Source organism: Miscanthus floridulus, chromosome 10, assembly GCF_019320115.1.
Source record: "Miscanthus floridulus cultivar M001 chromosome 10, ASM1932011v1, whole genome shotgun sequence".
NCBI lineage: Eukaryota > Viridiplantae > Streptophyta > Magnoliopsida > Poales > Poaceae > Miscanthus > Miscanthus floridulus.
In genome coordinates this window covers 64,100,386-64,172,474 of record NC_089589.1, presented here as the reverse complement: position 1 = coordinate 64,172,474, position 72,089 = coordinate 64,100,386, and the positions used below count along the sequence as shown (strand labels likewise).

Sequence of the window (72,089 nt, the reverse complement as noted above, 5' to 3'; positions counted from 1 at the left end):
ATTTTTTTCTGTGATGATGATTGATTATTAGAAATGTGTTTACAATAGCAGGACTGATTTTCTGTTACATTAGCTGCTAAAAAAGCTTTTTCCACTAGTGCTGATTGTGTATTTAGAAGTGAGTAGACTGGATGGTTATTTATTTAGCTGTTATAATGCTCCCCCTTTTCAGTGAAATAGCTAGTGTCATCCATTTGCTATTATTAGTTGCAAGTGGCATCCATTTGAGAAAGATTTTGTTCCTGCCTGCTTGTTTGTTAGTGGCAAAGAGTTGGCTTTTGCTATTAGCGTCTTGTTGTGATATATGATTTGATGATTTGATGCGCTGATCATATACAAAGAGTTTTTTGCTCTATTTGAGTTTACATTGGTTTAATTTTTTTAATGAGAATTTTACCTCAGCTTTTAAGAAAGCAAGTGATATTCAGATTTGGTTTTTTGGTCAAGTACTCTATATTCCTGCATACTAGTTGAAAAATCCCCCAAATAACAAGCAATCTTTGTTAAGTGTTAAACTATATGGAACAGAGTATGTGCTATTTTCCCTTCTAACTTGGGTGAGCCTTTGTCTTTCAATATTGTATATTTAAAATGCTTCCAGGTCTGGTTTTGTTTATTTGTGTTTGACATCCCTCTTTTTATTTGCAACTCGGTTGATATCGGTTCAGTGAATCAAGTAATTGCTGACTGATCCGAGTGTAGTTTCATTTTATGTGTTATGCTTGTCTAGGCTGTTTTTTTGTTCAAGTTTGGCAAGCGTGAGCTTCAATTATTGTGTTTAATCAAAGTTGCCTTGTGTTTTTTGAGCTGTAGCTACCGTTATTTTTTTCTTTAAATTTTTAATTTATTGCTTGCACTTGTGTTTTAGATTTCTGTTTATGTTAGTTTAGAGTCTGAGGTTCAGTTATTCAGTTTTGCCTTCACTGTTCAGTGTTTTAGATTTTAGTTTTTGTTAGATTACAGTTTGAGGTTGAGTGTTTCAGTTGTCCCTTTCAAGGTTCAGTGTTTCAGATATCAGTATTTTAGTCTTATTGTTTTCAGTATGTTGGCATTTTTTGCTCTAATGCTCAGTGCAGCAGCAGCCTAAAAGTAGACACTGCCCAGCTGCACTGAGCATTAGAGCAAAATTCTGCTTCGTTGCTATTGAATTGTCTGTATTCAGTTTCAGTGTGTTCTCTGTCTGTCTGTGGTTTTCTTTCAAGTGTTCAGATATACTGTCTCAGCAGCAGTGCATCAAGCTGATTTTTCTTGATTAGCAGCTGTGCACTTGTGGTGCTGGACTGGGCAAAGAAATCTGAACTTCGTAAGAATAAATCAACTTTGGAATGTGTACAGGTCAGCCTTAAATTATTTTCAGACCTGAATTTTCAGATTAAAAATTAATTTTTCAGACATAGTTGGAATAATGCAAAGTCGACAAGCATACACCAATACAGATTACAAGTTTGAATATAGAGAACTAGCATGGTCAAAGGTGTCAGAAAACCAAACAACAAATATATCAGCCTGATGGGCTGCTGCTGCAGGCTGCATATATTTGTTTTAGAATTCCAGCAATTGATTTGCAAATGGAGATCACTTTACCAAGTTTTTTTTCTAGGAGATTACTTATTGTTTCATTGCTTAACTACTATAATGGCAACTTAAGTACTAAGAACCGAAATAGGTTCTTGGTAATGAATACTGTGAACACCCTGAATGGAATGTACCTATACTGTTGTGTTGCTTGATTTTTTTTTGTTAATTATCATCAGAGGAAATCTATAGACAAGCTGATATATATTGTTGTGCTTAATCTGCTAGCAATTTTGCAGCTAGTAAATGCTGAAGAAGTGCTGTCACTTATAAAAGCGATAATTTGTCAGCTGTCACTTAACTGAACCAAATGATGTGCCGGTTCTGGACTAGAACTAAGCTTATATTGCCAACCCATTGTACCAGTGGAGTGTTGAAATCTAGACTTTGTGTGTGCTCTGCCAGCCAAGTGTTTCATGTGTCATGGTTGATTGTTTATGAATAGTGGTATGATCAACTATAGATCCCAGTTTAACCGACAGTTGGATCGAGTTTCATGGAATCTTTATAATCAGCAGCATAGGTGAAACTAGATAAAGTTGGATAAATTAGTTTTACTGAACCTGTTTCACCATAGGACCTGTCTGGATTGGAGTTATTTCACTAGGAAGTTTCAGATCTAGTTAATCTGAACTAATTACTAAAATTTTCAATGAATAATACCCTTATCCAAACATCCCCTTACTTATTTTCTTATATTGTTCTGAAGACTGTAGAATACATGCTCATAGCTTTGGCATATTGTATTTGTTTTACATCTATTGTCTGGTTAGTGAAATCTGACGGACTCGTCGCATTTAATATGGTTTTCACCCACCTTATAATTCATAGAAAGTTAAAGGAATTTTTATGTAAGCTAATTTTTGTTGTTGGTTTCTGCTTTCTATATTGGAAATTGTTCAATTGACCCAAAACTTTCGCCTTTGTGTCATGAAGAATTTGCCCCTCTAGTTGTTCTCCTATTTTCTGCTCAATTGTTTAGATTAACCATCCGTAATCTCTAGGTTGTTGAGAGTGGTGGCAAGAACATAGAGATTGCAGTGATGACACACAAGGATGGCCTTCATGAACTCGAAGAGGCCGAGATCGACGAGTATGTCGCAGAGATTGAAGCAGAGAAGGCCGCTGCCGAGGCTGCAAAGAAGCGTGCGCCAAAGGAGAACTAATTCAGCACAAGTTTAGATCGTGCCTCTTGTTCCACAGCATATCTTATTACAAGCACTTCTTTTGCTGTTTGGATACAGGCTGACATATGTCTTATCTGCTAGCAGCGCTTAGGTGGTGTTTGGTTGCCCCTCTTAAATTTTAGTCGTTATCCCATCGAATGTTTAGACACATGTATGGAACATTAAATATAGACTAATTACGAAACTAATTGCATAGTTTACGACTAATTTACGAGACGAATCTTTTAAGCCTAATTAGTCCATGATTTGATAATGTGGTGCTACAGTAAACATATGCTAATGACGGATCAATTAGGCTTAAAAATTCGTCTCGTGGAGTACTAACGGATTATGTAATTTGTTTTTTTATTAGTATCCGAACACCCCATACTCCCGACGCACCTCCTAAATTTTAGTTACTGGATCCAAACACTACCTTAATCTACTAGCAGTTTTGCAGCTAGTAAATGCAAACCATATATTGCTGTGTTGTACCTATACTGTCACACATTCACACTTTCCTATAATTCGTGGATTAGAAAGGGATAATATTTTAATGTTAATGTGGAATTACCCATAGAGCACTGTGCTGTCACTTTCCTCCTCACTGTGCTGTCATTCGGTTGTTTTTCTTTTTCCTGCCAATTATTTTCTGGAAGCTGTAAATATCTTCCAGAAGATAACAACCATAAATATCTTCCAGAAGTTTAGTCCTGTGACGTACATGTGTTTTTTTTTATTTTTTTTGTGGTGGTGGATCATGTTATGTGTCAACTGCTCATTTGTTGAAAATATGGAATACAACAAACAGCAAAATCTTCCTGAATTCAAAATTTATATTTTAATTTTTTTGATGTTTTAGCTTTTGGATCTAAGGCCTCTTTTGGTGAGTCTCAGGCTACTGCGGGTTTCTTACGTATCCTTACAAGGAGCCTTGCCAAACGACTATCTATAAAATAGCTCCTTACAAGAAGCCTAATCCATTTTTACAATAAGAAGTCAGAGCAAAAAAAAAACAAATTTGATACAAAATTATTATTAGAACCGTTTCTTCAAACATTTTTTTCAAAACGGCTTCTAACTCCACGACACAAGCCAGAGCCCTGATAAACTGGAAAAAAATGGGTGGGAGATAGGTCTGTTTCGGATCGCGTGAGACCCCCTGGCCCATGGATGCCGTGTGTCACCAGTTCTAGGCCTTGTTTAGATTCTAAGTTTTTTCACTCTCTCTTCATCACATCAAATTTTTGGACACATGCATAAAATATTAAATGTAGATAAAAAAATAACTAATTACACAGTTTGATTGTAAATTACGAGACGAATCTTTTGAGCCTAGTTAGATCATGATTAGATAATAATTATCAAATACAAACGAAAATGCTACAGTGTCAAATACTGATTCCTAACACTCATCTAAACAAGGCCCTAATCGAAGGGCCAGCACGCCGAATGTTTCAGTATGCTCATGCGTTCGTACGCAGCCTTGTTTCATCCGTTCATTATCTTTCCAAGATTCGTGCGACATAATGACGAGAGTCTACGTGGATGTGTTAGGAGCTTAAGTGGATGCCAACCTAATACATAGACTGTTCGGCTGGGGCTGAAACGATCGTGAATTATTACTGTTGGCTGGTTTGGTGTGAGAGAAAAATACTGTTCTACCTGAAAATTTACGAGTCTGCTTTTATACTCCAGGTACTCGTAGCATTTTCATCCTACTGTACATGTACAGTACCAACCGAGTAGTCATTTCAACCGAACAGTTCAGGTTCACGTGCTGCCACAGTGTTTCTCCAGATGCAGCCAGGCTCATTGCGTGCCGACGCTGCTCTCATACTATCTCCAATCGTCCGAACCCAAATACGAAACGCATTCTTGGTTTAGATCGTGCACAGGAAAAAGGTCAGGGCACCCAAGACTTCACGTTTCCAATGACGGACGCAAAAGTCCAAGCGCCACCCGCTCCTCGCCTGGCCGCGCCCCGCCGCGGGCCCGCCTCGCTGTCGTCCGAGGAGGAGCTTGAGGAAGAAGGGAGTGGCTGCCGACGTTGAGGAAGAAGAGGAGCGGGGTCCGGGGCGGCCGTCGCCGTGGGAGCTAGCTCGTCCTCCAGCCCAACCGCGCGGCCCCTGCCCCTACCGCCGCCAGCCAAGAAGAGGAGGAAGAGAGGAGCGCACGGCCTCGCCGTCGTTGTCCGCGGGCCGCTGGACCTCCTCCGTGGTTATCCCCGGCGGTGGATGTGTCGACGGGGCGCCGGTGGATGACGTGACGACGGCGGCGGTGGCTTCCAGGTGAGGGGCGGCGGAGTTGGGCGGCTGCGCCTTGCTACTCTGCTGCTGCTGCTGGAGGAGGTCCTCGTCGCCGCCGAGGCTGGCCCTGGAGAGCTCGCGCTTGTTCTGCTTGCGCATCTCGCGGATCTTGGAGAAGTCCATGCAGTAGTCCGGCACGGCGCCGTTCTTGACGTCCCACTCCCCGAACGCCGGCACGGTCATCCACCCAACCTATCAAGTAGCTCAGAATCGAAGCAAGATTTCCCCAAGATATCAAGAAAGTAAGAACAACTTTCCCCAGGAATCGTGCTCATGCCCATACCTCCTTGCGGTTCTCCATGCCTCTTTCACTCCCTACCCCTCGCTGTTGCTTAACCTGTAAGCTTGTGACTGTGAGCGCTGCTGAATGCTGGAGGAAATCAATCAATCAGGAGCCGTGCCAGTAGCAGCGTCCCAGGCCAAGGAGACGTCGGCCCCGGCGGCTGAGGGGCGTCGACGGCACAGGACGACGCGAATCCCGTGCGAGGAGGGGCTGGCGACCATGGGGCGCCGGAACCGGCCCCCACGAGCGGCGACGTAGGAAGCCCGCCGGTGGAGGAAGCAATCGCAGGCGACGGCGGCGTCCGTGCCGCACGCAGCTCCGGGCGCGCTCCCGCGTAGGGGCGTGGAGGGGAGGGGGGAGCAGCAAGGGGAGAGGAGGAGGAAGAGAGGAGCGCACGGCCTCGCCGTCGTCGTCCGCGTACCGGAGATTTGCGTCGTGGAGAGAGGCGACGCTTATTTGCATTGCGATTCGCCTGCTACGCATAATGGGTGGTCTGTTTGCGCCATCTGTTGGAGCATGTTTCTTTCACCGAAAACACTGTAGACGACGTATTTTGAGTTTGCGTCTCGTTTTGCCAAGTCTGTTGGAGACAGTCTCAGAAGTGCAGACGGTGCCGGCGGCGCACGGACGGCCGATCCAGCGAGCAGCGACCGAGGCCGTGCCACCGTGGTACTTCCACATTGCCACCAGGCCGATCCAGCGAGCAGCGATCAGAGAAGATCGGAATATTGCACATGTTGTAATAGCTATACACGTATGTTTTAAGTGTACGTTTCAAATGTTTTATCTATTCCCGACGAATATTGCAAGTATTTTATCTGGATGTTGCAAAAGCAGATCTAGATGTTGCATATACATGCATGTTGCAAGCATATGTTTCAAGTGTTTTCAGGTGTTTGATACGTCTGTTTGCGAGTGTTTTATCTGGATGCTGCATATGTTTGCAATGGGTTTTCAAATGTTTTTAGGCGTTTTCGTAAGCACACACTTGTTTCAAGTGTTTCATTTGTCTTCTTTTATACGTGGGTTGCAATTGTTACGTTTGGATGTTTTAAAAGTAGATTGGGTGTTGCACATGGGATGCGCGTAGGAAGCGGCTAGCGGCACGGACAACGTCCGGGGTGGCGTGGGACTACTACTGGTGCGCTCCCTCGCGAGCCCGACACGTTTGGCGCTCGTCGCTCCCTATGAAAACAGCGTCCGAACGCTAGCGTCCGGATCGGAAGTTCGGGCGCTAACGGGAGTATATAGGATAGGACGAGATAGGAGATACCTGGGCCTTGTATTCGTCAAAACGTATTAGTAATCTTTTCTATTTAAGTCAACTGACAGGAGAAACACTTCCGCAGATTTAATAATTCTTTTGTTTCATTCATTGGTTTGGTTCCCGGTAAATCTTATGACAACTCGGAAGCAAAGAAAAACAAAAAGGAGTGGGGGTGCTGACAATCCCCTCCCCTTTAGAGCCAGCATGACCCCAGGCCGGCGCCCTTGGAAAGCGCTGCTTCAGAGGAACCAGCAGCTCCCAGGTGGCCAACGACGGCGGCATCCTCGACCACTGGATTAGAACTTCTGCAGCAGGTGGATCTCCAGTAGACAAACGGCGGTCGAGTATAGCTTGAGGAACCTGAAATGGAACAAGCTCATCTAGCAAAACATCAGTCACCACCTGCTGACCATGCGAAGCTTTGAGCTGGGAGATGTGGAACACCGGGTGTATAGAAGAAGATGGTGGCAACTGCAATCTATAAGCAACAGCACCGATCTTGTCCAGAATTTTGTAAGGGCCAAAGAAGCGGAAAGACAATTTCTGGTTGGCGCGCTTAGCTAAGGATGACTGAACATATAGCTGTAGCTTTAGGAAAACCCAGTCCCCAATGGCAAACTGGCGCTCGGAGCGGTGCTTATCAGCTTGGCATTTCATGCCTGTCTGGGCGTGGCTGAGATGCTGCTGGATCAGGGAGTGCATGACAAGTGTTCAGATCAGAAACAGGGGTGCTTATCGCTCATCGAGCCAAGTGTTCAGATACAGGGGTGGCCTCAGGAGGCACGAGGCCAAAATGACGAGGTGGAAAGCCGTATAAAACTTCAAAGGGGGAGCGACCCAAAGATGAGTGGTATGAAGAATTGTACCAAAATTCGGCTAAAGAAATCCAGTGGACCCATTTGGAAGGACAAGCATGAGCAAAGCAACGTTAAAATGTTAAGGCATTGGTTCACCCGCTCGGTTTGCCCATCCGTCTGCGGGTGATAGGCAGTGCTCATGCGCAAAGAGGTACCAGTGATAGAGAACAAGGATTTCTAGAAAGCGCTGGTGAAAACATGATCGCGATCAGAGATGATGGCAAGGGGCATACCGTGGAGACGATATATGTGATCCATAAAGAGGCGTGCCACCGTCGCCGTAGTGAATGGATGACGCAATGGAATGAAGTGGGCAAATTTGGATAATTTGTCAACAACAACCAGTTGCTCGTGGAAATGGATGGTGAGTTCTTGTCACCCCATAAACGAAATTTCTCTTATGTTGCTTCATGGCTGTTCATAAACTTGCTGATAATTGCCTTAGGCTATAGTCTAATCGCCTTATATATACTCACTAACGCTAGTCACTAAACTTTTTCGTTGACTAAGCATCAAATGATGTTTCCATTCAATTATTGATCAATTGGAGTCTTAGCCATTTGCTCGCTCCACCACAGTTGGAATGTTGGTGACTTGCTGTCTGACACATTTTGTTATTTAGAAGCACCTATTGGTCTCTAAATTTTGATGATGCATAATTTACTATTTGGTGGCAACAGGTTTGGACCAGAGAGTTGGTGTAACTGTTATTGCAGCTACTAATCGTCCTGACAAAATTGATCCTGCACTTCCGAGGACAGTCTGTTCATTAGGTCTATACAGTGCATTGTTTGGTTTCACATGTAATGCTTCCTACAATCCTAGAAGCATACGTACTAAAGTAGATGCTGTGGCCGCAGCTTTTCACTGTACTCCTCACATATCCACTGCGGAAACAGCCGCTGTGGTTTAAATTCATCTGAAGCGCACACAGTAAGTCTGCAATCAGCAGTGTAAAGCTGTCTGATGTCGAGTTTTACCAAAAACTCACAAAGGATTTCCGCAGATATGTGGATGGCGGCGCACCCCTGAGAAAGCAAGAAGATGGTTAGGATACAGTCGCAGAAATTTTGTTGCAACTTGTATCCTAAAAGCGATTCCTTTTGTCATCTCTGCCACATCACCTTTGCTCTTTGAAATGTAAATACAGAATCTTGTTCTATCTAGAATCACCTTTTCTGTACTTGTTTTCTGTGCGGTGCCCGTGTCCGTTTGTCAACAAATGAGAAACGAAACCACAAGATTATAGAGAAGTCATTTGAAAGTTTACATTGACAGTGCTTTTGGTCCCCTCTGCATTTGTTCGCGAAGGCTTTTTTGTTGCGTTTCTCTAATCCTCGCATGGTTCACGCCGTGCCTTAGAGCATCTCCAATGGTTTGCCATTTGCACTTGCTATCCTTGGTTATTTGGCAAAAACTACAAATTTGTTTCTCCAGTGGTTTGCTAAAACACTTGCCAAATTATGAGGAGTTGCTATCCAGGGGTGAGACACGCGCAAATTTGCGCGCAGTCCTCGACTTGCCATCGCGCGAGGAAGCCCGCGCCGCCCCTTCTCCCGCGCAGCCTCGGAAAATTCCGAACTCCTTCCCGCGCGTCTCAATTATCGTCGCTCGTCATATAAATCGCCGCGCCGTTCGGTCTCCTCGCCGATGAGATCGAGTCAGTCCCTCGTGCCGCGGTGGTCATCGCCGCCCCGTCCTCTTGCCTCCGTCGTCGTCCGCGCGGCGTCCGTCTGTCGTTGTACGCGCAGCCGTCCTCCGTCCGCGCGGCCTCCGTCCGTCGTCGTCCGCGCGGCCTCCGTCCCTCCCGTCCGTGAAGGTATGTTCCTGGAACTGGCCAACTGAGTAGCAGTAGGGTAGCAGTACTGATGAAGGCCGGTAGTTGTAGAGTTGCGGATGGATTGATGAAGGTATATGTTAATCGTCTTGTGCATGTATCTGCTAGATGGATCCGCTCCTTTATTTGTCATATTGTGCATGTATCTCTGCTGTCCATCTGCTATCGTAATCAAAGAATAGTGTTCTTTTGTGCATATACTTGTCCATCTGATATCTCTGTTGTTCAGAACGATGAATAGTTGTAGCCAATCATTCATTGCCATGAAAGTTGTAATATGCAAGCTGTTGTTTATAATTTTTTTTAATTGCAGCAAGCTGTTGTTCAGGCTGCTATCCATCATTATGTTCAAGCTGCTGTTGTTTTTGTCAATTTGTAGAGCCTACTGTCCTTTTATTATTTTGTTCGGAATCATGAATAAATAACAAAACTGTAGCCAATCATTCGTTGCCATGAAACAGTAGTGTGCAAGTTATTATTATCGCAGCAAGCTGTTGTTTATAATTTTTTTTAATTGCAGGAAGCCATGAAAAACTGTTGTTTATAATTTTTTTATTGTATGTTTTGTAGAGTTATGGAGATGCAAGGAGGAGATGCAAGTTTCTTGTCGGACATTCTTCTCAATGGAGGAGATGGTCCCTAATATCAAACAATCCTCATCATCGGATGATGAATCATCCAATTGCGTTCGAAGAAGGGATCTCTTCCTAGACATGATTCCTGAACGACAAATATATCCTAAATCAAAACCCCAATTCACAATAACTGAAAATAAGAACTAGGTTGCTGCAATAAACAAATCATAACTAAAACTCTCCATAATTCGTTGATGCAATATTATTTTTTGGCTACATTTTTTTTCATACGCTAACATCTGAAAAAAAAATCAAAAACAGTAACCTGAACATATTGATTGGAATCTGAACATGTAGACAGCAGCCTGAACAAACTCAATGTAATTTTTGAAAAAATCAAACTCAATGTATTCATCTAGGCATATTCATGATACTGAACAAATACGGAGGAGGCTGGGAACAAATAACTTGAACGAGATGCTGGGAACGAGATGCTACGAACCAACTTGGAGCACTCTGGGAACGAGATACTGACCTGCGTACGATGGAGACACGACGGAATCAAAGATCGGCACAGCACGGCGGCCAGGAGATGGAGACCACGGCGCAGCACCACGTCCAGGAGATGGAGATCGGCGTAGGATGGCGGCCAGCAGATGGAGATCGCCGCGATGAAGCAGCGACGCACGACGGCCACGAGATCTCGGCACCGAGCATATGAAGAGACACGGGCGCGGTCCAGGCCGAGCGTCGCGACAGTTGAACGGTTGAAGGATGTGGGCCTCCTTTTCTATTTTACCAAGCCCAAATGCCAAACCATTGGAGATACAAGATTATTTCACTTGCCATTTGTTTTAGCCACTTGCCAAAACCCAAGATTTGGCAAGTGCAATTTGGCAAACCATTGGAGATGCTCTTACAAGCACATATGCCTGCGTGTTGGCCACCGCTGGCACTGATCCCAGTTCACGATGAGATTTACTCCGTTTTTTACGCCGCGCACCCAGCACGCGCTGTGTAAAAAAAGTGTACCACCTGCTAAAAGCAGCCCACCAAAAAGTAATAAACTCTATTTTTCAGGTGCCCGAAAAATAACATCTATTCAGGCAACGGCTCTGAACCATCAGATGAAGATCTAATGGACCTAAATTCACACAAAGAAAGGGCAGATCAAAGGAGCACCACGTCGCCTGAACAAAAGGTAGATTTCAGGCACCTGCGTTTTAGGAGATGTGAACAAATAAAAATGCGCACCTTAAAGTATAGACTATAGTGTAATAAGGAAGGTTCATCCAAAAAAAAATTAGAAAAGGAAAAGTAATAGTAAAGAAGGTACCCAAATGATTTGCATATGATGCGCACATGATGTCAAGGATATGGAGATATATTATCGAGCCTTTCATGAACGCTTCTACTCCCTCTGTCCCTTTTTATTTATCATTCTCACTTCCTGAAAAGTCAAACACAACTTTGAAAATTTATATATAAGAAAATTTAATCAATTTTCATAATAAACTTATTTAGAGGTACAAATGTTGCTAATATTTGTACAATCCTAGTTAAAGTTGAGAAAGTTTGACCCGCATATTTCCCATAGCGACAAATATAAAGGGGCAGAAGGAGTATGCTTCTAGGCTCATAGTTAGGCATTCCCATTCTGTTACTTGCTTCAGTCACATATTAGTGAAGTTTTATCATTTTTTGAAATTAGTTATTCCAAACTTTGATTATTCTAGACTTTTCAAGTATCAAGTATGTATGTTTGGAAATGATACGGGGTACATTTTTCTTGAAAAATAGTCTCACAAAATTGTAGAAATATATTATAATAGATATAAAAGTCAAAATTAATTAAGGGTCTTTTGGTAGAGCTTCTTGAGGAGTTTTAGCTTTGTCTCTCTGACTCTTTATAAAGCTTAAGTAAAGTTCTACTATACACTACTTCCTTAGTTTTTATTTACATATCATATTAGCTTTGTTCTAAGTCAAACATTTGTATCTTTGATCATTGATTTCAGAAATCATGAATCATGATATAAGATTTATGTTTTTAGATTCACTATGAGAAATATTTCCATGATACATAACTCATATGTTGCAAAGCTATAAGAATTTTTTAATAGATGGTTAGTTAAACATTTGTATCTTTGACCATCAATTTTAAGATTCACGAATCATGATATAAGATTTATGTTTCTAGATTCACTGTGAGAAATATTTTCATGATATATAATTCATATGTTGCGAAGCTATAAGAATTGTTTTTGAAATAGATGGTCAAAGATAATAATACTTGACTTAGGACAAAGCTAATGTGACATCTACAAAAGAATAGAGGCTTATAAAATGGCTCTTCTAGTGAAACTGCGGACCAGGGAAGTCATTTCTTTTACAAGAGGTGTACGTAGAGCCACCTAAACATGGCTTGTTAGGTGAAGCTAGCCTAAAATAGTTGAATTTGATCCACACAACCTCGAAACATCACTTAGGCCCCCGTTCGCTGGTCTGAAACTTAGCTGAAACTGGTTGAAAAATACTGTTCTGGCTGAATTGTTGTGAGAGAAAAACACTGTTCCGACTGAAAAAAGAAGCCAAACAAACCGAATATGGGGTAAGCCGAACATGGCCTTATTTGTGATTGGAAATGTCAATGATGTGGTATCTTGTGGTTCCAAGCTTTATAGCACTTAATGACTTCTAGTCAGCTCCGTCTATATAGGTACTTCCTCTGTCCTAAAGTACTTGACTTTATAGGATTTAAATTTTGTTTGCATCTTTCTCTTGTCTTAATAAATATTTTTTCTTTTTCCCAGTACATCATCTCCATCTCTCTCCTTGTCTTTTTTTGTATTACTTTATTTTTGAACGGAGAGAGTATATAGGATAGGATGGCATAGGAGATACTTGAGGCCATGTACTCGTCAAAACGTATTAGTAATCATTTTTTTAAAAGTAAACTGACAGGGGAGGAGAAACACTTCCGCAGATTTAATTATTATTTTGTTTCATTCACATTGGTTTGGTCCCCGGTAAATCGTAGTATGACAACTCGAAAGCGAAGAAAAACAAAAAGAAAGTGCTTGCATGGTAGATTTGCGCGCCAAGACTTTTTGCGAGCCCGCGAAAACGAAAATTCACACCGTGCGTTTTAAGGCCGGAGGCGAACAATTTCGTCGCGTATCCGTCTCCGTCCCCGAAGTGCCCACACCACTCCTTCTAGGCCATCCCAGCCAAGACCCAAGAGGCGGCAGCCATGAGCGCCGCAGGCAGGGACAGCCCCGTCTCCCGCTCGGCCCCGCCCACGCCTCGCCGGCGGCGTGCTCCGGTGGCGGAGGAGTTGGGGGATCGGGCAGCCCCAAGGCGAAGCGTCGCCTCTTTGCTGTGGGCTCCGGCAGCCGCTCCAGCGTTGCCTCCTCCGCCGCCGCCGCCGCCGAGGTTCGTTTTTGCTCGGCCAAAATTCAACAGTTCCGTAGTTTCGCTGAGTTCGGAGGATGTTTGGGGGCATTGGTGGATTCAGATTGGCTGTGATCCAGAGCCTGTGGTGTGGAATCGGGGCATTTTTGTTGGTTAAGATTGGTTGTGTGCGCATTAGTAGGCCCTGGCTGTTCACAAGAAATCCATAAAAATATAAAATTGAATGTTCACTTGGCCCTGTAGATATGCCGGAATGTCATTTACAGTGTAGATTGATGTTCTGTTATATAAAAGTTCAGAGCTTGATTCCATGATACATATTTTGGAATTTTAGGGGTTCCATTGATGCTTGTCAGAGCAGGAGCAGTGTATGTTCCATTACTCTTAACATTAATCTTTGATGGGATTTTGTGGTCACTGTAAAAAGGCACACGAATCCCTTCTGGTGTACAAATTGAGCTGCTTATGTTGGACCATTTGCGTCTTCCTGATGCAGTTCTGGGACACCCCTTGTAGGTGGACTGGCTACATCGTCGACGGCAGCTGATCCTTCTTGCTGGTGCTATGGCATCAGTAGCAGTGTCCTTCATTGAGGTGATGAGGAGGCGCAGGAAGTACAGCGCCCAGCAGTTTGCTCGACTCCATGACGCCATTGTTGGTCTCGCATCTGCTGTTCGTGCTGCCACTGCTCCAGTCGAACCACACCCTGATCTGTACCCCACTGTGATGGTCATCCCTGGCTTCGTTGAGGAGCAGCTTCTGGCTGTCCTCTTCTACCTCAACCAGGGCAGACCCCGTGGGATGATGTTTCTGGCGATGTCTGAACCGCATCGCGTGTTGTGGATTGAGCAGATCCTCGCCAAGCAGGAGCTCTGAGCTAGCACTAGCAGGTGGGTTTAGATGATTAGGAACTAGCAGGTGACAATGGCAGCTACCACTCCCTTTTGGTGATGCAGTTGAGATTGACTGTGACAGTAGTCGCGTTGATTATGGATCGTAGCATGGCAGTGTATGCTACGATTGCAGCAGCGATATTTTGTGAATCTAGCTGCTTTATGATATAGGTAACTGTGGTGCTTTGACAATCTTCAGTTCTCAATTTGTACCATCGCTGTTGAGCTGTTGATCTCTGCATAAGATGGATGGAAGGCTGAGTTGAGTTTTTGCTTATCTGCCACAGATTGGGTAATGACTACTGGAGAACCTGTAATTGTGGCACTACCTTTACGTTTTGCTACTCCCTCCGTTCCAAATTATAAGTCGCTTTGACATTTTTGGTTCATCCATTTTGTTATGTATCTAGACATATTATTTATCTAGATGCATAGCAAAATAAATATACCAAAAAAGTCAAAGCGACTTATAATTTGGAATGGAGGGAGTACCAAATTATGGTGGAGTCATGGAGACAACAGAAATTGGTTTCAGGAACCACTGTGTATCCTGGCAACTTTGTGAATCAGATTTTATTAGCCGACTTTAGCCAAACCTATAAAACTCAATGAAAAGTAGAACTGCTTCATCGACCTCCATAACCCCAAATCTCATAAATCTTGATGTGTGAACAGGTTTGATTCTCCTAAAATCTAAAGTCTTCCTTGTTTCTTTCTGTACGGAGTATTTCACAGAACTTGGGATGCAAACAAAATTAAATTACAGATTCATATGGATGAGGAAGGATGAGCCATGAAATTACCATGGCCGCAGCATGGTTGTCTTTAGATCTTGGGTTTGGTTGGATCCTGTTGTGCATACCTCGTTACATGAATTTGAAGAGTGATGATAAAACTAGCGCTTTGGTTTACCTCTTAGAGTGTTTTCCGATGAGTATATGCGACCGACTAATAGTTGGGACATACGTACAAGTACCCGAACAAGTGTTTTATGCTGTGTATAGGTGTTGTTATTGTGGAAATGTAGCCTCTTACCATGTAATTAGATGCATAATGGGAGGAAAACTATCATAATTCTCTAATACGGCCTTTTAAAAACAGTTGTATTTTCACTGTTGTCATTCTGGTTTCTGCATAGGGTAATTATTTAACACCATATTATGATTAGGTTAGTTTTGGTATTATGTACCATAAAGGAATAAACATTGCAGCTTTGTGTACACTGTCAGTATGCATGGCTTGACTTGTATTATATTTCCTTCCATTTGTGTATACTTTGATTGTTGATCTGTTCCCATATTGCCTTCTTTATGACATAGAATTGTGACATCCGGCCCAGTTTGAAATTTGGCCCATAGTGGCCCATGTGCATGTTAATGAGATATTGTGGAGAGTTTAGTCCCCCCTTGGTTATTAAAAGTGGGATAGACCAACATATAAGGCTTCTAGAGTCCATCTCATCATCTCCGGGTTAATCCTTTTACACGAAGCGAGGACGAAAGCGTAAGTGGGATGGTGGTGGTGTGACTCACTCAGCATGTAAAGTGGATAAGCCGTTTGGACTCTGGGGCGTTACAAATAGTATAGGAGCCGACCTTCGTAGCCGCGGGCGCTGTAACACCCTAGGTGTTTGGCTTCCACATAATTGCATTTCATTTCATAAACATATGCATCATCCATGTCACCATGCCATTATCACTGAAACATACATATGCAACATTCGCATATTCTGTTTGTTTCGTACTTTATTGCTTATGAATGGTGGTAGTGCAACATGTGAATGCAACATGGATTTCTCATACCTTGAAACATGGCAACATGGTAGTGATGTGACAAGTATAAAATAACAACAAAGTCATGAAACATGTGAAACATTGAATTGCAACATTTGGGTGAATTGCTTGTTTTATGCTTCATCACATGTGATCATTAGAAATTAGTATAACAATTGTGTAAAGTGGTTGATCATGGTCTAATACACCTTAACTACACTTAGGGTAATTGTTTGGACATTGTTCATGTAGATCAAAATGACAAAATTGCCCTTAAGTGGAGGTTTGACTTGAATTGACCCCTAGAGTGCCACTGTTTGACTGATTCAAAAGACCAACATAGAGACTTTGCATGGCTGTGCACTCTTTACCAAAGTTGTAGCTAATTTATCAAGGAACAAAAGTTGTTTTATGATCATCTCATGAAAATGGCTAGAACATGCTCAAACATGGCCCACAAGTCAGAATTTCATGCTGATTTCACACTTAGAAAATATTCTAAGTCATAACTACATTTTCAGTGGATCAAGCCAACTTTGGCTTGATGTAACTACTGATCCATGGCGAATTAGATGATGGTCCTTGAAAAGAAGTTGTAGAGGGATGGTAGGCCTATATTTTTCTTGTACACAGTTTTTGCAAAGGAGCAATGGATTAGCCGTGTTGACACGTCGAAATGTCGCTGACAGTCATTGTCATCGAGTACTGAATCGAAACGTTTCTGAAAACGTTCAGGGTCGCCATGGCCGACCGGCTCAGGAGGTGATCGCCGCGTGGCATGCATGCGCTACCGAGGTCTCCACGTCGCGTGTCCGAGCTCCAGAAGAAGGCCAGCGCCTGCCCGAACGCACTCGCCTGCTCCATTGCCTCTCTCTCGCCTCCACCGCGCGCAGCGCCGAGCCACAGCAGCTTCCCCGTTTCTGACCGAGTGTCGCCGACGTCGTGCGCGCTCGCCACCGCGAAAACGCATTGCCCAGCTCGTCAGTAGCTTCCCCGTGATCCCCTCTACCTCCTCCACCCCACCGTCGGTCCATTTGAGCCTTGGTAAGGGCGAAATCGCCATTTCCTTCCACCGCCGCCATGGCTAACCTCGTCGGAGATGGCGCTCCACGTGGGCAACCGCCACCGTGGCCTTCCCGTCCTCTCTCTCTCACGCTAGGTCCTAGGTGCGATGCTGATGCTCGTCGAGTCGCCCATTAGAGCTGCGACGCCGTCGTCTCGCCGGAGCTGGCCATGACGTGGCCGTGCGCCACCGTGGCCGTCGCCACCCCCTCTAGCTGCGACGATAGCTTCAATAGATGGTTCCCCTAGATGCGCACTGATGAGGTGAACGCCGTAGCACCGTCAGGTTCGTCGGAGGGGTCACCGGCGATGAGCTTCGCCGCCACCCTGTTCTCCTCCCCTGTCTGTCTCTCTGTCGGGCGGGACCCGTGCGCCAGTCGCCACGGCAGAGGCGGGAGCCTGGCTGGGCCGCGCCGTTTCTGGGCTGCGCCAGCGCTTGCTTCGCGGGCCGCTGTTCTTTGGGCCGGCCCACCAGCAGTGGAGTTGATTTTCTTATTTTTGTTTTGTTTTATTATTTTCACAGATTTGTGTACATTTTCAAAAATATGTATCTCCTAGTTGGTAGATCCAAATGATGTGGTTCCAATTTTGTTGAGTTCATGATAATGTCTAGTTTATATTAAAAATATAATATGTGCCATGTTCTGTTATGAAAAATGGAGTTGCTAATTATCTCTTTTAATCATGTAGGAAATAGGGATAATTATATCTTTTTCTATGTAGCTCCAAATGGTATGAAATTTTATGGTGTACTGCTCATATCATGAATAACTTGTAGTTAAATTTTCATAAATTTTGGACACTGTTTGTAGGAGATAGAAAATTATCTTGTTTGCATGGATGGATCTTGTGTGAATTTTCATAATTTTTCTATAGATCCAGTAAAGGTAAAAATTGGTGAGTGCTGTTCTTATGCTAGAATGATGCTAGGAAAAATGAGAAATCTGTTGCTTGACACTTTTCAATAGGGTTTCCTAATTATGCTAAAAATAGACATGCCACCTGTTATGTTCGATACAGCAAGTTCTGCTTGCCCAATGACTTTGAAATTTTTATTGTAGTCTATATGAAGCATGAGATAGCTACTATAATTTTTGTAGATTTTTCTGAATAGTTTTACTATATATTGCTTTAATCACCTAATTAACTAAATAAATTAGAAAAGAATATTAAATAATTTATTTAGAAGTTGGCACTATACTTTCTAGTGTTCCTCTAGTATGTGCAACAAGTTGGTAAAATTGGTTTGGTCCAATTATGCTTTTGCATCATCACTAAATATTTAATTTAGTAACCCTATCATTTTTGGACAGATTCTAGGTTTACTGGAATTCGATTTGGTTAACGTAAGAATCATGCTTTGTTGTTTACAATTGATTTGTAGAGACTTTTATAAGCTTTCCAGAATGTCCTCATGCAAGTCATTTGGAATTGTAGAACTCTTGTTGTGATTGAATTAAGGGACTACTTGGGTGCATATGAAACTTTAAATGTCAATTTATGTATGCCTTTACTATTTCTAAGTTTGTGGTAATGTTCCTAGGTGTTAGGCCTTTAACTGAAGATGAGTATCTTTATCTTAGGTTATGCAAGTTAGGTAAGTTGATCTTGTTCTTTAAGTTAAGTTAGATACATGCTTAAAGTGATTTGAATAGAGCTATTTTACTCGGTAAACGGGTGTCCAGTGATGCTTTCGTAAACACTTACTGTGATTCATTCATCATGAGCATCATGTCATTCCTTATGCATTCATGATATTTATCTCGTGCATCGGCATGCAATAGGTGTACCGGAGGGAGTAACACTGCTGGAATTCGAGGAACCGAGCGAGCAGCAGCAGCCGACACCGGAGGTTCAGGAGGTGCAGCCTTCAGGAGAAGTGCCAGACGAGGTCACCGTTGAGTGCCTGGATCACCGTCCGTGCAACTTTGTGAAAGGCAAGCCCCGAAGCATATTAAGCCTCCTAATTTCTGAAATGCAGTTACAGTATTATTGTTACATATATATATTGTTGCATTAAGTTTAGGTGTTGGATGCAAACACTTGCTGCATTGGTTACCCAATCCTTGTCCAGATATTGATACCCTGAATCCTATGTAGCTCAGGCTCGTGTAGTGCTTAGCCCTGCTTTAACACGGTAGAAGTCAGGTGATTTTCTATCACCTGCGAGATATAGGAAGATACATATGACACGGTTGGCTATATTTGCTATCGTGGAAAAGAACCAGTCTTAATTTAAAATGAAGACCGGACGGAGGCTTGCCGGTTTGCAGTGACTCCGTCTGTGTCGATTAAGGACTGAATCTTGGAGCCTTTCCTGTTCATGTTGAACGCATGCCTCTCTCTTAGTTGGCTAGGTCTGGAGACCGACCACGAAGCCGAGTAGCTCACCTCAGGCCGGGAGTCGATAAGTATAAAGTGCGCCTCGGAAGGGAGCCATAGGCGTGAGTCCAAGGGCAGGTGATTTAAAAGTCCTGATTGTCCTGGCAGAAGGATAATCCCTGAGAGTGCTGGCACTGATCGAACCCGCGAATTTGGTTCCTGAGATGTTCCAAAGGTGACCCACGGCTACCCTTGCTAAGTATGCCAGGGTGAGAGTTAGGAATACCCCCTCAGCTGAGTTGTAATTCGATTCGAGTCGCCGTTTCTCCCGGTTAGTGAGAACTTGGCGGGCTTATCTCTAATGTAGATACACTAAATAACATAATGGTTCGAAAATGATGAAATGATGATACGATAATGACAGCCTTATTATACCTGCTATGGTTAATATTGATTGCTCCTAATAAGTGAGTGCTCTAGTACAGGTGCTAATCTAGTGGATAGGTAAATGATGATAAGCTTGATGCTAAGTTTAAATTGGTTACTATAATCATAAGCTCTTTTATGCAACTGTGTCAAGCTAGCCCACCTCATAAGCCTTGCATGACCCTTGGTGTCTTTCATTTCTGGTTTTTGACGGGTAAGTCTAGCTGAGTACCTTCTCGTACTCAGGGTTTATCTCCCACCTGTTGCAGATGACCAGTTCTACTTTGGTTGTTGCAAGTATTGCCTTCTCCCGGCTGGGGATGAAGACTAGACCGTTGGGCGCGGTCTCTACTAGTTCTCGTATCTGATGATGCTTTTGTGGGACATGACTCTGATCTAGCAATGTATTTGAAACTATGAAGTTATGTACTGAACTATGTTGCTTCCGCACATTCGAACTTGGTTTGTATAATTTTATCTGAACTCTGATGGATGTAATCTGAATGCTACTTATGAAATGTAACGGATGATGTGTTGTGTTGAATCACTACGGTCTTGGTTTGTATGTCGAGAGTTGGTTGAAATCCTTCGTGATTTTCGGACTACCGGCATTATGGGAGCTTAAGTACAGGAATTTGATCGCTTCGGTGATTTTTTGTACTTACGTTCTTATGATTTGGTCGGTTCTATTACAGCTAGCATCAGAGCAAGATTCGACACTAAACATGTCATTTGAGTATTTAAAACAAAAGTATTTGTGAAAATCCTAAATTAAATACTAAGTATTGCCAGTGGTCATATCCTGTATGCCTAAATAAGGATTCTTAGGTGGCTTATTAAAGTACTAACTTGGGGGTTCCTGCTTGTTTCTGTTTCGTTGTCCATACGGCGTGCTATTGTATGGATGCCATCCGCTTGGGTGGTAATGTATGGATCAAAATACCTCTACGCTCTGGTAAGTGGGAGTTGTGAGAGCATGACCGTCCAACCGTCGGTCTAGGGGAGAGTGGTTGTGGTTGCTCGCATACTTACATGTTCGATCATGTATCTATGAGAGTACTTAATTGTGGGTATCTCTGTCGGTAGCTGTGATACTAGAGTATATGCATCGGGGGATGTATGTATGAAAGTATTTAGTTTACTGCTTGCTTTTTATGCATTTTGGGAAATTATTGGGCTGAAATGAAATTTTCAGCAGGTACACTAACAACGTATCGTTGTAGATCGACTAGCTACCGTATACGAGAGAACGTATGTATGCCACCGTATATTTCGATAGCCTTTAAATTTTTCTAGGTTTGTGAGGATGTACGGATCGTGCATGCATCATGTTCAAGCATACATGGCATTTCTTGCATTGCTCCCTCCTTTAAAATTAATGGTCTCGACTAATTAAATTTCGTATCCCTTAAATGATTCTCCCCTTACGTTGCAACTTTTTGCTACAGATGGTGCGCACGAAACTCACTGCTCGCAAGTCCGCTGGAGGTAGGGCGCCTCATCACTGTTTAGCTCCTCGTGAGCCCCGTCCGGAGCCTACTGAGGCAGAAAGGCTGAGGGCAGAGCTGGCCCGGGTGACTGCTGAGAGGAATGCGGCTCAGCAGCGTTTGGAGCAAGTAACACAGGAACGAGACCAAGAGACCCTGGAGGTTCAGAGGTTGACAGTTGCTCACCGCAATTGTGAACGTATGTTGATTCACGTGATGAACCAACGGAATGAAGCCTGGCACGAAGAGAATGCGTTGAGAGCGCGACAGGTTGAGCTGGAGCAGCAGTTAGCAGCTGCAGAAGAGTACAATGACCATCTCCATGAGGAGGTTCACCTGTTACACAATCAGCTTCACCCTCTCCTGCCACCTGATGATGAGGATGAGATGGGCTCTGGTGTCATCATGGCTGAGGATGATGATGACATTGAGATTAATGGACCTGAGGATGTTCCACCTGATGAGGAGGAAGATGAGGAGTTAGAGCCTGCTAGTGATGAAGATGGAGGAGAGATCTTCGACACTAACTCCGAGGACGATGCGTAGTTTAGCTTACTACTTAGCTAATGCGCTAGAGCTAGTCTTTTGTTGATCCTCATGCATGAACGAGTAGCTTTGTAATAAGTTAATCGTTGGGATGTAATATCGGACCCTATGTTATTTTGGATGAAAGTTTGGAACCACTATGGCTTGGATGTAACCTATCAAACGTGTTATGCTCCACGTATGTGAGCCTTTGATAATTTCTGTCTGTGTGGTCTATCGATCTCGTTGTTGGTTAAGTTCATCGCATTTATGTGTCAATTGATGCGCTTGATGAGTTGTGTGATTGTGATGAATGATTGTGCCTCTGTTGATAGTATAAATTCATTTTCTCCATTGGAGTCAGTTTGGCGTAATTATACAATTCATCTACAAAATTTCCACATCGTCAGTGCTCATTGGCTATACATTTTGCAGATGGCTCATAATCTTCGTCGCGGTCATAGCCTTGGAAATGAGGAACAACCACCTCCTCCACCACCGCCCACACTAGCTGAGCTAATGCAGACAGTTGTTGAAAGTCAGCGCATGCTAGCTGAGGCTATGCGCCATATGGCTAACCGTGATGACCGACATGTCCGCCAAGGACCCGAGCCGAACCAGTACAGCAGCTTTAAGGACTTCATGGACACAAAGCCTCCTATCTTTCGAGAGGCAGAAGAACCATTACAAGCTGATGAATGGTTGAGCACGATAGAGCAAAGGTTTGGATTGCTCCGTTTGACAGAAGGCATGAAGGCTTTGTATGCAGGACACCAGCTCCAAGGCCCTATAGGCATCTGGTGGACCCATCATAGGACCACCTTCCCTGCAAACGTTGAGATAGTTTGGGATCAGTTCCAGATAGCTTTCCGGGGACATTTTATCCCTCCTGGTCTCATGGCCATTAAGCATACCGAGTTTATGAAGCTAACCCAAGGCAACAAGAGTCTTAATGAATACCTCCAGGCATTCAACAACCTGGCGAGGTATGCTCCCGAGTTCGTTGATACTGATGCCAAAAGAATAGCTAGTTTCAAGAGGGGACTTTCCCCTAAACTGATGAAGTCTATGGGCAACTGCAAGTGTGTCACCTTCAATGAGTTTATCAGTGACACCCTGACTCAGGAAAATAATGATAAGATATATGCTGCTTCCAAGACCCGTAAAAGAAACTTTGAGGCAGGTGCTTCTCGGTCGAAGGCACCAGTGGTATCCAAGACCCAGTATCGTCCACCCAATGCTAATGTCCGGTACCGCCCACCTCAGAAGAAGAATCAAGCTAAAACCGGTTTTCGCAAGGGGTACACAATTTCCTTGCCAAAGAATACCTCTGGGCAGGGCAGCTCCAATGTCCTGCCAGCAAACAGGCCATGCTGGAACTGTAACCAGCCTGGTCACTGGGCAAATAAGTGTCCCTATCCTTCCAAGCAGAATGCTCAGGGAAACGTCCGTCAGGGGCGTGTTCACTACACTACTGTGGAGGAAATTCCTGCTGGTGAAGTGGTCACCGCTGGTAAGTTCCTTGTTAATGATCACCCTGCAGTTGTGCTCTTTGATTCGGGTGCTTCGCATTCCTTTGTGAGTTCTACTTTTGCGTCTATGCATAAGATGAATGTGATTACAATTGTCAAGGGTGGTTATTGTATTAGTGCTGCTGGGAATAACATCATGACTAACCAAGTAGTTAAAGATGTAAAGATTGAGATTGGGGATCGAGAGTTCCTTACGGATCTTGTAGTTCTGCTAGGGGTAGGAATCGATGTAATCCTAGGAATGAAGTGGATGAGCGGGAATGGAGTGTTGATCGATACATCAACCCGTGTGGTAATGTTGAGGGATCCTATGGATAAGAAGGGTTTTCTAGTGCAGTTACCTCGTGATATCTCTATCCACAATACCGCCAATGCTACCCTAGCCAAAGCCATTGAAGATATACCGGTTGTCTATGAGTTTCCAGATGTCTTCCCTGATGACTTGCCTGGATTACCTCCGGACCGTGATGTAGAATTTAAGATAGAACTCATTCCGGGTATGGCTCCTATTTCTCGAAGGCCCTATAGAATGCCGCCCAATGAGTTGGCTGAGCTAAAGAGTCAGTTGAATGAGCTATTAAAGAAAGGTTTGATTCGGCCTAGTTCTTCTCCTTGGGGTTGTCCGGCTATCTTTGTGAAGAAGAAGGACGAGTCTCTGTGCATGTGCGTGGATTATCGCCCCCTTAATGCTGTTACTATCAAGAACAAATACCCTCTTCCTCGCATCGATATTCTGTTTGATCAGCTCTCCAAAGCTAGGGTATTCTCCAAGATCGATTTGAGGTCTGGTTACCATCAGATCAAAATTCGTCATGAAGATATACCTAAGACAGCTTTCTCTACTCGTTATGGCTTGTTCGAATACCTTGTCATGTCCTTTGGGTTGACAAATGCTCTAGCACACTTTATGTACCTGATGAATTCAGTATTCATGTCGGAACTGGACAAATTCGTCGTCGTGTTCATTAATGATATCCTTGTATATTCTCAGAATGAAGAAGAGCATGCTGAACATCTGAGAATTGTTTTAACTCGGTTACGTGACAACCAGCTTTATGCTAAGTTCAGCAAGTGTGAATTCTGGTTGAACAAGGTACCTTTTCTAGGTCATGTGTTATCTGGAGATGGAATTTCGGTTGACCCTACTAAGGTGCAAGAAGTCCTAGAGTGGAAGGCACCTACTACGGTCACAGAAGTCCGAAGTTTCCTAGGTTTAGCTGGCTACTATCGTCGCTTTATCCTGGATTTCTCTAAAATTGCCAAGCCCATGACTCGACTACTTCAAAAGGATGAGAAGTTTGTGTGGACTCCGAAGTGTGAAGAGTCTTTCCACACTTTACGGACCTTACTAACCTCTGCTCCGGTATTGGCACAACCTGACATCGAGAAGCCTTTTGTTGTCTACTGTGATGCATGTGGCACCGGTTTGGGGTGTGTTCTTATGCAGGAGGGCCGGGTCATTGCTTATGCTTCGCGCCAGCTTCGAAAACATGAAGTCAATTATCCTACCCATGACTTAGAGCTAGCCGCGGTTGTTCATGCCCTGAAGATTTGGAGACATTACTTGCTGGGTAATGTGTGCAACATCTATACTGACCATAAAAGCCTCAAGTACATCTTTACTCAACCCGAGCTAAACATGCATCAACGACGATGGTTAGAATTGATCAAAGACTACAACCTTCAAGTGCACTACCATCCTGGTAAGGCAAATGTGGTTGCTGATGCCTTAAGCAGAAAGGCCCATTGCAATTCCTTAGTTAGTGAAGACTTTCATCTGGCACACCTCCTTCATCCTGTAGTACTCCACAATATCACTGTGGATTGCTCTCTTAGAAGTCGAATTATTGAACTTCAGAAGACTGATGTGGGTGTGTTTCACATCAAGCGGAAGATGAAAGAGAAGGAGACCAAGCACTTTAGGGTCGATGACAAAGGAATTCTCTAGTTTAATGATAGGCTTGTGGTACCCAAAGACAAAGAACTTAGAAATCAAATTATGGCTGAAGCCCATTCTTCTAAATTGTCCATCCATCCTGGTAGCAGTAAAATGTATCAAGATCTCAAGCTGTATTATTGGTGGACCAAGATGAAGAAAGAAATCGCAGCCTACATGGCAAGGTGTGATAACTGTTGCAGAGTCAAGGCTATTCACATGAGGCCTGGATTATTGCAGCCACTCTCTATTCCTGGCTGAAAGTGGGAAGAAATTAGCATGGATTTCATTGTTGGATTACCCACTACAAAAAAGGGTTGTGATTCCATCTGGGTTATCGTAGATCGTCTAACTAAATCTGCTCACTTTATTTCGGTCAAGTCTACCTATCACCCTCACAATTATGCGGAGATTTATTTTCAACAAGTGGTACGTCTCTATGGTGTACCCAAATCCATTGTTTCAGATAGAGGACCGCAATTCATGGCTCGCTTTTGGGAGTGCTTACATCAGAATCTTGGCACTCATCTAATCCGTAGTTCTGCCTATCATCCACAAACATCAGGACAGACTGAGCGTGTTAATCAAATTCTAGAAGACATGCTTAGAGCTTGTCTTATCTCTTGCAAAGGCTCTTGGGAGGACTGGTTGCCTCTCGCTGAATTCTCTTATAACAACAGTTATCAAGAGAGTATCAAAATGGCTCCTTTTGAAGCTCTTTATGGCCGCAAGTGTAGAACTCCTTTGAACTGGGTGGAACCCGGAGAAAGAAGATTCTATGGTATTGATTTTGTAAAAGAAGCCGAAGAGCAAGTTCAAACTATACAGAAGAATATGACTGCCGCTCAGGCTAGACAAAAGAGCTATGCTGACCACGAAACACGCAAGCATTCAAGGAAACTAAGCTTGGACCTAAGGTCAAGCAAAGGCATAGATAAAGTCTTCATAGCACAACGTTCAAGGCTAGCAACCACATGTACAGGCTCAGGCTCCCAAGAGAGAACCTAATTAGAGATGACAACTGTGCGATTACGTAACTTGAGCGTTGTTTTAGGATAAAGCTATTTGACACTTGTATGCTTACCGAGGACAAAAGGGTGCCAACTATGGCACTACCTAGATAACGAGCATCCACGCCTACATCATGGTCTTAAGCGAGCATTTTGAAACACTCAATCCGATTAGCTTAAGTGACTACTAAGCACAAAGCTCGTACATAATAAGCAGTCACCTACAGTAACACCACTACACAAAACATGCGAACCTGGTGGTAAGGAATTGTTATCTTTTATTTCCTCTTTACTGAGTAGGTGGATATCTCTACAAAACAAGTTTTACTTACATTTAACAATTTAGTTTTTGAAGGGGTGAAGTTTTTGCTAATTAATAACTTGTCCTCTATTTCCTTTGGAAGCAATCATATAAGACGAAACTAATCACAAACTACCTTCAAGCATAGCTATTCAAGCAGCATGGGACAAGGCATTTTGGCTAGCTTCACACAGGGAAGATAGTAACATCACATGGATCACAAGTTACTTACTATTAGAACAAGGTGAGGGAAGCATATTTATGCACAAGCACAATCATGATGCATGCTCGTCCTATTCGTCCTCACGAAATTGCTAGCCTAAGGTGGCAATCACGTTCTATGTCGGTGGCATAACATGTACTCTCTCGATATATAGCTAGTCATCAGCTATATTCAATCTACGCATTTGTGGTTAGCGTACCTGCAGGCAAATTCATTGCAGCCCATCCCCACAAGAGATAAATAAGCACACAATGAAAGCAGTAAACTAAGATACTCCCCATATATACATCCCCAGATATATATACTTCAGTATCCATAGCTACCTGATAAATATACCTGCAATTAAGTACCTTCATATATACATGGGTGTAACATGTAAATATTCTAGTAACCACAGCTAACGTTTTAGTAAAAATTAGTTTTTGACAAATTTGCCTGTAGCTAAAGTTTTAGTAAAAATAGGCTTTTTTAAAACCGAAACTTTGTTTTTAAAACAATGTGTATGACAGTATTATGCTTAATCTTGCTCTGATACCAGCTGTAACAGAACCGCCCAATCTATACAAGATCAAGTATGGCTGTCCCCGCTAACACGTTGACACACACATACCTTCACTCATATAAACCCGGTAGTCCACCGAGTGTCCCGAAAGACCTCGGTAAATCAACATCACAACCAAGATCGCGTGATTAAGCAAATACACATCACATACACAGGGTTGCAGCGGAAATAATATTACAAATGGTTTCACAAATAAAAGTGCGAGTTTTGGTTTCCAAAACCGCTTAGTGAAAACAACATAGCTTTCAAATGATTACATTAATATAAGTTCCAAATATATTGCTAGCATAAGTGACATCATCCGATAAAAGCATATAGATGAGAAGTAACTATAGAATCACCGAGCCATCGGCGGTTAGCCACCATCTTCACAGGCCGAGAACTTCACCTGCAACATGGTGGGATAAACCCTGAGTACGAGAAGGTACTCAGCTAGATTTACCCGTCAAAACCAGAAATAAAGGACACCAAGGGTCATGCAAGGCTTATGAGGTGGGCTAGCTTGACACAGTTGCATAAAAGAGCTTATGAACATAGTAACCCATCTAAACTTCGCATCAAGTTTATCATCATTTACCTGTCCACTAGATTTGCACCTGTACTAGAGCACTCACTTATTAAGAGCAATCAATATTAACCATAGCAGGTATAATAAGGCTGTCATCATCATATCATCATTTCTGAACCATTATGTTATTTAGTGTATCTACTTTGGAGATAAGCCCATCAAGTTCTCACTAACCAGGAGAGACGGCGACTCGAATCGAATTACAACTCAGCTGAGGGGGTATTCCTAACTCTCACCCTGGCATACATTGCAAGGGTAGCCGTGGGTCACCTTTGGGACAACTTAGGAACCAAATTCGTAGGTTCGATCATCGCCAGCACTCTCAGGGATTACCCTTCTGCTAGGACGATCAGGACTTTTAAATCACCTGCCCTTGGACTCACGCCGATGGCTCCCTTCCGAGGCGCACTTTATACTTATTGAATCCCGGCCTGAGGTGAGCTACTCGGCTTCGTGGTCGGTCTCCAGACCCAGCCAACTAAGAGAGAGGCATGCGTTCAACATGAACAGGAAAGGCTCCAAGATTCAGTCCTTAATCGACACAGACGGAGTCACTGCAAACTGGCAAGCCTCCGCCCGATCTTCAATTCAAATTAAGACAGGTTCTTTTCCACGATAGCAAATATAGCCAACCGTGCCATATGTATGTCCCTATATCTCGCAGGTGATAGGAAATCACCTGACTTCTACCGCGTTTAAGCAGGGCTAAGCACTACACGAGCCCGAACTACATAGGATTCAGGGTATCAATAACTGGACAAGGATTGGATAACCAATGCAGCAAGTGTTTGCATCCAACACCTAAACTTAATGCAACAATATATATGTATCAATAATACTTTAACTGTATTTCAGAAATTAGGAGGCTTAATATGCTCCGGGGCTTGCCTGGGATCCGACACAAGTCAGTTCAGTTAGCTTACACCGTCCTGGTGACACCTTAGGTCCTAGCACTTGCTTAGTCCTTCCATCTTCGGGATAGATCCATCAAACGCTGTCTTCGGGTTCGGCTCCAACATCACGTCCTTCACGTGGTTCATCTAGCGCACCTAGATGAGATGCAATATGCAAGTGTATGAATACATGGAAGTGCAATAGACAATGCATCGCATGCAGTAAGTAAGACAAGCACAAAGTTACATTAACATGCACAAGCACTTCGCATTGCCTACTTTAAATATCGCACAATTTATCATCCACAATAGCAAAGAAGACGACAACACCAAGCATGACACAAGTTTCCCAAGACCTCAGGTACTCTAACTCAACCATCATCAAAGGTATGAGCCACACTTAGCAATATACAAGCAAACAGCTATAATTGGAATCTGTCAATTTCTGGACATGCAAACAACAGCTACAAGATTTAGCTATAACTAGAGTTACCCAAATCCAAATGACTTACAAGAAGACATTATGTAAATCTTATGAAATTATCAACATTTCATCTATAACCATCATAGCATGATTCACAAGTTAAGTAGGTCGAAATTATACATTTACAGAAACTGGTCCACAATTGACAGAGAGGAGCCATTTCTGAAACCCAACTTTCAACAGGCATAACTCACAAACCACAAAACCAAATACCACCAAATTTTAACAGCAGCTAGATACATGAATTATCTACAACTTTGTTATTATCACCAAAAGCTCATTCAAACCCTTACTAGATCAAACACTAGCATCTTTCAGATCTGCTCAGAATACAATCAAAACCTGACAGGAGACTTAAAAGTCATGTAACTCCTACACTATCAGGCCTATGGCCTTATGAGGTGGGCTAGCTTGACACAGTTGCATAAAAGAGCTTAGGAACATAGTAACCCATTTAAACTTCGCATCAAGTTTATCATCATTTACCTGTCCACTAGATTTGCACCTGTACTAGAGCACTCACTTATTAGGAGCAATCAATATTAACCATAGCAGGTATAATAAGGCTGTCATCATCATATCATCATTTTTGAACCATTATGTTATTTAGTGTATCTACTTTAGAGATAAGCCCGTCAAGTTCTCACTAACCGGGAGAGACGGCGACTCGAATCGAATTACAACTCAGCTGAGGGGGTATTCCTAACTCTCACCCTGGCATACATTGCAAGGGTAGCCATGGGTCACCTTTGGGACAACTCAGGAACCAAATTCATGGGTTCGATCAGCGTCAGCACTCTCAGGGATTACCCTTCTGCCAGGATGATCAGGACTTTTAAATCACCTGCCCTTGGACTCACGCCGACGGCTCCCTTCCGAGGCGCACTTTATACTTATCGACTCCTGGCCCGAGGTGAGCTACTCGGCTTCGTGGTCGGTCTCCAGACCCGGCCAACTAAGAGAGAGGCATGCGTTCAACATGAACAGGAAAGGCTCCAAGATTCAGTCCTTAAGCCACACAGACGGAGTCACTGCAAACCGGCAAGCCTCCGCCCGGTCTTCAATTCAAATTAAGACAGGTTCTTTTCCACGATAGCAAATATAGCCAACCGTGCCATATGTATGTCCCTATATCTCGCAGGTGACAGAAAATCACCTGACTTCTACCGCGTTTAAGCAGGGCTAAGCACTACACGAGCCCGAACTACATAGGATTCAGGGTATCAATAACTGGACAAGGATTGGATAACCAATGCAGCAAGTGTTTGCATCCAACACCTAAACTTAATGCAACAATATATATGTATCAATAGTACTTTAACTGTATTTCAGAAATTAGGAGGCTTAATATGCTCCGGGGCTTGCCTGGGATCCGACACAAGTCAGTTCAGTTAGCTTGCACCGTCCTGGTGACACCTTAGGTCCTAGCACTTGCTTAGTCCTTCCATCTTCGGGATAGATCCATCAAACGCTGTCTTCGGGTTCGGCTCCAACACCACGTCCTTCACGTGGTTCATCTAGCACACCTAGATGAGATGCAATATGCAAGTGTATGAATACATGGAAGTGCAATAGACAATGCATCGCATGCAGTAAGTAAGACAAGCACAAGGTTACATTGACATGCACAAGCACTTCGCATTGCCTACTTTAAATATCACACAATTTATCATCCCACGATAGCAAAGAAGACGACAACACCAAGCATGACACAAGTTTCCCAAGACCTCAGGTACTCTAACTCAACCATCATCAAAGGTATGAGCCACACTTAGCAATATACAAGCAAACAGCTATAATTGGAATCTGTCAATTTCTGGACATGCAAACAACAGCTACAAGATTTAGCTATAACTAGAGTTACCCAAATCCAAATGACTTACAAGAAGACATTATGGAAATCTTATAAAATTATCAACATTTCATCTATAACCATCATAGCATGATTCACAAGTTAAGTAGGTCGAAATTATACATTTACAGAAACTGGTCCACAATTGACAGAGAGGAGCCATTTCTGAAATCCAACTTTCAACAGGCATAACTCACAAACCACAAAACCAAATACCACCAAATTTTAACAGCAGCTAGATACATGAATTATATACAACTTTGTTATTATCACCAAAAGCTCATTCAAATCCTTACTATGTCAAACACTAGCATCTTTCAGATCTGCTCAGAATATAATCAAAACCTAGCATAACTGGAGTTCTAGACCTCCAACAAACATGAACCATAACTTTTTGAAAAGATTAGGAAGTTACCTACAACTTTCTTATTCTCATATTAAGATGATTCTACAGTTAGAAGGGTCAATTAATTCAATAATTTCATCTCTGTCCAAAACATAGACAGAAACTGACATGCCACTTTAAACAGCTATAACTGGAGTTATACATGTCCAATAAATGTGTTTCTAGACTTTTTAGAAAGCTTATCAAATTCTAAACAACTTTGTTGTAAACACCTAAAGCTAATTCTACTATTAAGAAGGCCCCACAATACCAACAAGGTAACCCTATCAGAGTTTGGGCAGAAACAGCCACTGATATTTAAGCAAGTATAACTCAAGATCTACTTAACAAAAATCATGATATTTAGCTTTTTGAAAAGCTTAATAAAAGTAATACAACTCATGTATTATCACAAAGTCATGATTCATAACCTAACTAAGCCAATTAATTTAATCTTGCAGGCCTATTCAGAATAGGGGTAAGGCAATACAGGTAATTTGTTATTTTTATAGATCTTAAACTATCAAGCCTAAAATACTAAAATTTTTACCAGACATCAATAATCACATCAGTAACACTCCATAAAAATTTCACATTTATTTGAGTAAAATAACTGCAGTTATAAAAAGGACAAGACATGACTAGCATTAAGACCCTAACTGCCTAAATCTATTTTTGCAGCTAAACCTTTAAACTAAAACATGTAATATTATTGATCTAGTGCACAGAGAATTTCACAAGGATTCCAAAAAGTCCTCATTTACTATTTTACGATTTTTCTACAAATTACTACGAATTTTCAAAGTAGAGCATTCAAATCTGTAAAAACCAGAGAAAAAGGAAATTGAAATCTTGCATCGGGGTCCCTGCGGAAAACACAAATTAAACACGAACAAATGGATCCTTTTCAGCACTGTTCACTGGAGTCACTAGTTCTTCACATAACCCCCTGGAAAAGCTTCTATTCACGCGCGTGGTCCTTCTCTCTTTCTTCTTCACGGAGCCACAGCGGGGAGGACCAGGGAAGGGCTGGCCGGCGGGGCAGCGTCCGACGACAGCAAGGAGGGGTTGCGCTGGGGCTTGGCCGCGACCAGCCATGGCCTCGCCGGGCCCTAACTGGCCAAACCGCAGGTAGTAGAGGCGCAGCAGCAGAGCAGCGCCAGGATAGCATTGCCGGCAGCGACAGCTTTGTCGACGGCGAGCACACGGTGGGTCACGGCTCGGCCTAGGGCTTGGGGAGTCGGTCGCGGAGCCGTAGGCGTACTCGGTGGTGGCGTGGGAGGACTGCAGGAGAAGGAGCGGCGGCGGCAATGGAGTTTGGCCACGGCGGCTATGGCGGCCGCGCTCTAGCAAACGCGCAGGCGCGAGGTCAGAGCGAGAGAGGCGATGGGAGGGCGAGAGAGGAGGCGAGGGCCGCTCGGCTTTCACTCCAGGAGGGCGCTGGGGACGCGACAGGGCAGACCACGCGGCAAGCGGCGTGCTGCAATGGCGGGTGCGCTCTGTGCATGGCGGCCACGCCCTGGACACGCGCCGCCCATTGGGGCGTTTTACCGAGCACGTGGCGGGCAGCAGTGTAGGCAAAGTGGGGAGCCGATTTGGGCCGGCTCGGGTTCGAATTGGACATTGGGCCAAAAACAAAGTTTGCTCACCTTGGCTTGCTCTACATATTTGATTAAGGCTGCATGGTCATTGGAGCAGTAGATTAGCAGCTAATTAGCTCCTAAAATGCCACTGTCAACAACATAATAAGGATTAAGCCTTGCTCGGTTAGGACTCCAATTTGTTGGTCAAAACATGATCAAACTTGACCCAACTTTTTACATGCTCTTCTCTAATGAAATACCTCCAACTTCTATTTTTGGGTCAAAGCTTGATGCTTAATAAAAACTCAAGAACGCGGCATGCCAACCTAATGACAATGAATTCCAGACTTGGAATAATTTTAAGTGCTGAAAACAACAGCAAATTCGATCTTGTGACCTCGATTTGACTTACTTCCAAGCTGATCTAGCTCTTAGTCCAAAAACCAAGTTTGTTCTACAACTTTCATTTAAGGCCCAACCTCAAAACTGGTATAGAACCTACTGTTCTACTTTGACCAAAGTAGGATCACGATGAAGCTTAAATTATCCTTTTTGATCCATTGGAGCATTTTCTGGCCACCTGCTCAACATGAACCCTTCATAACTTTTGTTCATGAGTGCAAGTAGAGTTGTTTGAGAAAGGTACCATGGTTTGGGTGACTTCATAGGTTTCCATCCACTTGATAAAGCAATTCATGCAAAGATATGACTTATCATTTCATGTGACTTTTTGATTCCAAACTTCCTGAAACTTTTCCACGGTTCTAGATGGATGCATGGGGATGTAATGTACATGGAATAAGCATGTTTAACATTACTCTTGCATAATCTTAACAAGGGTCCATATGTAAGCAAATGTGCGTGGCCCAAGTTTAAGTTGGAGCTCCATCATGTAGATTTGATCTTGACACCTTCATTACCACTCGACATGTCATGTTTGAGCTCAAACCCATTGCTTAATTGGTGACAAACACCTGGGGTGTTACAGCCCTCCCCCCTTAAAGGAATCGCGTCCCGAGATTCGGTGCGAAAGACTTTTAAGGGAAGAGAAATATGCCATCTAGTTTCCAACATCAGTGATAGCATTAGGCTACTTAACTTTGGAGTATCAGAGAGGATAATTTTGTCACAACACTTTCTGATACTTGCTCTTCGTCGTAAGCTGTTGTCTGAAGAATTTCCTTCGTTGGCGTCCATAAAGCATTATTACATTGGAAGGAATCCAAGATAGCACTGTCCTACATACTTTGTCTTCGATGTACGAAGAGTGATACAAGCGTAGACTAAATACTTGTAACATCTACTTCCCTAGTGGATAAAGCACAGAACTTATGGACTTTGCACTAGATTGCAGTCGGTTGACGGATATTCCTTACAACGGTGTTATATTGGCTCCTAAGGTCTGAAAAGCAGTTCTCTACTAAAGTGGCTTGAGCACAACTTCTCGTAAAGGATGTGATCATAGACGGGGTAAACATCCTTTGAGGGCATGAGAAGCTAGTTAACCAATATCCAAACTGGTTGTAGCGGTGCACTCACTCATATGTCAACTGATGGAAAGCTACACAATGTTCCATGTGTGCAGTGCTCTTTCTCTGATAACAGTACTGTATTACTTGAGTCAGTTGAGTGAGCGGTGAATGTGATAGCTGACTCTGTTGATTCAGCGTTTTCGACGACCATTATTTAAGGGAATTCTCGTATCCAAACGGCAACAGTTATCTTAGTTGTATCTGAGGCAATCCCTTGGGTAAAACACATGGAAGACACCTTAGGCATGTCAGCATTGGAGAACCATTGATGCAGAGGGATGTTAGCGAGGCTTGGAGGGCAATATAAGTTGCAAGTAATCACAAAACTAGGGACTAGTTCACTACCAAGCAGGTTAAGTACAATTTGCCTTCGTGGTGCAGTTGCACAGCAAGTTGGGTTTACTTGCATCGTAGCAAAACCAGCTTTCTTAAACTATATTTGACGTCGAGGCTTCCATTCTTTGGCCAATCAATATCTCAAAAACCATAATCCAAAAATCTATGGTTTGACACATTTCCAATTACATTCGAATTGCAAGGCACAATTCAACTTCTAGAACACCTTGACTGCTCACGCATTGCTGATCTAAGAGGGCAGAAGCAAGGCACATAGGGTGCAATTAGTCTTCTCAAGGTTATGGAGGGTTGTCTAACAGCAATACACCTACAAGTTGTAATTTCTTGGCATGAATTACAAACACAACCGTCTAATGCGAAGGATGATCACAGTCACAGTGAAATTGCAGATTCCGTACCCTTTTGTTTTCTATTCATATCTCACAAACTACTGCACCAATATGCACACATTTTGGTGGGCATGTAGATCCATGGGTCTTCTAACTACTCACCAAAATTCAACTCAACCGGACACCGTTTGACCATCCAAACAATTCATCTACCAAAACTGCTGTGTTCTGAAAAGGGCAGCAAACCGAGCCGACAAGATATCTCTCAAATCCGATGTTTTACTCAACCAATACTCAAACCAACTTAAGACATTGAAGGGTCCTAAGCAAGGAATGAGATCACCAAGTTTGGGGTCAATCCAACGTCGTTTGAGTCACTAATCGTTGGCTTGAAGATGTTCAGTTTTGTACCCTAAAATCTGGACATATTTCTCGTTCTTCTCTTTCTTTGCTTCACACGTTGTGGTGTGTGTTCTATACTCTCGATCTCTTTGTATAGCAGCAGCAGCAGCTCCTTTCTCTAAGGATGTAGACTAAGATTTTCCATATATGATTCTCAGGAAACAACTTAAATCGTTTGATTTAGACAGCAACTTGACTATGCACAAGCATTGGACTTGTGACTATGCTTTCGGAACACAAAGCATACTCTTCATGGAGGGACTGTCCTACAGAGATAAGGGAACGTCTCTTATTATCCTTCTGTGCCTCATCCAATAGAATTCGGAACAATCCTTTGATAGCACCATATACATAACGATGCTGATCAAAACTAGGGATGTGTTTTTGCTAGCTCTTTACTTAGCTGATATAGCATCCAGCACTATCTGTGTGATTGTCCAAGATGGACTTGACTTGACAACATAGGGCTTGGAGAAGGAAGCAGCACTAGCATCGATGACCGGCTTTGCTGTTCGTTTGCTTAACATTGTTCTGTGAGATCTGGCCTTCATAATTAGCAAAAGGTTGTCACCTAGCCGGAGGTTAAGCTTCCTACTAGTAACTAATCAGTTGTCTCTCAACACTAAAAGCTCTAAACCTTCACCCTTGCCCACCTAGTTGTGATTGACGCATAACAGATGGTCGCCATCGAAGTCAGTTGGCAAGGGGTCACACTAGAGATGGTTGATCTCGACTGTGCAATCCGCATGCACCTAATGATCAAGACTTGGATAGCCAGTTCATAATTATAATGTGACGTTCGATTCTTATCTGACTAACAACTTACCCAACATTAAGTGTTGTGCGCCTTTCTGATCCAACAATGATGACATAAGTTGTTCACTAGGTGACGGACGTCAATACTGGGACAACCAAGTGGAGTCACTTGTCTACCACCTCTTGTAGTCGGTTAATGTTTATGTCGGTGACCAGTTCTTCAAAGGTTATCCTTTTTGTGACTTCAACAGGAAGCTCTACTACTTTCGGTCAGATATATGGATCTTCGATAAGATATGGAGAGATAACCAAGGAAGAGCTCACGTGAAAATAACACATCGGTACAGTTCGACAATGGATCATGACTAGAAACCTCGATACTAGCGCGCACCCAGCAGCACAACCATGCGTCGGCCGCCCACAAGGAGGCCCTAGGTTCCGTCGCGGCACCATAGATCACTAATCATGGCACCATTACTGGACAAACAACCAAAGTGAAATTTCTAGTGGCACCAATTAGATTGTAAGAACAAGCATTGTGCAAAAGAGGGATATCAAACAAGGATAGTCACAAGGTTAGGAATCAACAAGGAGGCGACCAGAAGATCAAAACACAGCGCAAAAGAACATAGCCTAATTGCCAAAGGCAACTAAGCAGGAGACTCTTGCTTAATTTCCATATACGCCTCGTGTCCACCAAAGTGATTACCAGATAAAGATTAACATGAGATTTGGTCCTGTCTAGCAGCAACAGGAGATCAAGACTGAGAAACATCCAGAGACTTGAAGGAGTTGGAGACAAAATACACGAGACTCGAGGGACAGAGCCATTGCACTAACTAGGGATTCAGTTGATAAAGCAATGACATGATCTGCGCAGAAAAGGTTCCAAAGCCAGGGCAGATAGCGATTAGCGTTGCACTAGCTCATCCGTAGGAGAAAGAGCAATAAGGTCCAACAAGGATTTTTGAGCAGGGTCCTCCCACACAGGAGCGGGACAACCACGAAACACGCAAGCATTCAAGGAAACTAAGCTTGGACCTAAGGTCAAGCAAAGGCATAGATAAAGTCTTCATAGCACAACGTTCAAGGCTAGCAACCACGTGTACAGGCTCAGGCTCCCAAGAGAGAACCTAATTGGAGACGACAACTGTGCGATTATGTAACTTGAGCGTTGTTTTAGGATAAAGCTATTTGACACTTGTATGCTTACCGAGGACAAAAGGGTGACAACTATGGCACTACCTAGATAACGAGCATCCATGCCTACATCATGGTCTTAAGCGAGCATTTCGAAACACTCAATCCGATTAGCTTAAGCGACTATTACTAAGCACAAAGCTCGTACATAATAAGCAGTCACCTACAGTAACACCACTACACATAAACATGCGAACCTGGTGGTAAGGTACTGTTATCTTTTATTTCCTCTTTACTGAGTAGGTGGATATCTCTATAAAACAAGTTTTACTTACATTTAACAATTTAGTTTTTGAAGGGGTGAAGTTTTTGCTAATTAATAACTTGTCCTCTATTTCCTTTGGAAGCAATCATACAAGACGAAACTAATCACAAACTACCTTCAAGCATAGCTATTCAAGCAGCATGGGACAAGGCATTTTGGCTAGCTTCACACAGGGAAGATAGTAACATCACATGGATCACAAGTTACTTACTATTAGAACAAGGTGAGGGAAGCATATTTATGCACAAGCACAATCATGATGCATGCTCGTCCTATTCGTCCTCACGAAATTGCCAGCCTAAGGTGGCAATCACGTTCTATGTCGGTGGCATAACATGTACTCTCTCGATATATAGCTAGTCGTCAGCTATATTCAATCTACGCATTTGTGGTTAGCGTACCTGCAGGCAAATTCATTGCAGCCCATCCCCACAAGAGATAAATAAGCACACAATGAAAGCAGTAAACTAAGATACTCCCCATATATACATCCCCAGATATATATACTTCGGTATCCATAGCTACCTGATAAATATACCCGCAATTAAGTACCTTCATATATACATGGGTGTAACATGTAAATATTATAGTAACCACAGCTAACTCTCCCCTGGACCGACAGTTGGACGGTCATGCTCTCACAACTCCCACTTACATGGGCGTAGAGGCAATTGATCCATACATTACCATTCAAGTGAATGACATCCATACAATAGCACGCCGTATGGACGACGAAAGTAAAAACCCCCAAGTTAGTACTTAGATAGCCACCTAATAGTCCTTAACTGGGCATAAAGGAGGATGTCGCTAGCATAGTTTTGCAAATTAGTTTTTGACAAATTTGCCTGTAGCTAAAGTTTTAGTAAAAATAGGCCTTTTTAAAACCAAAACATTGTTTTTAAAACAATGTACATGATAGTATTATGCTTAATCTTGCTCTGATACCAGCTGTAACAGAACCGCCCAATTTATACAAGATCAAGTATGGCTGTCCCCGCTAACACGTTGACACACACATACCTTCACTCATATAAACCCGGTAGTCCGCCGAGTGTCCCAAAAGACCTCGGTAAATCAACATCACAACCAAGATCGTGTGATTAAGCAAATACACATCACATACACAGGGTTGCAGCGGAAATAATATTACAAATGGTTTCACAAATAAAAGTGCGAGTTTGGGTTTCCAAAACCGCTTAGTGAAAACAACATAGCTTTCAAATGATTACATTAATATAAGTTCCAAATATATTGCTAGCATAAGTGACATCATCCGATAAAAGCATATAGATGAGAAGTAACTATAGAATCACCGAGCCACCGGCGGTTAGCCACCATCTTCACAGGCCGAGAACTTCACCTGCAACATGGTGGGATAAACCCTGAGTACGAGAAGGTACTCAGCTAGACTTACCCGTCAAAACCAGAAATAAAGGACACCAAGGGTCATGCAAGGCTTATGAGGTGGGCTAGCTTGACACAGTTGCATAAAAGAGCTTATGAACATAGTAACCCATTTAAACTTCGCATCAAGTTTATCATCATTTACCTGTCCACTAGATTTGCACCTGTACTAGAGCACTCACTTATTAGGAGCAATGAATATTAACCATAGCAGGTATAATAAGGCTGTCATCATCATATCATCATTTCTGAACCATTATGTTATTTAGTGTATCTACTTTGGAGATAAGCCCATCAAGTTCTCACTAACCGGGAGAGACGGCGACTCGAATCGAATTACAACTCAGCTGAGGGGGTATTCCTAACTCTCACCCTGGCATACATTGCAAGGGTAGCCGTGGGTCACCTTTGGGACAACTCGGGAACCAAATTCACGGGTTCGATCAGCGCCAGCACTCTCAGGGATTACCCTTCTGCCAGGACGATCAGGACTTTTAAATCACCTGCCCTTGGACTCACGCCGACGGCTCCCTTCCGAGGCTCACTTTATACTTATCGACTCTCGGCCTGAGGTGAGCTACTCGGCTTCGTGGTCGGTCTCCAGACCTGGCCAACTAAGAGAGAGGCATGCGTTCAACATGAACATGAAAGGCTCCAAGATTCAGTCCTTAAGCGACACAAACGGAGTCACTGCAAACTGGCAAGCCTCCGCCCGGTCTTCAATTCAAATTAAGACAGGTTCTTTTCCACGATAGCAAATATAGCCAACCGTGCCATATGTATGTCCCTATATCTCGCAGGTGACATGAAATCACCTGACTTCTACCGCATTTAAGCAGGGCTAAGCACTACATGAGCCCGAACTACATAGGATTCAGGGTATCAATAACTGGACAAGGATTGGATAACCAATGCAGCAAGTGTTTGCATCCAACACCTAAACTTAATGCAACAATATATATATATATGTATCAATAATACTTTAACTGTATTTCAGAAATTAGGAGGCTTAATATGCTCTGGGGCTTGCCTGGGATCCGACACAAGTCAGTTCAGTTAGCTTGCACCATCCTGGTGACACCTCAGGTCCTAGCACTTGCTTAGTCCTTCCATCTTCGGGATAGATCCATCAAACGCTGTCTTCGGGTTCGGCTCCAACATCACGTCCTTCACGTGGTTCATCTAGCGCACCTAGATGAGATGCAATATGCAAGTGTATGAATACATGGAAGTGCAATAGACAATGCATCGCATGCAGTAAGTAAGACAAGCACAAGGTTACATTAACATGCACAAGCACTTCACATTGCCTACTTTAAATATTGCACAATTTATCATCCCACGATAGCAAAGAAGACGACAACACCAAGCATGACACAAGTTTCCCAAGACCTCAGGTACTCTAACTCAACCATCATCAAAGGTATGAGCCACACTTAGCAATATACAAGCAAACAACTATAATTGGAATCTGTCAATTTCTGGACATGCAAACAGCAGCTACAAGATTTAGCTATAACTAGAGTTACCCAAATCCAAATGACTTACAAGAAGACATTCTGGAAATCTTTTGAAATTATCAACATTTCATCTATAACCATCATAGCATGATTCACAAGTTAAGTAGGTCGAAATTATACATTTACAGAAACTGGTCCACAATTGACAGAGAGGAGCCATTTCTGAAACCCAACTTTCAACAGGCATAACTCACAAACCACAAAACCAAATACCACCAAATTTTAACAGCAGCTAGATACATGAATTATCTACAACTTTGTTATTATCACCAAAAGCTCATTCAAACCCTTACTAGATCAAACACTAGCATCTTTCAGATCTGCTCAGAATACAATCAAAACCTGACAGGAGACTTAAAAGTCATGTAACTCCTACACTATCAGGCCTATGGCCTTACCATTTGAACACAAGCAAGACCACGGAATTTGCTACAAATTTGGTATTCACTACAACCATAGCAAACATCATTTACACCACGAAAATAATTACGCAAGCAAAACTGCAAATGCAACCTAACAGCAGTGGTACAGAAAACTGATAGGAACTTCAGAGAAGCATAACTGGAGTTCTAGACCTCCAACAAACATGAACCATAACTTTTTGAAAAGATTAGGAAGTTACCTACAACTTTCTTATTCTCATATTAAGATGATTCTACAGTTAGATGGGTCAATTAATTCAATAATTGCATCTCTGTCCAAAACATAGACAGAAACTGACATGCCACTTTAAACAGCTATAACTGGAGTTATACATGTCCAATAAATGTGGTTATAGACTTTTTAGAAAGCTTATCAAATTCTAAACAACTTTGTTGTAAACACCTAAAGCTAATTCTACTATTAAGAAGGCCCCACAATACCAACAAGGTAACCCTATCAGAGTTTGGGCAGAAACAGCCACTGATATTTAAGCAAGTATAACTCAAGATCTACTTAACAAAAATCATGATATTTAGCTTTTTGAAAAGCTTAATAAAAGTAATACAACTCATGTATTATCACAAAGTCATGATTCATAACCTAACTAAGCCAATTAATTTAATCTTGCAGGCCTATTCAGAATAGGGGTAAGGCAATACAGGTAATTTGTTATTTTTATAGATCTGGCAAACGCGCAGGCGCGAGGTCAGAGCGAGAGAGGCGATGGGAAGGCGAGAGAGGAGGGGAGGGCTGCTCGGCTTTCACTCTAGGAGGGCGCTGGGGACACGACAGGGCAGACCACGCGGCAAGCGGCGCGCTGCAATGGCGGGTGCGCTCTGTGCATGGCGGCCACGCCCTGGACACGCGCCGCCCATTGGGGCATTTTACCGAGCACGTGGCGGGCAGCAGTGTAGGCAAAGTGGGGAGCCGATTTGGGCCGGCTCGGGTTCGAATTGGACATTGGGCCAAAAACAAAGTTTGCTCACCTTGGCTTGCTCTACATATTTGATTAAGGCTGCATGGTCATTTGAGCAGTAGATTAGCAGCTAATTAGCTCCTAAAATGCCACTGTCAACAACATAAAAAGGATTAAGCCTTGCTCGGTTAGGACTCCAATTTGTTGGTCAAAACATGATCAAACTTGACCCAACTTTTTACATGCTCTTCTCTAATGAAATACCTCCAACTTCTATTTTTGGGTCAAAGCATGATGCTTAATAAAAACTCAAGAACGCGGCATGCCAACCTAATGACAATGAATTCCAGACTTGGAATAATTCTAAGTGCTGAAAACAACAGCAAATTCGATCTTGTGACCTCGATTTGACTTACTTCCAAGCTGATCTAGCTCTTAGTCCAAAAACCAAGTTTGTTCTACATGATATGGACTACAACTTTCATTTAAGGTCCAACCTCAAAACTGGTATAGAACCTACTGTTCTACTTTGACCAAAGTAGGATCACGATGAAGCTTAAATTATCCTTTTTGATCCATTGGAGCATTTTTTGGCCACCTGCTCAACATGAACCCTTCATAACTTTTGTTCATGAGTGCAAGTAGAGTTTGTTTGAGCAAGGTACCAAGGTTTGGTTGACTTCATAGGTTTCCATCCACTTGATAAAGCAATTCATGCAAAGATATGACTTATCATTTCATGTGACTTTTTGATTCCAAACTTCATGAAACTTTTCCACGGTTCTAGATGGATGCATGGGGATGTAATGTACATGGAATAAGCATGTTTAACATTACTCTTGCATAATCTTAACAAGGGTCCATATGTAAGCAAATGTGCGTGGCCCAAGTTTAAGTTGGAGCTCCATCATGTAGATTTGATCTTGACACCTTCATTACCACTCGACATGTCATGTTTGAGCTCAAACCCATTGCTTAACTGGTGACAAACACCTGGGGTGTTACAGGGATGGTGGTAGGTGTGGTTAACTCAGCATGTAGAGTGGATCTAAGCCGTTTGGACTCTAGGGCGTTACGAGAATGCTCTTGGAGTCTTGGTGCTTTATATTTTTTGATTCTATTTTGGTTGTGGGCTTTTGGCATTATATCTGGAGCAAAATCTTATGAGCGAAATTGTTACTTTCTTTCCCTATGGTTCATAGCTGTGGTATATATATTTATCTCTTGGGAACACACATATAGTTTTGAAGTAAATCACTTGCCATAACTGTTTTGTTAAGTGTTTTATTAACTGATCTTGTCTCTAGTGCTGTACATGCGTGTGCTTATGGTGTTCTCTATTCTGCATTATGCTGTGATCATCTTGTTAATTCTGTTGACTTTTGTAGAGTTTGTATCAATTGTTTACTTAATGGGATTGTATTGTGGATTTATGGGATTACATTCATAGTTACTTATGAGGAATTCGTTTTGACATATGTTTTTTAACTGTTGCCACATATGCACTTTAGATTTAAAAAAAATCCCACAAGAAGGTCCTTTCATTGACCTATGTTGCATCATGATTTGGTCCACATGATTTATTGAGTGGTAAGTATTATGTTGTAATAACACAAAATCATTTCAAGAGATGGATCTCTTTGAAGCCTACCATTTAAGTTCTGATGTGTTCAGAAGTTTTGATATTATTCCTATGTAATGAAATTGTGGGAGGAGGATAACGTTGCTATGGGTGATTAATTTTCCATGTCTGCAGCGCTATGTTGTCATTTCTAATGATATACTATGATTCAATGTCATTTCTGTATACTTGTTCTGTTCTAACTACTCTGTCTCATTAATTTTGTGACCAGGACGGACTCGGTGCTACTGCCAGATCAAGAACAAGTCATACCCAAAGTCAAGGTAGTGCCGTGGTTACCCTGACCCCAAGATCAGGATCTATGATGTTGGAATGAATGGTGTGGATGGGTTCCCCTTCTGTGTCCACCTAGTGTGTTGGGAGAAGGAGAACGTTTCCAGAGGGTCATGAGGCTGCCCGCATTTCTTTCAACTAGTAGTGACCAAGAGTGCTAGGAAGGATACCTTCAACCCGTTCTATGTCCTTTGTATCGACAGGATTCTTTCTTGTGCCTGGGCGGATCAGTTCCAGACTGGAATGAGGGGTGGTTTTGGCAAGCCTCAGGGTACCTGTGCTCGTGAGGACATTGGCCAGGTCCTCCTTTCTGTGCACTGCGAGGAAAGCAATGCCAATCATGCTGAAGAATCCCGCCACCGTGCCAAGTTCAAGTTCCCTGGCGGTCAAACGATCATCTGCAGCAGGAACTCCAGGAAGCGTTATTTTGGAATGAAGATGCTTACTGATTGCTGTTGTCTTGATATAATTGTCATGGTATTGATAAAAGGTTTGAATTTGACTTCTCTGGTCCATTTTTTTATGGGGCTTCACCAAGTGCTCTGTGCTGAGTAGGCAGTATATATGTACGACAGCGAGCACAGGATCCTGCTTGATAGCATCAATGCTAAGGTGAAGATTTGTTCGAGTCACTACGTGTTAATGTGCTAGCATCATGTACTTTTATTTGCATTTTGATGCTGCAACTCCATTTTACTTGTTTGATTGATTTACATTTTTTTTGTGAGGGTTTGATTGATTTACAAATATAGCTAACACTGGTTTGTCTTTTGCCCATTCTACAGCTGTTTGGTGTCCATGGTTCCCTGTCTTAGCATGCCCATGGGAAGGCTTTCCTTCTAGAGAACATTGAAGCGTCTGCATAGACTGCTATCTCCTGTGCCTAGAACTTGAGGGATTTTCTGTAGTCTTATTTTGCATGCTGCAAGTCATGTTAAGTAGAGGTTATTGGTTGCAGCATGATCTACCTCCATAGCCATTTGATGTGGAGGTTTACATGTAATATATCATTTGAACACTTGTTATGCGTTGCTATCATCAGGGCTGCATCTCATTGAGTCAACATGCTTTATCTGTTCTAGAACGACTTTCTAAAAGCTGCTGCTTGAATGTTCTGATCCTCTAGTTTCCGTGTTCCTGACTACTCATCCGATACCTTCGATTATGGAAGATATGTGCTATGTTTTTTGATGCACTTATGCTGGAACCCTGATCATGTAGAGCATTTCACCTGTTGCTAGTAGTTGGCACCAATTTTGGACATCAGTTAGCTCACCAATTTTAGATATCGGTTAGAAATGAATACTCTGATTGCTCCAGACTAGCGAAATCACAGTACTGCAGTAAGCATGCAAGCAATAACCCAGTAGATGCAATGATGAGGAATTGAGATGCTATTCAGCATTTTCTTTTTATACAAGACCCACTCATCCTCACCACTGAGTTTTATACTCACATTCAGCCCCGGAGCAAGGAGGATTTGCATAAACATCTGTGGCTCTGGACTTTTTCTAGTTGTCTAGCTACTGATTGAGTTGTGCGCCCAAGTTATATTTTTATTTTGGGCCTGCTGGCAAGCCCACGGCACACTTCCGCAAATCTCGAATGCTCTCACAAAATGTGTCCCTTCCATCTATCTGGAAACCTGAACTGGAACTGCAGAAATCATATGGTACATTCAATTTCAATCATCCACATGTACCATGCATGTGCCATAAAAATTAACAGTAATTCCATCAGTCTGCCTGGTGTGGCACAATTACGAAGAGACCACAATACATAGTACATACTCTCCTTTACCACACAAGTTCAAGAACCAAAGTATAAAGAAACAAAATCCATTCGCTTCACTCAAACACCCGGCAATGTTTTCGTTGCAAGTCAAGTGACCTGTAATAAGTAATAACAAATGCCACGCCATGGCATTATTTGCATTTCATCCTTCACTCGAAGCTGATAGATCATCAAATTTTAATCTCCATCATTGCTATCCCTTTGTGGCATCCGACAACAATCCTACACAAAGTAGCGCCAGAAGTATAGCAGAGTTGAGCAGCAGAGTTTTAGTGAGCGAACAATTTATTTTCAACAAAATACATGTTTATCACCACTTAAATTGTATCGAACAACTTCATGTGTCACACTTATGCCATTGGATATCTTAGTGTGTTTACTGCCATGTATTTGTTAGATATATATGGTGTATAGCATATTTTCCTCTTTGTATAAGGGCTTAGATGCATATATGCCCAACTCATGTACATGTTTGGGCCGTTGCCCACAGGAATAGTGAGCTTCATTCCTTCTAACATGGTACCAGAGCCTAGGGTCTAGGGTTTACCTCGCTCCCTCGCGCGCTCTTCCCGTTGCGCTTGCCTGGAGCTTCGTCGCCCGTCGGCTCTCTCCCTCGCGTGCTCTTCCCGTTGCACGCTCCGTAGCTGGGCGTGGCCCCGCCGTCGCGCACTCTCCGCGACCGGGCGCGGTCCCACCATCGCGCGCCTTCTGCGGCCAGCGCGGCCCCGCCGTCGAACTTCCTCCGTTCCCACGCGCGCCCTAGCTCCGCTCTTTCTGCACGCGCGCTTGATTCTCCTCCTGCGCGCGCTCATCTCCCGCGCAGCTCGCACCCCTCTCGCATCCTCTGCTGTTCTGCTCTGCTCTGCTCGACGTGTGCGAGGGCGCGGCTGCCACGGTGGTGTGCTGCGCCGACGAAGCTGCGCTGTGCGCGCCTGCGACGTCGAGATCCACGTCGCCAACAAGCTCGCCAGCAAGCACCAGCGCCTCCCGCTCGAGGCGCTCTCCGCCAGGCTCCCGCGCTGCGACGTCTGCCAGGAGAAAGCGGCGTTCATCTTCTGCGTGGAGGACCGGGCGCTCTTCTGCCGGGACTGCGACGAGCCCATCCACGTCCCGGGCACGCTCTCCGGGAACCACCAGCGCTACCTGGCCACCGGCATCCGCGTTCGGCTAAATCCACCTCTGCTGCTCTGCTCTGCTAAATCCACCTCTGCTGCTCTGCTCTGCTCTGTCGTCCGTTCGGCTGCTTCTATTTTTCTGCTTTTCTAGAGAAAGAAAGATGGCATCTCCTCCTGTTCCTCCCTCTGGAGGCGCGCAAATCCCGCGTTGTCCAGTGATTTTCGATGGCACCAATTATCATGACTGGGTTCCACATATGCGGTGGCATATGCGTGGTCTCCGACTCTAGGAGTTTCTTAGTGGTGAGCTACCTTGTCCAGCATTGCCTGATCGTCCAGTGCAGCCGGTGATTCCTCCAGAAAATTCTGAAGAGGAACAAAAGAAGTTGCGCGAAGCTTATGATGATGATATGGCCTCTTACATGTCTCATTTTCGGGCTTATCGGACTTGGTTGGATGAAGATGCTCGTGCTGGGGCTGTTCTTGTTGCTAGTATGGAAAAGCATCTGGCAGGAAAGGTTATTCGGCTTGATCATGCTGCTCAGATGTGGGCTGTTCTTCGTCAGCGCTATGAGCCCTCTGGTTAGTCCACTTATATTGCCGCCCTACGTCAAGAACAACTGTTGTAGCAGGGTGACAGTTCAGTTGAGGATTTCTTTCGACAGCTATCTGCAATATGGCGTGAGCTTGACACTCTTAGTCCCCAGTTGTCCCCGGACACTTGTGACTCCTGCAGGAAGCAACAGAGCCACCTCGAGCTTCGTCGCACCTATGACTTCCTGACTCGTCTGCGTGCTGAGTTTGAGCCCCTTCGTGCTCAATTACTTGCTCGTGAGCCGTGCGTGTCTTTGATGGAGGCTCTTGCTGCTGTTCGTAATGAGGAGACTCGCCTTTGTTCTGCTGGTTTACTTCAGTCGACGTCCTCCTCAGTCCTGGCTGCTCGGTCTGGAATTCTTGGTTCTCCTCCCAAAGTGCCTACTTTAGCAGCCTCTGGTGGCTCGGGGACTCGCAACTCAGGTGGCCTTCATTGTAAGCACTGTGGCAGAGATGGACATGATGAGGATCATTGTTACAAGAAGAGGCAGGCTCAGTCTCAGTCTCGCCGAGGTGGGCGTTCCTCACATGCTCAGTCTCAGCATCCTGATGCACAGCAGGAGATACTCATGTTACTTCGTCGTCTTGCTGTTCCTCCACCTATTCCTCCACCTACTGGAGCCTCTGGTTCTGTCACTACTGGAGCTGCTGGTTCTATCACTCCTGCCCCAGTACTCTCTGCTGCTACTTCTCAGTCTTTTATTGAGAGACCACCATCCACTTCAGGTATCTTGCCATGGATTCTTGATTCTGGTGCTTCTTTTCATATGACACCTGATAGTACCTCTCTTTCTTCTATTTGCTCTCCTTCCATTCCTCTCACTGTTCAAACTGCTAATGGCTCATCTCTTTCGGTTGTTGGTCGGGGCACTCTTCTTCTTCATTTCATGTTCCTAATGTTTCTTATGTTCCTGATTTGACCATGCACTTATTTCTGCTGGCCAGCTCACTGATCATGGTTGTCGTGTTATTTTTTATTCTGACACTTGCTGTGTACAGGATCTCAGCACGGGTCTCCTAGTTGGTACTGGCCCTCGCCGCCGTGATTCTCCGCATCTCTGGGAACTCGATTGGCTTCGTCTTCCTTCCGCTGCCTCTGCCGGTCTTGTGAGCTCTGCTTCTCCTGCATCGGCTTCTTCCTCTTTTGCTCAGTGGCATCATCGCCTGGGACATCTATGTGGTTCCCGCTTATCCGCTCTTGTCCGTCGTGGTGTTCTAGGAAATGTCTCTGGTGATGTTTCTTTAGATCAGTGTCAGGGCTGTAAGCTTGGCAAACAGATCCAGCTTCCATATCCCTCTAGTGGGTCTGTGTCAGCGTCCTTTTGATCTTGTTCATTCAGATGTATGGGGTCCTGCACCTTTTGTTTCAAAAGGGGGTCATCAATATTATGTCATATTTATCGATGATTCCTCTCGCTTCACATGGGTGTATTTCATGAAACATCGTAATGAGGTGTTATCCATATATAAAACTTTTGCTCGGATGATTCGCACTCATTTTGATGCTCCTATTCGTGTTTTTCGGGCTGACTCTACCGGGGAATATCTTTCGGGTGCTCTTCGCCAATTTCTTTCTGAGCAAGGGACTCACAATTTTCTTGTCCTGGTGCGCACGCTCAGAATGGTGTTGCTGAGCGTAAACATCGTCACCTTGAAACTGCTCGTGCTCTTATGATTGCTTCCTCGGTCCCACCTCATTTCTGGGTTGAAGCAATCTCCACTGCCAGCTATTTAACCAACATTCAACCCTCATCTGCTCTTAAAGGTGGCATCCCATATGAGCGCCTTTTTGGACATCCACCTGATTACTCTAGTCTTCGCCTTTTTGGATGTCTGTGCTATGTTCTTCTTGCTCCTCGTGAACGCACTAAACTCACACATCAATCTGTTGAGTGTGTTTTCTTAGGCTATAGTGCTGAGCACAAGGGCTATCGCTGTTGGGACCTGACTGCTCGTCGTATGCGGATCTCTCGGGACGTTACTTTTGATGAGTCTCGTTCCTTCTATCCTCGGCCCTCCTCTGATGTTTCTCCTCAGGCCGTTGTTGAGCCTCTGTCCTTCTTGACTTTTCCTGATACACCTATCTCCACTGTGCTTCTTCCTCCGTCACCATCTCCACCTCCTAAACCATCTTCACCTCCTCCACCTTCTCCTCCGCTGCCCTCTGAGTCGTCTTCACATGCTCCTCGGTCCATTTATGATTCCAAACCTCCCGTGATTCACACCTACAGTCGTCGGCTCCTGGATTCCTCGCCTCCTGTTGAGTTGCCTTCTGATGTCTCCTCTCCTGCTGAGCCATCTTCAGTTGATGATTCTTTATCTCAGCCCTCCTCTCATTATAATCTTCGCGATCGTAGCTCGCTGAAGCCTCTTGATAGGTATGGTTTTGCCGGCACTGTCTTTTCTGAGCCGGCCACATACCATGATGCCATTTGTCATCCTGAATGGCAACTAGCCATGGCTGAGGAGATTGCTGCTCTTGAGCGCACTGCACTTGGGACCTTGTCCCTCTTCCTTCTCATGCTCGTCCCATCACGTGCAAGTGGGTTTATAAGATCAAGACTCGCTCTGATGGCTCTCTCGAGCGTTATAAGGCTCGTCTTGTTGCTTGTGGTTTTCAGCAAGAGTATGGTCGTGATTATGATGAGACATTTGCTCCTGTGGCTCACATGACCACTGTTCGCACTCTCCTTGCTGTGGCCTCTGTTCGTGCTTGGTCCATTTCTCAACTTGATGTCAAAAATGCCTTCCTTAATGGTGAACTCCGTGAGGAGGTCTACATGCGACCACCTCCTGGGTATCTTGTTCCTGAGGGCATGGTTTGTCGTCTTCGTCGCTCTCTTTATGGTCTGAAACAAGCTCCTCGTGCTTGGTTTCAGCGCTTTGCCTCTGTGATCATTGCTGCTGGTTTTTCTCCAAGCAATCATGACCCTGCCTTGTTTATTCACACATCCCCTCGTGGTCGCACTCTTCTTCTTCTTTATGTTGATGATATGATTATCACTGGTGATGATTCTGAGTATATTGCCTTTGTCAAGGCACGCCTCAGCGAGCAGTTTCTTATGTCTGATCTTGGTCCTCTTCGTTATTTCCTTGGGATTGAGGTCTCTTCCACCTCTGACGGCATTTACTTATCCCAAGAAAAATACATTCAGGATCTTCTTGCTCGCTCTTGCCTCACTGATCATCGCACTGTTGAGACTCCCATCGAGCTTAATCTTCAGCTCCGTGCTACTGATGGTAAACCTCTCACCGATCCCACTCGGTATCGTCATATTGTTGGGAGTCTTGTCTATCTAGCTGTGACCCGTCCTGATATCTCATATGCTGTGCACATTCTTAGTCAATTTGTTTCTTCTCCCACCCATGTCCATTATAGCCATCTCCTTCGTGTCTTGCGTTATCTTCGTGGGACCATTACTCGTTGTCTGTTCTTCCCGCGTTCTAGCTCTTTTCAACTCCAAGCCTACTCTGATGCTACTTGGGCTAGTGACTCTGATCGTCACTCTCTTTCTGCCTATTGTATTTTTCTTGGTGGCTCTCTCATTGCTTGGAAGACAAAGAAGCAGACCGCGGTCTCTCGTTCGAGTGCAGAGGCCGAGTTGCGAGCTATAGCTCTTGCGACAGCAGAGGTTACTTGGCTTCGCTGGTTACTTGAGGATTTCGGTGTTTCAGTTTCTATGCCCACTCCTCTTCTGTCTGACAGTTCATTCCTTCTAACAGTATTAACAAGATTCATACTGTCCACTCACATGAACTGTTATGAAAATAAAAATGGAAGCATATAAAAATTTTCATTATATTGTTAGACCTGATCTACAATATGATTCCAAGCCCCATGCGATATTCTAGCTACAAAGTACTCCCTCCGTTTCAAAACGTAATTTTACTTTTGTAAATATATAGCTTTTACTATGCACCTAGATATACATGATTATATACATAATAAAAACTATCAATCTAGAAAAACCAAAATGAGTTAATTACAGTTTGAAACGGAAGGAGTAATAAATGTGTGTTCTATAAGCCTTGATGTTCATTATTCATAGGTTCATAGCTAGTGGAATTTCATATCACGCATAATTTTACATAGCCAATCGCACCAAAATTATGTCAAAAATAGTGTTTTTTGGGTGTATCCTGAATTGTTTGGCAATAAATATCAGAGTAGTATTGTTCTATTTGGTCAGTGAAGTATTTGACAAACAAAAAAAAATTGAATTACCTTTGTAACTCATCTATATATCCAACATCGGAAACTGCTCCGAGGTTAAGAGCAATAATATTCTCAAGCCTGTAAGATAAGAAACCTATTGTTAACTTTTTTTTTGGAGATATAAGAAACTCAGATTATTCCATCAACTATGCGCGCTATATGTGTTCATGATATTTTTTTACAATAACCATTCATAACCGGAACTCCGCCTATGTTGTCTCAACATAGCAGGTCCCAAGCCCTGCTAAAGGAGGAGGGTTGTGATAGGCATGGCGAGCCAAAGTTAAATCTAGCAATTCTAATGGAGATGAAACCCGAAAGAAAACCGTTGGGGCCAATGTTTTCAAGGCGGTAAGGCGAGGCGTGGCGAGTGACTACCGCCTTACGCTTAGGCGAGTAAGGCGTAAGGCGAGGCGACGCCTTACCAACTAAAGGAAATTTTAAAACAGCAGCTCAGAGCAGTATATAGATTTTTTTGAGCAAACTCGGAGCAGTATATAGATGATAAAGAAAAAAGGAAAGGAAAAAAAGAAAAAGAAAGGAGTAAGAAGCCCAGCCCACGTGCACCAAGCAGCCCATGTGGCCCTCACCCTAGTAGCCCTAGCGTGTCTTCATCTCTCTCGGTCTCTCCTGCACTGCGCCGCCGCCGCAGCTTCCGCCTCCACCCATCTCTCTGTCTCTTCCCTCCCGTTCCCTCCGCATCCGCCCACCTCTCTCTCTCTCTCTCTCTCTCTCTCTCTCTCTCTCGATAGTGGAAGAGGAACAGAGGAGGCGGGGAAACAGCAGCCTGTCGCACGGATGGGGAAGAGGGTAGGGGGAGGCGGAGCGGCTCGTGTCCTGCTCGATGGAGGACCAGAGGAGGCGGCGGGGAAACAGCAGCCCGCCGGCGGCTGCTCCTCGCGCGGATGGGGAAGAGGGGAGGGGGAGGAGCCTATTCTTGAGGCGGAGGCTCGCCGGCAGCAGCTTCTCCCGGCGGCGCGGGCGAGCAGGTAGGTCCGTCTTCCCCGCGAGCGCTCCTCTCTCTGCTCTCTGATTTCTCCCGCGCTCCTCTCTCCACGCGCGCCTAATCTCTGCGCGCGGGACTGCTCTTTTCCCCCATCCTTTCTCCCGCGCTCCCGCGTTTTCCCGCCGCGAGCATCCCGTATGGCGCCCGCCTTGCTCGATCTGGGAAGAATCGGACGCCAAAGCGACGTTTTCCGGACGCCACAGGCCTAAGGCGGACGCCATACGAATTTGAGGCGAGTCGTCTGCCAAATCGTCTGGCCTGGAGCGCCTTGGCGATTAGGCGACGCCAAAGCGACGCCTTAAAAACATTGGTTGGGGCGTAACCCTCTTAGCGACGCGCCATATCGGAACCCGGGTATGGCGTTAAATGGGCAAGGGCCGGGTCGGCACCCCCTTGGTGACGCGCCGTGTCGCGATCTGGGCATGGTGTCAAGTGAGAAATGATCGGGTCGTCGCTTCCTTAGTGGCGCGCTACATCGGCGCCCGGGTGGAGGACGAAAGATAATTTTACCCCTGAGCGAAATAGGCAGTTTAGTTTTCATATATTTCATTTTGACGATTATTTAGACTATTTTTGCATGGTTTGTAGTTAACATAATTGCAAAAACTAATGTACACATTATTTTTGAAGCAATTATGATGACCTCTGGCCATACGAAAATAGTCTAAATAATCCTCCAAATGAAATATATTAAAACTAAACTTACCAATTTCGCCCAGGGGTAAAATCGTCATTTCGTCCTCCAATTAACATTATTAGAGGCCAAATCTAATGGAATGGCCATATAAGAAAGCAAGATGGATTTCGGGCCAAATAGGTAACTTCAAATCTAAAAGGGTAAGAAGGAAAGTGAACTTTTTTAGAGCCAAGGAAGAAATTTTCTCAAAACAATAATTATGACTAAAATTTTCTCTCTTTGCGAGGGGATAATCCATCTTAACTTTGACAAATTATATAAAGAAATTGATATTTAATTATCTATTATATGTTAAGTTAATGCCCATGGTCGTGTTAAAAAGTTACCTGTATGTCATGGAATCCCAAATCCGAACAGTCCCATCAAGTGAACCTGTAAATAGCTTATGAAGCTCTTGGTGACAGTAGACAACACTAACATGGTGTGCATGCCCTTGTAAGAATTCCCTGCACCTCTTTATCTTCAGGTCCCAGATCTGGTTGAACAAAAAGGCGGAACGCATTATAGCAGTGATACGAACCATGGAAAGAGGAGGTGAGTCATGAATGTTTTCCACAACTGAAGATGTGGAACTGAAACCTGCGCAGTCTGATCCTTGGAGCCAGTGATAAGATGCTGAGGATCAGCACCAGTGATGTAATCAATACAAAGAAGGCCATCCGCATGTGTGTCCAACGTGATGGTGTTACACACATCAGAGTTAAGACCCCAGTCCCAGATCTGTGAAGTTTAGTCATAGCGCCATTTCAATACAGATTCTCAAAGAAATTTTGATCGAACACCGTACCATACAATAGAGTAAATTTCATATCGATCAAATGTTAAAAGACCACAAAAAGTTCTTAATGGGTTAAAAAGGATTCGAAAACGAGCATATACACAAACCTTGACCGTGCCATCCCAGGACGCGCTGGCGAAACTGTCAGTGCCATCTGGGTTAAAAATAACATGTGACACTTTATTAGAGTGCCCCTCAAATGTTCGAGTGCACACCCAAGGCCCCTTCTCAAAGTCCCAGTACTTGTCCCAGTGCCAGAGCTTAATCAGGTGATCCTCATGAGATGATGACAGTACATAAGAATTCTTGGGATGAACAGCCAAGGACATGATCTGACCATTATGCGCTTCGAAGCTTGTGGTGTCTTGGTATTCATCGTAGCCAAATACATGGATGCAGCCATTGCCATCACCAGCCACAATCCATTCCTCTCGTGCGATAAATTTAGCCACATAAACTGCATGCAACACTCCAGAGTGTGTGATTAATAAGCAAGATTGGATGATGCGGGAGAAAGTAATGGCAAATGATGAAGTGGGTTAGAAAGATTGCATGCCTGATTCTTCTGGTAATCTAATGGGATTCAAGATTGCCTGCGGATGAATGAATATATGTCCTTAGTTTAATCAGTTCAAATTTATTTAATCGTGATGAACACTCCGATGAGTAATAAATGACAAAAAATGTAGCCTCCCACCAATGTCTGGTAGTTCCAGATGCGAAAGTTCCCTCTTTCATGAGTTGTCATAATCCTGAAGAAAAAATTAAATTACACAGCCAAGGCATTGATTATTAATCAGAACAATTTTGTAATCAAGCGCTTGGTACATAGTACGCCGCGTGAATTTTTCTTTTTTAAAAAAAAGATTGGCAGGAGCACTGCCTTGTCATATAAGGAGCGGAAGCAAGCTGGTTGTATAATGATTGGTTACATTTTGGAAACATAAGCACAGCTCATCTCTAAAAAAGTAAAAAACCAAAAGAAGGTTAGCCATTTCATCCTTGATCAATGAGAACTTACCATGGCTCTTTTGGGTGCACTTCTATAGATGACACTTCCTGAGCATCCGGCGCCGTTATGATCTGATCCAAACCATTCATATAAGTTAGGCCCTGTTTGCATTCAAGGGGCTAAAGATTAGCCCTTCCCTTTTAGCCACCTTTTAGCCCTTGGGAATCCAAACAGGAGGGCTAAAAGGAGGGGCTAATATTTAGCCCTCCATTAGCCCATTAGCCCTTGCAAGGTAGGATAAAGGAGGCTAAAAGTGCTAACAGGTGACTTTACTCTCTTTCTCTCTCCTCTCTCTTTCACCTTTTAGTCATTTTTTAGTCAAGCATCCAAACAGCCCAAGAGGCTAAACTTTAGCCCCTTCATCTTTAGCCCTGGGCTAAACTTTAGCCAAGGGGATCCAAACAGAGCCTTACATGAAATCCAGTCATGCTTCGTATCAAATAAATTTTCTTATCCGAAACGTGTTGTTTAGCAACAGCAATAAAGAGAAACCCAAAGATTATTACATCGATTTCCGGTCGAGTCAGCTGTCGGACAGATGCAACCCAGAAATTAAGGATGACCAGTGCAGAAGAAAACAAGTGCACAATTTACGTCACGCACAGGTGAGGTAAATGGGGAAAAAAGCTTCATTTTGTTCAGCAAAACTTACCTTGGATGATGCCTCTTCAGTTGGCGGAGAAGAAACAAACTCCAATGCCACCTCTTGCTCTTGCACCTCATCGTCGTCCGACTCTTGTGCTTTGTTAAAGTGACTTTGAAACTCTCGGACGACCGAGGCTTGGTCAAGACACTGCTGACGGCTCACTGCAACGCTCTGTACCAGTAAGCCTTCATTGCCGTCCAATTGTGGTCGCTTCTGCTGGTTACTCATCCTCAGGGCGATGGTGCAGGTACACTTTGGTGGCACAATGCCGAGGAGGGGCAGGTTGGTGTGGTACATCTTCTGGCCTTTGGACACAAGCCTGAATGCCACATGGTGGTCTTCCTTGTTGCGTAGCCGCAGCAAGGAGGAGGCGAACCTTTTTGGCTTCAACGGGAATCGGAGTTCCATCGGATGCACGTCAAGCAGCTTACCGGCATCATGAACCATAATCATGGTTTCGGTTTCATCCAACATACGGACGATGGCTCCTATGTTGGGTCTTTTGTGCCTGTCTCCCTCCACACACTGCGATGCTATTTCAATGCATTTCTTCACTTGTTGGCAATATCCTTCCAGTGACCGGCCCTTCAATGATTCCTGTAGCCTTCTCCTCCAGTTTTTGAATACCTACGGAGTTAACACAAATGAAGACATAACGAATTGGTCAAACATAATTGTCTATTGATCTTTCTTAATCTTAGTACATAGACTAAAGTAAACTTTTTATTACATCCTCCATAAACTCTTGGGAAATGATCTCATCCTCAATAGTATATCCCCGCCTCCCTGTTAACATATATATAATCGTGACACCCAGGCTGTAAATGTCGGATTTTACTGAAATAATGCCTTTATTTATAAACTCTGGCGGCCTGTATCCCCTGCACAACATCATAAATATCATAAACAGTTCTGGTAAAATAAATGCAGTTTGACTTTGAGCTTATAAAAATGAGGGTTTAGTTTGCAAAATTAGCTCACGGCGTTCCGTATATAGATGATGTTACCACGGTATGACCTTCTTGAAGGCATCTTGACAGAGTAAAATCTGATATCTTTGGTACCATGTTCTCATCCAGCAATATATGGCTTGGTTTAAGATCCAAATGCAAAATTGGACTAATAGGCAGTTCCTCGTGAAGGTATCTTAAACCATCACATATTCCTTTGAGTATTTTGTACAGTCTGCACCAATCCAGTCCATCACATTCGTCTGCAAAACAGATATTTTGTGCATCTAAAGTTGACTCTATTTTGCAAAACATATATAGTTTCTAACTTCAAACAACAATTTTCTTCAGTTACAGATAATATATTATTTGTTCATTGTTGTAGTACCTTACCTGATGAAATATGCTTTGTAAGGCTTCCATTCTGCAAATACTCGAAGCAGAGTGCTCGATGAATTTTATCAGCAAGAACTACTCTTCCATGGTGTTCTACAAGTAACTTTTCTGTTTCATCACAGTAGCCAACTAATCGTACAACGTTTTCATGCTGGATCATTCCCATACTATAAACTTCATTCTGGAAGTGCTCAGTATCGACTCCACTGAAGCCGTTAAAATGAAGAATCTTCACAGCAATTTCCCTTCCATCTTCATTGACTCCCTGTTTAATATCTCATTTTAGTAGGTTAAGCTCTTAATTATTCTCTCCAATGGTACTGACCTTTGGATGCCTTGGAGGTGCAAATGCTCATCATACCTTGTAAACGTTTCCAGACCCTCCTCGACCAATTAGTCTATCTTCTGAGAAATCATTTGTTATTTCTCTCAGTAATTTATATGAATAATTTCTTGTCATGTATGGACGGTTCGAACTATTCTTTGTGTAACTAGATCTGCTATCTTCATCGTTCCACTCTGATTCTGATAAAATAAAATATATACGGAACGGGAGTCAGTGTTATGCATGGGACATATATACATAATGGTAAAATTTGCTACAGGACACTGGAAAGTGACCTCCTTTTGCTGGTGGACACCGAAAATGTTGGACACTTTGCTTCTTGCCAAATTTGCTAGAGGACACCGTGCCCAATAAAATATTCATTTCTACTTTGGAGGAGAGAGAGAAGAGTGGTGAAATGTCCTTCTGCCCCTCTCTCTGTCTTCCTCCCCTCCGCGCGTACACGGGTGACCGGCGAGCTTGGAGGTCCCCCAAGTGGTGTGGTTGTGGCCTCGGTCGGTGCCCGCGGCGAGCAGCGAGTGCTCGCGCCGGGAGAGGAGGACAGCACGGTGAGCTGGACGGTCACCTAGATGGATGCCTATTGGCCACATCGGGCAGGCCGTAGGCCGCGAAGAAGTGCGCGGGAGAGGTCGACAAGGTGGTCGCCAGCGCGGAAGCGCCTAGACCGCCGTAGTCCCCATCCGCCCGGGACCCCAGCTCTGCCCTGCAGGGCTCCTCCAGCGCCTCGCCTGGGCTCCTCCCTTTTTGCCTTCGCGGCTGGTCCTCCCGTGGCTGGCAGCCCCTGCAATTGGTGAGGTTGCGGCCGACGACCACGCGCGCTTTCTGTACCATCGCAGTTGGCTGCCCTCGGCAGCTCGCGCTCTAGCGGCCGAAAGCCCCTGCAGCTGGCAAACTCGAGGCCGGCGGCCTCCCCGCCATGGCCCGTGTGGTCTTTGCTCGTGGCCAGCCCGGCCTCTGCTCGTCGTGGCCTTGCACTTCGCGCGCGTCTTCATGAAACGAAGTGGAAGGGGGAAGAAAAGAAATGGGAGCGAAGAACAAAGGGCGAAAAAGATATTTCACCGCTGTTCTCTCTCCTCAGGAGCAAGAAATTAATATTTTTATTGGATGTGGTGTTTAGGAGTAAATTTGACAAAAACAAAAGTGTCCACCAACCGGCGTGAAAGAGGCAAGCGCGCTCGTCAAGAGAAGCCCGCGCCGGCATCTCCTCCAACCGGCGGTGGCAGAGCTCCTCCAGCCCCTCTCCAGCGGGCGCCCCTCCAAGGTCACGCACCATCTCCGTCTTCCCCGGCGGGCGGGCGGGCTCGGCCCCCGCAACGGGCAAGCTCCGCAGCAGTGGGTGAGCTGGTCCCCCATGGCGGACCCAGCGGGCACCCATACGAGGTCACGCGTGGGCTCCGTCTTCCCCGAAATCAATTTACGGAGGCGGGCGTCCGCCTCTAGAAATCAATTTATGGAGATGGACATCTTAAAGTGTCCGCCTCTGAAAATCAATTTACAAAGACAGGCGTCCTAAGATGACCGCCTTTGTTAATCGATGACTTTTATAGGTGGTCGCCTTGGGACGTTCGCCTCTGTAAATAATTTTTGGAGACAGGCATTTTCCATGAGGCCGCCCGACCATTTATGAAGGTGGCCGCCAGCCGTTAACAACAGAGGTTGTCTCCTAAAATTATTTTTGTGGTAGTGACATGCTTTTGATTAATAAGATTAGAAAATTAAAAAAGTTCACCACTAACGAAAACTAAGGAAAAGATAATATTTTGGCTTGAAAGAGAGGCGGCGTTCCATCGGGTGCACGTTATCAATTGAGCAGCTTACCAGCTTCATGAATTCTGTTTTCTGTTTCGTCCAACGCATTGACAATATGGCCTATGCTGGGTCTTCTCTGCCTGTCAGCCTCCACGCATTCCAATGCAATTTCTATGCATTTCTTCACTTGGTTGCAATATATATCCACTATTAATAGATGGCGGCCTGTCAATGTTGCTTCTAGCCTTTTCCTCCACTTCCCAAGTACCTACAGGGTCATAACAGTATATAGTTACATAGAATGGTGGTTACAAACATTGGACATTTACTCAAATGAATTGATAGAGAAATGTTTATTGATCATATAGTACATATACGAAATTTAACTTTTTTCTTACAAACTTGATAAATTCTTCAGAAGTCATGTCATGCAATAAGGAGTGTGCTGAAATCCCTGCCATCATTTCTAAGATTATTATCCCCAAGCTGTATATGTCGAATTCTTTTGATACTATTTGCATAGTCACGAACTCTGGCGGTAGGTATCTCCTGCACGACATCGTAGTTATCTGACACAGTTCTACTACGAGCAAGTGTATGACTACCAAACAGAAAACAAACATTCAGTTACGGCTGCTCACATTGGGCTGAAACCCAATATTGTCCTCATTTTATCTTCACCGAAGACTCTTTCCAGACCAAAATCTGATATTTTAGGGACCATGTTCCCATCCAGAAGTATATTGCTTGGTTTCAGGTCTAAATGTATAATAGGATAAGGCAGTCCCTCGTGAAGGTATCGTAAACCATTACAAATCCCCTTAATTATTTTATAGCGTGTGCACCAATCAAGTCCATCAGATTCGTCTGGAAAACAAAACAAATTTCGCATATCAAATTAACTTATAAGTCATGAATTACTATTTACTTTTATTATCAATTATACTGTATATATGTTGCATGGTGCATTGCGGTACCTAAAATATGCCGTTCAATGCTTCCATTTTGCAAATACTCGAAGCAGATTGCACTATGGATGCGGTCAGCAACGACAAGTCTCCCCTTGTATGGTAAAATTTCCTGTTCTGTTTCATAGCAGTATCCAGCTAATTGTATGATATTTTCGTGCCGGAACCTTGCCACAGTTTCAACCTCAGCTTGGAAATGCTCAGGATCGAATGCAGAAAAGTAACGAAGAACCTTCACCGCAATTTCTCGTCCATCTTCATGAATTCCCTAATTAATTTCTCATTTTAGGAAAATGAGTTCTCTGATGATTTTTGGATGCCTTGTAAGTGTAAATGCTAACCATACCTTGTAAACGCGTCCGAACCCACCTTCACCTAGTAATCTTTCTTCTGAGAAATTATCTGTTATTCTTCTTAGTAATTCATATGGATAGTATTTCATCACATATGTGCGGTCCACCTTCTGTTTGTTTGAACAAATATTTGTTACACAAAAGGGAAAAGTTTTCAGTATGATGTATGATACACATAGCATCTACCACGATTATGATACCATTTCCTCCTCGTCAAAATAATTGTATCATTATGTTCTAAAAATGTATCATTCAAATGGGAAATATTACTCGCATATATATGAGATTGCAAAGTATCATTACACTAGTACCGAGAACAATATTACTCTTATATATATGAGATTGCAAAGTATCATTACACTAGTACAAAAAAACATTTCTGCCAGGAATCAAACTCACAACTTCAATCTTATATTGTATTATTTCCTTACCACTAAACCTTAGATTCACTTATGACTAAGTGGTTAATACATTCCTTTTGTATTCATTTTAGTGAATATTGTAATGCATAGTTGAGACCCTAAACGACTTCAACTGAAAATAGATTGAATCAGAAATTTTTTGACCTCTTCGAGGACTACAACTCTGGTTTAGGTCATTTCTTCATCTGAAGTTATTTGAAAATTTAAAAAATCGATTTCAAATTATTTGTACTAGCGGCAGGTTAAGAAAGTCGCCAGTGTAAACATATCTATACGGACGGTTTTCTTAAGATTACCGCCAGTAGAAATCCTAGATTTATGTTGACACTAGTCATAAGCTTAAAAACACCCACTAGTATAAATCCAATTTACACCAACGGTTCATACCATCAGGAAATCCGCCGGTAAAGATATCTCCTCTGGCAGTTATAGCCATGGGCATACATTTCTATTTCTACTGGCGCCTCTTCTTTCTGAATTGCTAGTAGAATAAATCCGTAGCATCGACAAAAACCATTTTGTCTTAGTGCACCGGTTGAGATGGTTTGGACATGTGCAACGGAGACCTCCAGATGCACCGGTGCGTAGCGGAATCCTAAGTCAGGATAGTAACGTGAAGAGAGGCAGAGGAAGACCGAAGTTGACTTGGGTAGAGGCAATAAAAGGAGACTTGAAAGGATGGAATATACCCAAAGACTTAGCCTTAGATAGGAGTGCTTGGAAGACAGCTATTCACGTGCCTGAACCTTGATTGCTTCTTATGGGTTTCAACTCTAGCCTACCCCAACTTGTTTGGGACTTAAAGGCTTTGTTGTTGTTGTTGTTGTTGTTGTATAAATTAATAAGTAATGCTTATGTCTTCTAAGGTTGTACCCCGTGTGAGAGCGTCCAGTTATTAATTATTAACTCTGTCAATACTCCACGAGAGATCATACCTTTTCTATTTGCAACGGTATGTTTTGCATCATTATTTCAGCCTCAATTAAAGCACAGACAATTTCTTGTATGCTTGGCCTTTCCTTCCGATCCTCGCTCAAACATTTTGATGCCATCTTAATGCATGTCTTCACCTGTTGGCAGTAGTATGCTTCTAGTTCCAGTGATGTAGGCTCAATTGTTTCCTGTAGCCTTTTCTTCCAATTATTATGTACCTGCAACATTAGGACCTATAATTAGAAGGCAGATATATATTGCAAACAAAGTTTAAACACAAAATGCATTTTTTGTTTAAAAATAAATAATAAGATTGATATAAGACCAAACGTATTCTTACATGCTTAACAAGTTTTCGAGGTAACATATCAGCGAAGCTGTGGTATCCTTCATTTCCAATCATTATTTTTGTAATTATAACACCCAAACTAAATATGTCAAATGCTTCTGAGAGCAACTGGAATTTCACGTACTCTGGTGGCCAATATCCACTGCACATCATCATAGATAGGAATATTGTTATACACAGTGACTAAAGAGGAAAAACATATTAGCATGTCAATGTTCAAAATTGTGCATCGTTATGAAAAGCTAAAATAGCAAGAAAAATGAAGGGTTGGTCATTATGATACCCACGTAGAGGAACCCTTAACCTTTTCAAATCAACTTGTCGAGGCATACTTAAGCTTACCATGTCCCAACCGAATTTATTGTTTGTTTTGTTCTTTCTTCTCCAATTAGTCTTGATAAACCGAAATCTGCGATTTTGGGCACCATTTCCTTGTCTAGCAATATATTTTCAGGTTTTAAGTCCAAATGCAATACAGGTGATTCCAACCCCACACGAAGGTGTTTTAAACCCTCACAAATCCCCTTAATTATTTTGTAGCGAATATGCCAGTGAAGCCCCTGATATTCATCTGTACATACAAAAGAAAACATTAAAGAACACTTAAATATACTTCGGCAAAGAATCATTTGTTATAATGTAAATGAAATTGCATGTATGGCCTGTTGAGAATCAAGTTATTTGCCTGAAATATGCTTGTGAAGGCTGCCATTTTCTACGTATTGGAAGCAGAGGGCCACATGCATCTTTTCAGCAATAACTTCTGTTCCATCGTCACGCTCTACAGTTTGTTTCTCCGATTCGTTACAGTAGCCCACTAACTGTACAATATTTCGATGATCGAGTCTTGCAAGGTTTTGGAACTCATTCCTAAAGGCATTATCATCAAGTGCAGCCATGTCACGAAGTATCTTTACGGCAATCTCTTTTCCATTTAGTACACCCTGTCAAACAAACTCTCATTAATACAGAGCAATTGTGTTTTCTACTGATAATTATGTAAGGGACTACCTTACCCACGTTTAAGCCAGGGCGTACAACTTTTTCTCCCACATGGTATTGACAAATTTTACGTACTTTGAAAGTATATCCAGTTTTGAGAAATTTTAAGGCGGAGACGGAAGAATGGTAGGTTGGCACATTTAATGATTTAATGATGTAACTAACTATGCCCGTGTTTGGCAAGAATTCTCACCAGCTTATATATGATAAAAAAAAAAGAAAGACCTCTCAGCCTTTGTCATAGCAACTCCAGCAGGGCCCCTACTTGAGCCCCTATAGCTAAATATAGGGGCTCAGGCCAAAAAACGTGCTTCAGCGGGGCCCCTACTGTGGCCCTAAAATTTAGCTGGGCGCCCAAATCATACCTCCAGACCCCATTCCCGTTGGGTCTGGGCCAAGCCCCCAAATCCTCCCGCGCGTCTCCTCGAGCTTCGTGGGCCTCCTCCTTGACGGCTCCTGGGCCGACGGCTTGGACATGGTCGTATATACGAGCAGTTGAGGGTACCCCTGGCCCATATATCTGACACCGAGCATCGACCAGCACGCCGAGCATCCAAGGCTCAGGGGCTCCCAGTGCCGCCCCGACCGACGGGCGCGCGGCGCTACGCCCACTCCTCTAACAAAGTCACGCAGGTAGCATGACACAAGTGGACAAATCCCTCCACCGGCTCCAGGGGCTCGAGGTCTCCCGGGCCCGCTCGTCAGCCCCCCAAGCCAGGCGTCTTCACCGCCATGGAAGCTTCGAGAAGGCTCACCCAGTGGAGGCCTGTCCAAGCAGACATCCCCTGACGGTCAGAGCGTCAGGGCAGAAGAACCAGGTGGCGCCCGAGGCTCCCTCGACTCCACGACAACGCCAGGGTCCATCCACGCCGCAGCATCACCCTCCTAGACTCCGGCGCACGTAGACCACAGACAGAAACCTCGAACCGCTTGTACCTGACCTTCCTTAGAATATAAGGGGGAGGTTGGCTCCTAGAGAGGGGGAGGTCGAAACAGAACAGAGAGCATTTCGAGCTCCGCCTCGAGAGCAGAGCAAGCCGAGAGGAACGGTCGAGCGTTCCTCCCCCCAACAACCCGGCAAGAGAGAAGAGCGTTCTTCTCCCCCACCGGGGAAAAAACCTCACCGCCGACGAGCCTTATGATAGCACCGAGCGACCCCCTGCCAAATCTCTTACTCTTTCGTTGTAACCCCCCCCCCCCCCCCCCCCCCGATTCAGGTGCTCTCAAATATAAATAAAGAACAACCACTGCTGGACGTAGGGCTCCGATAGCCTGAACCAGGATACATCGCCGTGTCTTCTCTTGTGTTCTTGAGTCCACCCGAGCCACCGGAGACCCACACTCAGTGACACCCGACGAACAACGATGCTTACCGCGGCAACCAACCCGCGACAGTAGGGTTGAGAAACAAGGGTGGACGACAGGCAATGTCGCCAAACAATGGCAGAGGGAAGAGGACTGAGGGGGGCTCGGGACCCTTTAACATTTTTATGCTCCCACATTGCACCTCCACAATTAGCTACTTGGGGCACTCAAAATGCAGAAACTATGGTAGTTTCTATAGATATTAATTGCATTGCCACGTAGGCAATTTGCTGACGTGGCAAGTGATTTAATAAGGAGAGAGAAAAAAATCCAAGAAACCAAGTCTAACTAAGAAACTGGGTCTTCACAGTTATCGATGGACAAGAAACTACTCAAACTGCATTGGGAGAGCAAACTTGGTTTCTATCACTACTTATTTCCTATGCTATAGAAAATCTTGCACCGGGAAGGATAGTTTCTTGGTGCGATGTCCTATGCTATAGAAATTGTTAATAGTTTCTTGCATTGTGAGTGCCCTTATAGTAGTCCAATTAGCAAGTTAATGTTGCTATTTATGATTTGATTCATTGTCCTCCCTCTATATTAATCTCTAAAACGTCTTATATATAATTAAGGATTAAGTCTTCCTATTATTTTCTTCATCTCTTTTGCTTTATTATTATTGCCTAAAACATCTACTTTAGTACACACTTTTATTAGCTAGTTAATTGCAATTTGTGTTTTTGTTGCGCCCCCCAAATGATCTCAAAAGGCATTTATATTATTTAGGATTAGTCTTTTTGTTATCTTTCTTATCTCCTTTATTCTTGTTATTATCATGATTTTTTTTGCCTAGAATTGATTGATTGGGTCAAGATTAGAGACCTAGGGCTGATTAATTTTATTTCTTTTCTTTATAATATTCAGTGTTTTTTTTATTTTTTGTCTTTCTTTTGTATTATAATATAAATATTTATTTGGTTATTATGTATCCTCTTGCCGTATATGTATTTTGATTGTTCTCGGTCTAAATGACCCCCTACGTCTAAATTTTGTCTCCGCCCCTGCCACCAGGGGTGGCTAAGTGGGGTCACCACTTGCAAGACCCGGTAGGGGTGGACCGAGCCACTACTACAGAAATGGTTTGTACCATACCGCCTCTACAAATCATGGATTTGTAGGGGCGGCTTAATTTTTGGGAGGTGCCCAAGGCCTCTCAACCTTTTTTCTCGTGTATGAGTGAGTGACCCGAGGAGAAAGAAGGGTGGCTGCAGTTTATATATGTGGAGCATTTGTAGGGATAGCTGGTGATTGAGCCGCCCCTACAAATCACAATAGTAGAGCCGCCCCCTACAAATGGAACAGTAGGGGCGGCTGGTGATTGAGCTGCCTCTACGAATCGACCCTTTTGTAGGGGCGGTTCGTATCACCAGCCGCTCCTACGAAAAAAATGAGCTGTTGCTACAAAGCTTTTCAGTAGCAGTGAGCGATAGATTAAGGAATAAGGGCAGCCACATCCTTCCTCTCCCTTGCTCAATCAACCTATCAACGAGTTTCCCAAGTAGCTCCATCGAGGAATCGGTGAGAGGGTGCACGAGGAAAACGTTGGGCATACCAAACACGATATATCTTTTTATCTACGCACCTGCTAGCGCTTAGACATCAAGATACATGCTTTGGACGGGCACACGCACGTTCCCTCCCTCCACTCTTCCTTGAGCCACACTGCTCCACCCCCGCCCCGCCCCTTTTTGGAAAGCGCTCTTCGCACAACTGCTCCCAACCTTCACGATGGGTCGTCTTCCATCCAAGTCATGCGGCGCTACGTCCCGGTGTATCCGTCGTCAACTGCTTCGAGATCCTCCTCCACCGCTCATTGACGACCTCGCGCCACCACTACCAGCAGAGTCACCATCTGCATCTCCATCTCCAGCGACGTCATCTCCCTCTATAGTTGAAAGGTATACACCTCGTGATCCAATGTCTCTGTTCGTGCTATTTAATCTGACTAATGTACGAGCTATGCTTACACCAGTATTTACGTTCATGCTATTTAATCTGATGGCTAGTGTACGAGCTATGCTTACACTAGTTCTTTTGTTCATGCTGTTAAGTCATGCTAGTATACGAGCTATACTTATACTAGTATCTTGGATTGTCATGATTTATATTCTGGTTTTAATCTGGAAATTGCGTAATTATTTAACAATATCCTCCATAGATTTCTGGCCACTAGTAGCAAGTAGCATAGTCTATCCGCTACTCTCCTTCTCTGTTCCCGAACTTGTTTATATTACCTATGTACATTGAACAAGTAAACACTCGAAACGCACTGCACAAAGTCCTAGACACACGCATGCATGGTTCCTGTACATTATAAAAACTTATTTGAGAACTCTTCTAATATGCTGCTGGCATAATCATGCCAGCGATTTTTTGAAAAAAAAGGAAGACTGCACTAACGTCTTGTTGACAACTGAAAGGGCAGGGAACCATTCGTGGTAGGCTTTCAATCATACCTTGTAAACCACTCCAAACGTGCCACTACCGAGAATGTTGTCCTTGGAGAAGTTACCCGTAATTGTTTTCAATAATTCGTATGACATTTTCATAGTCTCCATAGTATCCAAGCAACCTCTTCTCCCAGTGCAAGGATCCAGCGTCTGCAGAAGACCAAGTATATGCACAATTTGTGATTGGCAGATCCTTCAGTAGTGCGGCGGCAGGATAAAAGCTCTTCTCTAACCTGAACAAGTCCTTCAGTAGTGTCCGGGTGGTGGACAGAACTCCTTGACGCCATGATCTTTAGAACCTAATATGGCATGGGGATAAATATTAGTTAGAATATGATTAGCCGTGTCAAATATATGGTTTAGATTTATTTGCTACATCTAGAATATAGTGTTTGATGCATAATTAAAAAAAAATCTTGCATCCACAACTCCACATGGGACACATATGTAGAGTATATGTAGAACATGGGTTACAAATGGGCTTGCATCACGATTGGCACCTAGCTCACTCGAGATCTACCGGGACCTTACATAATAATATTCAATCCGTCCCTAAATGTTTGTCGTCATAATTTGCGTGCCAATAGCTTTGACTCGATTTATAGAAAATGTGTGCAACAATTCTATCTCTAAATAAATTTATTAAAAAACTAGATTCAAATATCTATCAAACGATACTAATTATGTATCATAAATATTAATATTTTTAATATATATTTAGTCAAAATTATTTCTCGGGAAGCGAAAACGACATACACTTAGGGACGGAGGGAGTATAATATAATCCAAGCAAGTTTATAGAAAGACTGGAAAATAACGAAAAAAGGGAGATTGTGCACCACCTTGCTATATCAGATAGAAGAAACAAGAGGTCATGGAAGCCCCAATCTTTGATTGCTGCGGAAGTGGATTGAGGAGATTGGCGGGGAAGAAATCTGCGGAAGACGACTGAGGAGATTGGCGGGGAAGAAACCTCCAGGCAAATTAAATCCAGCACGCCATCAACAAGATGCGCAGCATCACCAATAAGATTCAGCATGAGGAGAGAGGCCCTTGGCAACCATATCTTCACGCTCGAGTGCCACCCCAGCTGCAGTCCCCAATCCCCATTCTCGAATCCACGGAGAAAAAAAAAACTACGCTAACATCTGCTGGCTTGGTTAGGAGTCACACTGGTGGGCTATGGCATACTTTTATGGCCAAGACCCAACCGCAAGGGACCACCGGACAGGACCAAGGGAGAAGACCTGAGGGTTGACCCAGACGACGCGGACTCCATGTAGCCGCAGGCCCGCAGATACTGAGGTAAGGCCTTGGCAAAATACCCGATACCCGTTATCTGTACCCGAATTCGGACCTGAATTACCCGAACCCAAGGTACCCAGTCCTAAATTCGGATAGCGATTTTGATTACCCAAAATTAGTTTGGATAATTCGGGTAATATTCCCCGGTACCCAAACTACCCGAACTACCCAAAGATTTGTTTTTGTCTTTGTATTTATCATGTGTTGTTAGCTGAACCATTTAACTTATCACTTTATTAGAATATAATTCTCTCTATTTGAATGAGTAACTATAATATATTATTCTCTACAAATTGCTATTGAAATTCTATACAAATTGCTGCTGAAATTATGTATAGATCGCTACTGAAATTTAGTGTAGTTTGTTGTTTTCTGTAAATTTGGGTATATCGGGTAATACCCGAACCCGAACCCAAATTATCGGGTACCCGAATTTACGGGTAGTGTTTTTTCGGGGTAATATCGGGTAGCAATTTTTATTACCCAAATTTTGAATTACCCGAATTACCCGACAAAAAAATCGGTTAACCCGAACGCCCGGGCTCAAGTACTCCCATACGACGATGTTTTGGAACGGGATTTCTAAATATCTTCGAGGAGATTGTTGTTTCTGTTTTCTTCCAGTTTTTGTATGGTCCAGATGTTGCTAAGATTTGTGCTCACTTAAATAGTAATTCCCCTTTTGCTGTCAGTTTGTGGGCCCATCTAAGTTTTGTGGCTGTCGCTCCATTATCCCGCTGCTTTCTGTATTGAAAAAAAATTATCCCGCTCCTTCATTTTAGTTTCGTGTTGTCCAAGTTGTCGACGGTGGCTGTGGCCTTTCCGCCGGCCGGGGGCGACGGTACGTGTGGCCACGCCAGCGGCGGCCGCGTTGTCTACGGTGGCTGCAGTGTTGCCTTGGGCAGCGGCGGCGGTGGCTTTGACGGAGGAGGCAGCGGGGACGACGGCTCGTGGCGGCCGATTTTTTTATTTTTTTAGCTTTTTTTTAAAAAAAAATCTACAAATATGTTCCTGGAGGTAAGATTTTAAAATCTGGACTCTTAGCTCGGCGCCAGCAAAATCGTGGGCTCGACGCAGACGTGGCGGTGACTTGGCAGGCAGCTCGCGCGCCATAGATCCTAGCGCCAAACTTGGCGCCGAGGCTCGGCGCCGTAGATGTTGGCGCCGAGCTTGGCGCCATTATCTATGGCACCGAGGTGGTGTTTTCAGTGACTGTTGGTGTCGGAAGTCCCGACGTAAGCCGAAACTCCCGACCGTCGGAAGTCACGACTCATACCGGAAATCCTGACGCATAGTCACTTAGCCTGCACAGTGACTGTAGCCGTCGGAAGTCCCGACGTGAGTCGGAACTCTCGATAATCGGAAGTCCCGACCTGTCGGGGACCTAATACCGGGGTACCCAATGAGGAGGAACTAATAACCATCGAACGTTAACACTTCCGGTCAGACGAGAACGCTACTGCGCTTCTTGCCCGAACGACGGAAGGCTCCGCCTCGCCCGACCCCCGAGGGCTGGGCTCCGTCTCGCCCGATGGCTAAGGGCGGGCTCCGCCTCGCCCAACGTCCAAGGTGAAAGCATCTAGGCCCTTAGTTGGGTTTCGGTGATTAATGACAATATATGATTACTGTGACTAACGTGTGTTTTACAGAGGCAATTGAGTTAGGTCACAGTAATGGAGATCGATTGGGCCATCATAATGGTCATGCTCTACGATGGAAATCGTTTCGGTTTTCAAATGATGGACGACAAGGTTAAGAATGGACTAGTTCTAAGTGTCGATTGGGGTTGGAGTGACACTTAGAGTAGTTTAGGACTTTGTTTTTTCTTTGGCCGTACTATTAACGGGGGTACGGACGAGTAGCTTGACCTAGGTGAGTCTAGTGGGTTAGGTGTGGTGCACACTTGCTAAAACTAGCGCTAGGTAGCTCCTACATAGCCCTTAGATCAAATGGAGCAAACTTCATTCACGTATGATCGAGAGTTGGAAGTGAATGGAGGGTCAAATACTGACCGGACGCTGGCTTTGGTGCGACCGGACGCTGGCGCAGAGTCCGGTCAGTTCATTTGACCGAGGAGATTTCGTTCGGTGCGACCGGACGCTGGAAGGTCATGTGACCGGACACTGAGAGCCAGCGTCCGGTCGTTTACAGTAAGGTTTCAGAGAGGGAAAATTGCGACCGGACGCGTCCGGTCAGTGCGGACCGGACGCTGGCCAGCGTCCGGTCACACTGTAAACACTGGAGTTCGGGGTGTACTGACCGGAATGTCCGGTCAACATGATCGGAGCGTCCGATCACCCCGTAGAGGCACATAACAGTTCGTTTTTCAGCCGGTGTTATAAATAGAACCTCCACTCGTGTGTGGGGGTACTTTTGCTCATTCCAACAGCTGAGAAACACCTTAGAGAGTGCCAAGAAGAGCAAGGTCCTAGTGAGGTGATTGAGATTTGAGAATCCCAAAGAGAGCCCTCATTAGTGAGATCAAGAGTAGCAAAGTGTGCATCCACCCTTCTCATTAGGCTTGTCGTGGTCAAGTGAGAGTTTGTGCTTGTTACTCTTGGTGATCGTCATCACCTAGACGGCTTGGTGGTGATTGGGAGCTTGGTGATCATCCGAAGAACTTGTGGATGACCCAACTTAAGTTGTGAGTGGTTGTGGGTGATTCACCACGACGGAGTGTCGAAGAATCGACCCGTAGAGATCACTTGATCCTTCATGGACCAAGGAGGAGCTACACCCTTGCGCGGGTGCTCCAACGAGGACTAGTGGGGAGTGGCGACTCTCCGATACCTCGGCAAAATATCGCTACGTTCTTTCTCCTCTCTTTACTTTGAGCATTTACTTTGAGTAATTCAATTCTTGTCATTTATATTCTTAGAATTGCCATGCTAGAGTAGGATTGGAACATAGGTTGCAAGTCTTTTATGCGGTAGAACAACTAGAAACACTTTTTAGGCACAAGGGGTGAATTGGGCTAACCGTAGGATTTAATTATTACAAAGAAATTTAGAATTAGCCCAATTCACCCCTCCTCTTGGGCATCTTAATCCTTTCAATTGGTATTAGAGCCTCGTGCTCACATATTTAGGCTTAACCGCTTAGTGAAAGATGTCTCACGGGGATGGACCTCCTCCTATCTTTGAGGGGGACGATTTTCCATATTGGAAAATTCGAATGGAGGCGTATCTAGAAGCTCTAGATGTTGGAATTCTTAGAGCCGCCTCACAAGGTTTCCCAAAACCTCAGGATGCCGCACACCCACAAGGCGATGAGTTGAACTATGAAAAATGGAATGCAAAGGCTAGAAACACCATATTTAGAGGTCTTTGTAAAGATGTGTTCAACCGGGTGAGGAACCACAAAGACGCCCATGCACTATGGTCGGACGTTTGTGCGCTCCATGAGGGAACAAAGAGTGAGCGTGAGGAACGCTATCATCTTGTCATGAAAAAGCTCAACTCTTTTGAAATGCTTCCTAAAGAATATGCTAATGAAATATATTCACGTTTGAATGTTCTTGTA

At 43.8% G+C, this 72,089-nt stretch overlaps 2 protein-coding genes and 1 pseudogene across 8 annotated transcripts; 2 read left to right on the top strand and 1 right to left on the bottom strand.

Moving 5' to 3' along the window:
- The first annotated feature begins 12,953 nt into the window (after positions 1 to 12,953).
- Positions 12,954 to 14,332, top strand: LOC136488767 (uncharacterized). The gene is made up of 2 exons (XM_066485590.1): positions 12,954 to 13,304; positions 13,800 to 14,332. Exons 1-2 carry the CDS (start codon positions 12,954 to 12,956, stop codon positions 14,157 to 14,159), a joined length of 711 nt encoding a protein of 236 aa, XP_066341687.1. The 3' UTR covers positions 14,160 to 14,332.
- Positions 14,333 to 45,788: 31,456 nt separating this feature from the next.
- On the bottom strand, positions 45,789 to 68,518 carry LOC136486677 (receptor like protein kinase S.2-like). Of its 7 annotated transcripts, XM_066483636.1 has the most exons (25): positions 68,105 to 68,509; positions 67,496 to 67,561; positions 67,269 to 67,412; positions 63,128 to 63,386; positions 62,785 to 63,013; positions 62,434 to 62,584; positions 62,096 to 62,311; positions 60,732 to 60,848; positions 60,395 to 60,653; positions 60,059 to 60,284; positions 59,816 to 59,966; positions 59,487 to 59,685; positions 57,684 to 57,847; positions 57,320 to 57,587; positions 56,958 to 57,189; positions 56,707 to 56,857; positions 55,983 to 56,603; positions 55,340 to 55,401; positions 55,016 to 55,070; positions 54,875 to 54,911; positions 54,426 to 54,775; positions 54,120 to 54,260; positions 53,867 to 54,015; positions 51,847 to 51,915; positions 45,789 to 46,134 (listed from the first exon to the last, which is right to left on the bottom strand). In XM_066483636.1, the coding sequence occupies exons 2-25, from the start codon at positions 67,547 to 67,549 to the stop codon at positions 46,083 to 46,085; spliced, it is 4,356 nt and encodes a 1,451-aa protein (XP_066339733.1). In that variant the 5' UTR covers positions 67,550 to 67,561; positions 68,105 to 68,509; the 3' UTR covers positions 45,789 to 46,082. The 7 variants fall into 7 exon arrangements, with proteins under 7 accessions (XP_066339733.1, XP_066339734.1, XP_066339735.1 ...); XM_066483637.1 differs by lacking the exon at positions 51,847 to 51,915; XM_066483638.1 differs by lacking the exons at positions 63,128 to 63,386; positions 67,496 to 67,561; positions 68,105 to 68,509 and having other exon boundaries at positions 67,269 to 67,407.
- On the top strand, positions 46,356 to 47,912 carry LOC136487200 (B-box zinc finger protein 24-like; annotated as a pseudogene).
- Positions 68,519 to 72,089: the final 3,571 nt, after the last annotated feature.

Excerpts from the sequence above, each read along its gene's own strand:
- LOC136488767 (XM_066485590.1), top strand. The coding sequence starts at position 12,954 with ATGGTAGATTTGCGCGCCAAGACTTTTTGCGAGCCCGCGAAAACGAAA. Across the intron at positions 13,305-13,799 it reads CCGCCGCCGCCGCCGCCGAG|GTGGACTGGCTACATCGTCG; the intron begins GTTCGTTTTTGC and ends CACCCCTTGTAG.
- LOC136486677 (XM_066483636.1), bottom strand. The coding sequence starts at position 67,549 with ATGGCGTCAAGGAGTTCTGTCCACCACCCGGACACTACTGAAGGACTT. Across the intron at positions 62,585-62,784 it reads ATAAATTCGGTTGGGACATG|TGGATATTGGCCACCAGAGT; the intron begins GTAAGCTTAAGT and ends GATGATGTGCAG. Across the intron at positions 57,588-57,683 it reads GGTCTGGAAACGTTTACAAG|GGAGTCAATGAAGATGGAAG; the intron begins GTATGATGAGCA and ends GATATTAAACAG.